This window comes from Cololabis saira, chromosome 24, assembly GCF_033807715.1.
Source record: "Cololabis saira isolate AMF1-May2022 chromosome 24, fColSai1.1, whole genome shotgun sequence".
Lineage (NCBI taxonomy): Eukaryota > Metazoa > Chordata > Actinopteri > Beloniformes > Belonidae > Cololabis > Cololabis saira.
This window is the reverse complement of record NC_084610.1, coordinates 10,687,526-10,749,008: the sequence shown is the minus strand read 5'-3', so window position 1 is coordinate 10,749,008 and position 61,483 is coordinate 10,687,526. Positions and strand designations below refer to the sequence as shown.

Here is a 61,483-nt window from a genome sequence, read left to right as displayed (position 1 = left end):
CGGTATCAGAGGGGTGGCACATCAATGGGTCTCAAGCTACTTGGAGAATAGAAAGCAGTATGTGCAGATAAATAATGTCAAATCTGAATCACAATTTATTAAGTGTGGCGTACCTCAGGGGTCGGTTCTTGGGCCAAAACTGTTTATTTTGTATATTAATGATTTTGTTTATGTTTCCAAACTGCTCAAATGTATTTTGTTTGCAGACGACACTACTTTATGTTATTCTGGGGAAGATTTAACATATGTGTTGAATGTGGTTAAAAAGGAATTAAAAAAAATAAAAACATGGTTTGAGGTAAATAAATTATCAGTGAATCTTGAAAAAACAAACTTCATGATATTTAGTAACAGAAAAAGAGAAACAGACACTTCAATTAATATTGATGGTATTGAAATTAATGGAGTAAGAGAAACCAAGTTTTTGGGTGTCATGCTGGATGAGAATTTGAATTGGAAATCACATATACATTATACAAAGATAAAAATATCAAAAACAATTGCTCTGTTACACAAAGTTAAGGATTTATTGGACAACAAAGCATTGTACATTTTATATAACACTCTGATTGTTCCATATCTGACCTACTGTGTTGAAGTTTGGGGAAATGCCTGTAAAACATATATTCAATCAATTTTCATTCTGCAAAAAAGAGCCATAAGGATAATTAGTAGAAAACGATATAGAGATCCAACAAATCCATTATTCCTTCAGTTAAATTTGTTGAAATTTCATGAACTAGTAGACCATAGTATTCTGCAAATTATGTTTAAAGCTCATAAAAAAACTTTACCAATCAACATTCAGAAAAGATTTGAAAAAAGAAAAAGCAAGTATAACTTAAAAGGAACAGAGATTTTTATAAAACCAAGATGCAGGACTAAATTGATGGAACGTTGTGTTTCTGTGAAAGGAATCAGTTTATGGAACAATCTGAACAAAGAAAACAAAGAATCCAAATCAAACATTACATTTAAAAGATCAATTAAAACCTGTATGTTAAGGAAATATAACGAAAAATGTTGAGTTTGATTGACATACCCGTAGGCGGTGGTAATTTTATTTAATGTTATTTTAATTTTATTTTAGTTGTTTTTATTCACTTAGTTTTTTGTTTTTTTAATTATTATTAAATTATGTTATTTGTGAAAGGGGCAGATCAGATAAGATTCTTCTTCTTTCTGCTCCCTTTTCATTCATAAGTTAGGAACATTTGTATTTGTGTTTGTATTGAATTGTTTTGTTTTTTGAATGAAAATAAAGAATAAATGAATGAATGAAATGAATGTAACTCGGTTGTAGAGAGAGCGTTGGTAATCTCACAGGCAGTTTATCAATATCATAATCACCTTGAGGTGAAGGGTTTTAAATGACTTTTGTTTACTCAAATTAGTTAGCTATTTAACTTTGAACATATTATTCATGGTTTCAAAACTTAGTATATCCAGACCTCCATTACTTCTTGTATTAAATAAATGAATATTTTTTTAAGTAATGCCATTTGTTCCTCTAAATGAAATAGAATTAATTTTTTCCATTTTTTTGTATATAACAGTAGGCATGGCCAGTTATTAAGAGCACACAGACAGTTTGTGTTATCCCTTCAGCTTTAGAAAGTAAAGCTAACATTCAATGATAGATCTCTCAACAACCGCATAGATTATTGTCTTCAGAAACCTATAAGTGACGTCACGGATAGTCGGTCCAGTCATTTTTACTGTCATTGAGTCACTTTCAAAATAAATCAGCTTTTACTGTATTCTTAGGGAGTGAATATTCTTTCCCTTATTATTCTTTGTCAAATTTTAATATTTTATCAGTATTTTTCTATTTTTCTCATTAAATTTTTTTTTTTAATCACGAGGTGTCCTCATACGAAAGTGAAAAGTTAATGTACAACGTTTTGGGATTTACGGGTTATAGATTTCATTTATTTTGAAAATCGAGCATTTAAACAGGGAGCACTAACTTCCTGTCGGAGTCGGGGTTGTATCCGAATGTGATTGGCTGAGATTAGCCGCGCAGGCTCATGGGAAAGCGCGATGTTCAAATCCATTTCCGGTTTAATTTTTTTGTTTTTGTTATTACTTTATTTTTTTCCCCAGATATGGAGCGACCTCAGTCCAGGTACAGTACCACCCTTTTTATCGTCGTGTTTTATACGATCTTTTAGATACTATGTTTGCTTTAAAAAAATTATAAACAGGCTTTCTTATCACGGTTTATGTAGCTGATCTGCTCCGTTTACGTCTCCGAAAAGTCTCTTCTGTTAGTTTAATGTTTCTTTGCTTTTCATCTGATAGTCTTTTATACCCGTGTCACTACAGACGTTTCTGAAGTGGTTTATCCCCACCTCTCAATTAGGCTACTCTCGTATAACCCAGTGTAACAGTATAATAAGTAAAATGTTGGTTTTTGTCGTCTTCTCACAATGTCACAACAGCATTAGGTTGTATATGTAATGAAATCAGTGCAGACAAATAATACAAAAACAAAGAACATACCTTTTTTTAGTTGTGTTATCTGGATCTTTATAGCAGAAATTGTTGATTTCTATTGATGCCTCTTGTTTTTGCACTATCCCCTTTGCTGCTGTAAACTGCAAATTTCCCCTCTGTGGGACTATTAAAGGGTTATCTTATCTTATCTTATCTTATCTTATCTCTTACCTTAATTTAAATTGCCAATATTATGCTGACAAGTGAGGCAATGGCATAAACTATATACCTCGTTTCTGAGAGATGGACTTCGTCATCTCTGAATTTATATTGGAACAAATCAACACACTTTCAGTGTAAAAACACATAAGAGAAGCGAGAATCTTATTTTGAATTAAATAAAAGCAGAGGCAAAAATGTAAACTCCTGTCATCACCAGTGCAGCTAGATGAATGTCTAATCCTGTCAGAGAATTGTGAATTATATAAATGTCGTGTCTTCCTGCATCCATAGAGAGGTAACAAGGAACATATCTCACTTTTTGTATCTGATTTTTCAGTTTGTTGAGGACTCCTCTCACCAGTGTTGTGGCTCAGAAGAGGAGTAAAGGCAGGAGCTTCCGGCAGTCGTATCGTAGCTGCTTAGGTGCTGCTTCCAGGCTCGGCCTGACACCAGGGTTGACGGCACGGAGGTTCAACACCAGCAGGAAAGCCACAAAGTCGCAGGATATCGCTGTAAGTTTGTTTTTTTGCTACCCTTGTTAATAATACACGATTACGCTCTTTTGCAAGAGCCCTGCTTACATTTTCTCTGCTTCTTTCCAAACCGAAGGAGAAGGTGAACCCGGAGCAGCTGTCCCTGCTGGTGAGAACGGAGTGGAGTCTGTCGTATGTCACTCCTCTGTACCAGTTCAGACACACGCAGCTGAAGAGCTACGGCCGGCAGCTCTCGGCGTTTATTGCTGCGGAGGAACAGCAAGGTTTGGCATTGGAGGTGGGAGGGCAGCAGAACGGCCTCAGAATCTCCTTCTCTGTGGTGCAGGGAATGGCAGTGTCAGACGATGACCCTGAGACTGTCCTCATTCAGGTATGAGTCTCTCTTTCCCTTGTTGCTAAAATTAAGCATGGAGTTGGTGTTCATTCTATGTGAGACTGAATTTCACTCTTTTTTTTTTTTTTCTCACCAAAGATCCACTCAAAGCCGTTGAATGCAAGGCCGGATGAGCCTCAGAGATGCATTTGGAGCGGTTGGCTGACTTGCATCAACGGCAACTCCGAATACCTGCGCTCACTTCCTAAAGATTTCACCTGCCTCCCACTTTTTGGCTGCAAAGGGGCTGAAAATCTCTCCTCCTTGGTCAAATCTTGGTTCCAGAAGACCTTTGACTGCTGCTTCGGACCTCTGGAAATCAACCACACCAGTCTGCAGTGGCTTGTGGCGCTATGGACAAACTGCCACTCAGAATCCAACATCAGGCAACTGAAAATGCTTTGGACTCTTCAGGCTGCGCCGCCGCTCCAGATAACCTACACGGTGAACCCCCAGGATGCGTGGGAGCTGTGGAGCAGCGTGAGGAAGGCTTCAGAGGAGGAGAGTGATGGGGCCGGGGAGGCGGGCTGTATCGACATCGAGGAGGTCACGAGGTTCATGCAGGGGCTGAAGAGCCACTTTTACAGACACTTCCGGCTGGACCTGTCGGCAGCGAACCTGAGCTACGTCTCCACAGCGCTGGGATCAGCCAAGTTCAGCGGCAGGATCAAGGTGGATGACTGTTGTCATGGTTTTGGGCTTTATGCAATGCAGCTGGAACTCTGTGATACTGATAACTTCTTTTTTTTTTTTTTTCTTTCAGATCTCCAGCAGCAGATATGTAATCACCACTCTGACACTGCTGACAGAATGTGCTCTGCTAAAGATGCCCATCTGAGGATGACAGTATTTAAACTTTTCAACAGCAAAAACATTGACATTCATCATATTTGTTTTAATTTTTTTTTGTACATTTTTTTTAACAAAATCAAATATTGCAACAGTTCTGATCTGTCATTTGCCATTTCAAACTCCAGACATCACTATATATGTATGTGTGTATATGTAAGTAGTCCATTTGTTTGTAATAAACAGTTGTAAATAAAAGTAAAACATAAAGCAGACTGTTTGAACAGTTGAAGGATTAATCTAAACATTTCTAATCTTTTCACTAAGATATCTTCAAGCTCCAGTTCTGTCATGAATATGAATTTCAGAGTCCTGGCTTTAATTTGAGCTTTAGTTTTTGGTATAAACAGACTATACAGATGTACTAAAGGGTCTCCGAGCTGCCAGGGCATCTTAATATTATCATTATTGTTATTAGACAGTATTTGAGAGGAAATTAAATTATCCTTTTTCATTTACTACATCGGAATGATTAAGTGCTTCACTGTGAGGCAACTAAATGACGTGTCTGGTACGTGTTGTCTGGGTTGTGATGCGAAATTTGAGTTTTTTTTTTTTTTTTTTTTAATAAATCTAGATTTTTCTTAGTTTTTGTCTTTTTTAAATTTGCACAGTTATGTCACTTTTTTTAATCACAATTTTTGAAGTTTATAAAAATCACAAGTTTTTTTTTTTTTTTCAAAACACAATTTCTGACTTTTCTCCTTGAGTTAGAATTTCTGAGTTTGTCTTTTGCCAGATTGAATATTTAAAGTATTTTGTGTTTAAGTTTTTGCAAAATGATAATGTCACACTCACAGTTAAAAGTCATAATTTCGGATTTCTTTTATTTCCAATGTTTTTTTCTTCCTTTGCAGGTTTTTGAGTCTTAACTTGAAATCATAAAATCATAAAAACAGAACCTCACATAGGTCCCCAATGATTATATGATATAGAGGAAATTAAGAATTTGAAATTTGACCGTTGACTCAAACTGTTTAGTGGATACTAATGTTTTCATGGTTTATTTCTTCATAACTTGTTTAGCTAAATTTAAAGTGTGGATTCTGCATTTTGAACCTGCTCTGCTTCACATTTGGTTCAGAAGTATTTTTGTAACGTTTTCATGAGTTTTTACTTTTTAACACTTCCACCCATGAATGCTTGAACATTGAGGTAATAAACCTGAACGTTGTGCTCCAGTTCTGTTGTTGTGGGGTATAAAAGCAGATTTATGAAATATTCTGACGTTGTCCCTTAGCTGGATGTGCAAAAGAGCTCTTAATGCGAGTGAAATAGGAATCTTCAAGCAGGAGAAACAAAAATATGAGCAGCTGAGGACAAGTTTAACCCCTGGACGCCTGATGTATGAAATACACAGAAAATGTAATTTTATAGACTCAGTATTTATTATATATTGAAATTAAAAACCCCATCTAATGGTCTTTAACAGTTTCCTAAATATTTTTTTTATAAATCTAGGAATAATTTAGGTAATTAAAAAAAAAAAAAGTGTTTTTGTAAAACTAATAACCCCACCCCAAACAAAACAGCTTTTTAAAACTTTAATCTCACTTAAAACAAATTCAGGCAATTTTATTCAAGAAATGACCAAACAAATACATACCAGCTTATCAAAATAAAGTTAAATAGAAACAATAATAAAAAACACCAAAGATACAACAAACTCTTCAATAAATTAAAGAAAATAAATCTAATCTGAAACAGATCAGTATATTGCACTAACAGAAAAAGGCAAAAACAGAAAAGTAAGTAACTTTATATCTAAAGTATTGATGCACAACTCGGCTGAACTCATTATTCCTGCATGGACACGACGACGAAAACGAGGATGTACGAGTCAATCGCTGCTCCGTTATGCCCTTTAACCGCTGGACTTGAGTCTCTTGGTCGTAAACGGGGTTCAGCAGATGGTCTTCCCGTCATTAAAGAGCAGTGGAGTTTAATTTAACACCGTCAAATCTATAAAGCAGCAGTTGATCACGGACCTGACAACAACCTAAACAAATATTGTATATACGTTGGTGGTCCTGCTCTGAGCAACATGTAAACCTGGCGAGGTTCACAGCTACATAAAAAGTCATTCAACGCATAAGTCTAGGTGTTGGTAACAGCTTCCCACCCATATTGTTTCTATATTTATATATGTACTCTTGTATATTTACAGCTCTGAAAAGAGGTTGGCTTTACATGTACAACGATGCAAATGCTGACTTGCTTCCAAATCAACAGGAATCTGTGTTTGTTTACGGCCTCAGTCTGGAAAAGAAAAGAGATCCACACAGTCCCGCAAGGACGCGTTCCTCCACTGAATCAAGAAACACTTCCAAATGTGTACGCCATCCCACCCAAACGTGGAACAAGAATGGATTAAAACTGGGAGGTAAACGGTTAATACCACAACAGGTCATGCTTAAATGTTCTGAGGAGTGCACACCCCCACCCCACCACTCTCACTTAATTCAGTGATTAATAAGTAGAAATAAAGGGCGATGACGTAAACAGGAAGCAAAGTGACTGATGTAGTGATGAAGTTCACAGTAAGTGGAGACGTGTGCAGCAGCTTTAAGAGGCCAATCCAAGAAAGAAGCCGCCGACAAATCCGCTGGACAGGATGATGTTCCTCTTTATAAAATCTGTGGCCTGAAAAGGAGATGAGAGAAATTTAACTTTTCTACAGCAGAAAAGAAATTGCAAAGATTTGACCTTTTTTGAAAAAGTTGCAACTTTATAGGTTGTAGTACCCCCAACATTACACTAGAGGGCACTGTTGGGTTGGGGATTTAGAAATACCCCCCTTCGCTACAAATACATGCATTTACTTCTCATATAAATGCAAAGCAGTAAAGATGGGTGTGGAACTTGCAATTTAAGAAGAAGTGAATTAAATTTAGCAAGATTGCATTAGAAACATGCAAAAGCAGGAAAGAAAGAGAGCAAGCTTTGTTACATATACCTTTACCTCCTCAATGAACGTGTTTATTTCAGGCGCAGCTTTGTTTGCTTTCTTCTTGAGATGCTTCTTGGCCTTGTTCACATCCTTCTCCACTTTCTTCCAGTCCACCTGCACGTAGCCACTGTGGTTGGCCATCTGTGGGACAAGGAGCTCTCAGGGTTGGTTCTGCATTCTTTATTTGGATTTTTACCACCCTTTTATTGACAATATTTGTGCGGAAATTCCCTCCGACATTAAATATGATGGTGGAATTATGGTTTTACAGGATTAATAACCCTTCAGTACCACTCGACACCGTTTATGGTGCAGATCAAAGTCTTCTGGTTTATAATAATCCCTAGTAATACACGCTGTGACTTAATAAAACTGGATTTCTTGAGATTCATTTAAGGAAAATTGTTTTGCTGACAGGTTTATAGAGTTCATATTTCATTCTATAAAGCTTGACAATTACAGGAGACTGAAAGAACAAGGCATGTTTACAAACTGCACATCAACCAGTCATCAAGCGCCGTCTGTGTGTTGAATCGTGCCATACTTGTAGAATAAAACTAAGAATGGTTTAAAGAGACATAATAATACACTGAAAGGACTGCAATGCCCCATCCAGATGGTTCGTAAGCGTCCAACGCCAGCTCTCGCACAATGCTCGCCTTTCTGCCGCGGAGAGGCGACCAGATGAGCCGCATGCTGTGCAGCTGGCATCTTCACTTCTCAATGACGTTCGTGAAAGCTAAATCTTACAAAGAATGCTTTAACTGTTTGCTCAAGGCTTCAAAACGGGGTGTTTATGTGGTCCTACCTGTAGAAGAAGGAATCCTCCACCAACAGCGGTCGCTGCTATTTTCCCAACTCTCTGAAAGACATAGCCGGCACACCTGGAGATGTTGAGAGAGAGCATGAATCGTTTCCTTTAAAGCAAAAACTGATATATTTACTTTGCGTTATGTATAGGTTGTGCATTAACTGCACCAGGTTAAAGTCTCAGCAGACAGGGTTGGGGAGTTATTTGTATGAAAATGGCATTAAAATGATGGCACTGCTACAGTTATTTGGACAAAATATAATTAAATATCTGCTACTCATCGGAATGCATGAGTAATAAAAGAAAAAAGTGTTGCATCTTTTTAGTTTTTTGGCTTAAAAAAAAAAAGCTGAGGTATTGGATTCTTCATTCATTCAGCAGCTTTGCATCTCTGTTGACATATTTCCAGACCACACAGACGGGCAAAGTGACAGATTGGACTGTAATACCATCAACGCACAAGCTGGGAGACTTCTTTTTACCACAAATGCTCGTCTTCATTTGTTAAGCTGTTGCTATGGGCAACAAATAATCTAAAAATGATCTATCTAAACTACACAACGAGAATAATAATCCCTCATAAGGAAACTTATCAGGTAAAAAGTCATTTCACGAGTCAAAAACTCTAATATTACGCCGCCTTGTGATTTTGTTTGTGGCAGCCTCAGTGTGAAAATTTGCCAACAATTTGCAGGGTGCTAGGCCAAATCATAGCAGAAGAGTCTTTCTAAAAAAATTTTGTATAAAAAGATTTAAAAACATTGATTTATTTGGTATTTATTTTAATTTTCCTCAGTATAAAGACACAGCTCTTAGTTCCCAGCGGCAGAAAGTCATTTCACGAGTCAAAAACTAATATTACGCCGTCTTGTGATTTTGTTTGTGGCAGCCTCAGTGTGAAAATTTGCCAACAATTTGCAGGTTACTAGGCCAAATCATAGCAGAAGAGTCTTTCCTATTTTTTTGTATAAAAAGATTTAAAAACATTGATTTATTTGGTATTTATTTTAATTTTCCTTAGTATAAAGACACAGCTCTTAGTTCCCAGCGGCAGTGAATGCAGCATGAGTTCCCTGAAACCAGACAGAGGAGCCATGTCTGGTTTCAGCGCTGGAAATTAAATATTTTTTTATATATAATAAATATTAAAAAAGCTGTCTTGCTAAAACCTCTCCTCCCCATCGCTGTGGGCTGACCCTGTGTGTCCAGAGAGCAGATCTCACCAGCCCGTCACCCCTCCCATCATCAGCTGAGTCGCCACTGAGTATTTCTCAGCGATCGGGCCGGAGTTGCTGCCAAACACCCGGCTCCACCACTGATGCCTCCGGGCGTACTCCGTCAGGTCCACCACCTCATACACCTCATCCTCGCTCTCAGGCTCGTCTTGACCTGCTGACAACGACAGGAAAACACACGTATATCAAAACAATAGAAACGGTATCGACACATTTCAAGCGTCAAATGGCTCCCAGTCCAATATCGGGCACACTCGACTTCCCTTTATACCGTCTCAAAAGCACATTACACAAAACCAACATCCTGAATCATTACTATTATTTTTTGGGGGGGCATTTTAAATATGAAAAGTAGTCACGGCAGTATCCCTAAAAACAAAACCATTGATAACCTTCTCTCTGGTCCGCCGTCGCCATTTTGGAGAGAGCAGTTATGTCATCATGTTGACAATAGCAGGCCACGCCCACTTGATGATGCCGTGCCACGTAAGTTAAAATGCTCTCATCTCACTTGATCATTTTAACTTATTTCGACGCTTAAACGCAACTTTTATACGTATTTTTGTAAAATGGTGTATATGTGAGCCAAAAATTGAAATTTAAAAGACTGGGGCAAAAAATAAAAATAGAATATGTGAAAGGTTTGCTGTGGATGATGCATTGCAGTCAGCAAGAGAGACAACTGACACTCAAGAGACAGAATATTGCACATCAGTGTTCACAGATATGTCACATGTAGAAAGTAGGACATTATAATGGGCATTAAAGTTTGTTTTTTCAAACAAGGAGAAGGTATTATAGCGTTATAGCGGTCGAAACTAGGTTTATGGATAGTCGTGGTTTAGAAAAAGAGTGGTTTGCAGAGAGAATATGAATATTTTAGATATATGCCGCGTTCCATTTGTCCTCGGAAGTGGGGATCTCCCAGTTCCCAGTTGTATTTTCCAACTGGAACGCCCCACGAAGTGGGATTTCCCACTGGGAAAGTGGGAGAGTCTTCACCACCCCCGAGTTCACATTCCAAGATGGCTGCCCCGGTTGTAAACAGTAGAAGAGAGCTCTGTAAAAATTCGTAGCACTTCATTCTAGTTTTGGTCACACTAAATCAGTCGTATACAAGTATTGTTCGGCATATATATGCTGCTATAGTGTATTTACATTTTTCATGTGGTATATGCGAACTACAAACTCGTTTACCTACTTTGTAACTGGAACGCTGATAACTCGGCTGTGACGTCATTCCCAGTTCCGAGTTCCCACTTCCGAGGTAAATGGAACGCAGCAAAAGCAGGGAAGTCATATGGGGGGAACGGAGCGCTCCTATTGGCTGGAGGGGAGAAAGAGGGCGGGGCCAGAGCGGCGCGTGGGTTCGCTTGGGTTTCACAATTATAACAACTTTATCTTCGCAGGCGAAACGCATTTTATTGTCAAATACCCCCCATTCTGTGCGCCATAGACGACAGTTTTTTTTGCATTCAAAAAACAGCTACGTCGTATTACTTTGCTATGAAAAATGTGACGTTAGAGCAGCTACCCGGAGAGCGCTTCAGTCCCCCCCGACAGGATTTACTACATCGCATCGCATCTGATTATCCTGGGGAAAAGTTTCCGATCATTGTGTTTCCGCCAGTTTCCCCCCTTTGATTCGGCGGAGCAGAGCAGTCGGTGCCGGTGTCGCGCCGGTGTTTCCCATGCAGTCGTGCGGCGTGTCCGTCGCCGCCGCCGCCGCCTGCGCCGCCGCCCGGAGCCTCGGCGCGGCTCCCAGCGATGAGGAAAAGAAGATGGCGGCGGGAAAAGCGAGCGAACCAGAGGAGGACTTCCCGACCCTGACAGCCCAGGAGAGGGACACTTTAACCGGGATCGACAGGTCGGGACCGCTCCCTCCGTGCACGCACATAACCCCCCTGGTTTGAATGGTTGTTTTTGTGTCCCCTGCATGCGGAACCCCCCCAGAACCAGCACTGATCCGCCTGTGTTGTCTCCTTCTTGCAGCTCACTGTTTGGATTTCAGACGCTCCGTGAAGATGGCGCCAGAACGAAGGCCCTGCTGGTGAAGGTAGTTAATCCCAGTTGGATTGTGTTTGTGCAAACCCACCCCGGAGACACACTTTCCAGTTTAAGGGGAATGTGGGGCTCCAATGCTGCAGAACCGGGCCCGGCCGAGCTGAGCCGTGTGTGCTGCAATAACACCCTTATAACCAGGGCTTTCCCGTGCTTTACACCTTCACCTCTGCAGGGGGGAGTTTTTCCCCCGTGTTATGCTTTGATTGCACTGCCAGAACCCCGAGCAGGGTCTTTTTGAGCTTTATGAGACGGGGGTCTGCAGGGTGCAGCTCCGCCGCTCCGGCCAGGTTAAAGCGTGATTTATGGTCCCGCGTTACCCCAACGCAGAGCCTACGGCGTAAGGTACGCGGCGACGCACACCGTACGCAGACCCATAATTCAGGCTTAACTAGTCCCCCTGTTCAGATACTCCGCTCTAACCTTCCCCACCTCCTCAAGGCGGGGTGGCTGGGGCTTTACATTGATAAATGTAACACACCTAAGCAGGATTGGGGGTGTAATCCCCCGCAGGTCCGTGGGAACCAGCTGACAAACGTTACCAGTAATGGCTGGCTGCCTGTCCAAGATGGCGCGGCGGAGTGACACCGAGCTGTTTGTCAGTTTTGATGGTTTTACGTTACTATGGTTAACTCGTCTGCTGCACTAGTGTGCTCGGGGGGTTTCCCTCCCCGGGCTCGGGGCGAGGTGAACATATATCCCTGATGGTGACCTGTGTGTGGTCGGGGTCCTTTGTTTATAGTCTCGGGTTTAATGTGTTAAGACGGCCACGGGCACCTGGGTGCACAAAAGGGAAGGTGCTTCTCTGAGATTGTGTTTATAACACACTCATGTTGGATTTGAGGTGGGGATATGGTTGTGGGGGGGCTTGGTGAGTCGCTAGGTGGTGCGGGACACCTACTAGGAAGTGTAACTACCATTAACGGCGCAGAAGGCACCGCCGTGTGCCGTACCAGGTCGCCTAATCTCGCGAGACTAGGAACCAGGACTATGGGAACAAGCCCAAAACAAACGAACTGGCTCTTTTGAGAAGCCCACAGCAGGCAGAACACAGTACAAACACTACTGGTCAAAATTTACTCCGTTACAAGTAAAAGTAGCTCAGTCAAAATATTACTCGAGTAAGAGTAGAAAAGTACTTGCTTTTAAAGGTACTTAAGTATCCAAAAGTAAATGCTTTTAAATTTACTTTAAGCAAAAGTAAGAGTAAGAGTACATTTCTTATTTTCCACATCAGTAAATTACTATATTTTTTCTAAATTTTTATTTAATCTGCTCTCCCATCTCTGTTATATGTGTTCCATATTTTATATTAGTTTTTGATATTATTAATGTCACAAAACCTGCAGCACACGTTTGTCTCATTCAATCTCACCTCAGAGTACTAGACCCCAGTACTTGAGTAAGAGTACAAATACTACTGGTCAAAATTTACTCCGTTACAAGTAAAAGTAGCTCAGTCAAAATATTACTCGAGTAAGAGTAGAAAAGTACTTGCTTTTAAAGGTACTTAAGTATCCAAAAGTAAATGTTTTTAAATTTACTTTAAGTAAAAGTAAGAGTACATTTCTTATTTTCCACGTCAGTAAATTACTATATTTTTTCTAAATTAATTTAAGGATCTTTTAACTCTTGTTTCTGAGAATTCGATGTTGAGTTGTTGAAAGCAGAGAGGTAGTTCTGCTTCGGCAGACACAATAAACATTTGAAAATAAATGTCTGTGGTTTGTCTGTGCCCTCGTTTTTTACTCAGTCGAACTCAAACATTGAGTTAAGATACGGCCAAGGATTTTGTGAAAGTCCCTGCTCCGAGTCCGGCTCATTATCAGACTCAGACGACTCAGCGGACTGTCTTTCTTCTCCTGACGCAGGCGTAGCCATTGTTGCGGCTCTGTCTTGACAAACGCAGGCTACTTTGGCGGTATCGTTTTGAGGAGGCTTGACATATTTCCGCTTTACGTACATCCCAGTGGAGAGCGTGCACTGTGATAGGTCTCCTCCTTTGACAAAAACAGCTTGTGTCCAATAGTATTTTAGGGAAGAAGAAAAAAGAGCAGACCTGAAAGTAACGAGTACTTTTCAGCCTTCCTAGAAATTTACTCGAGTAAAATTAAAAATATTTGTCTTGGAAATGTATTCAAGTAAGAGTAATACGTACCAAAGAAATCTAATACTCAAGTAAAGTACAAATCCTCTGGATATGTACTTAAGTACAGGACTCAAGTAAATTTACTCCGTTACTGTCCACCACTGCACCTCACCCAGTCCCACTCTCATCTGAACCTAATCTAATACAGACTATTGTTTAAGTCCTGCTATAAAGTTTAATTTCACCAGGGTTGTAAAGTTCAGGCACATTTAGGGAGCTGTTGATTCAGCTGCGTGTTCATTTCATTTCAGGGGACTGTTGTATTAGACCACATTAATGTTCTTTGAGACTATGTCTCAAACTGTAACACATTCGGTGTAATTTAATGCGTTTTTCATTTTATTACAGATGTAGCCATCTGTTCAGCACAGAAGGACACTTAAGCAAGTTGCATGCAACACACTGACTAGTTAATAATTTTGGAGCCAGAAAAATATACTTAGACTTTGGCTATTTTATTGAACAAGACATCTGCTAATTTTGAGCATAATCTGGTTATTTAATCTGCTCTCCCATCTCTGTTATATGTGTTCCATATTTTATTTTAGTTTTTGATATTATTAATGTCACAAAACCTGTAGCACATGTTTGTCTCATTCACTCTAACCTCGGAGTCACAAGGGCGCAAATGGAGATGAAGCCTTAAGTGCAGTTTTTGGCTTTTAACAAGGACACTAAATCAGTAAATCAGTTTGAACACTCATGTTCGATATAAGCGTTATTTCTTTCTTTTCTAAATCAGTGGACTTTATTATATTACATTTAAAACACTCAACAATGTCTCGATCTCCAATATTACATGAAAAAAACATGCTCTGCTCCTCCTTTGTTTTTTTTAAGGCCACAAAAGATGAAGCTGAGTGAGTTTTTTGGAGCGATGCTCAGATCTGTGCATGGATGACCTTCCGGTTTAGATGCTGATCTTTCCTAGCTTTTCAGATATTGGTGCAGTGTGACTGGCCTGTATTGAACATTGAATTTCGTTATCAGTGCAATTAAAATGTGCACAAGACGTAAGGTTACATAGATAAACTGACAGAAATTCTAGTCATGTTTTAACTTAACTTTTTGTTAATGCTGCGGAGAATGCGTGCATTTTAGATGTTAAACAAGATAAAAGAAATGCGATAGATGAGCCTTCAAACTGATTTTTGGCTTCATTAAATTCTTCTGTAACGACATTGCATTTATCACATGTCAGGCCATAATAGTTCTCTTGTGCTCCCACCTGAGAACGACAATAAAACGGCAAATGAACCATTATGTGGCCTCACAAGCCATTAGCTTCAATGAAAATCTGTTAGTTGAGTTAGTAGAGGTTCATTTAAAACATTTATGTCACATAAACTCCTTTTGCCACATTATTTACTTTAACTGTCGACTGCTTTGATGGATTTTATTACTTTCTTCCATCTTACAGCCTATTAGTTTGCCATAACATTTGTCTGGAACTTTGCAGTGGTCATGTCTTCACACTGTTGCTCCATCTACTTTGCAGATAAGAGTGGATTCAACGTTACTGACAGAACTAGGTCACTATAACACCACCAGTGACCTGGCGACAGTGACATAAATGGGGAATAACTAACACAAGAGAAGCTTTCGAGTTAGTGGTCCTCGTGTTTTTAGTTCCTACGTCTGACAGTATTTACATTGGTGATTATTTTGGCAATTTATTTTGGTTTGAGTCTAATTTAATCTCCTTGATGGGGTGTTTTCTTGAGTTGACATGTTTGTTTGTTTGTGTTCTCCCACGTTTAACACTTGGTTTTGTCCTGGGAACGCTGGAAGACCTAAATGCTAGATATTTTAATTGTTCATTCTTTTCATTCAATTTTGAGCTCAGGAAGTAGCTAGAACAGGTTATAGTTTATACATTTGATGGTTGATTAATGAATAGAGGAAAGATAAAGTTTGGTTGTGCATTTGTAGGTTGAACCTAAAAATATCGGTGTAGTCCATGCACGTGGACCACGCTACATGAGTAGCATGAAACATGAGCAATACTGTATTACATTACAGTCGTCTACATCATTTCTGCTGATCAATATTTGAGTGTGTGTATAACCAAGTAAATCTATTTTTGGCCCGTCCAGTTAAGGAGATACTTGTGTGTGACAAGTAAAGCGAGACATTGTTGTGCTGCTAGCGAGAGTATTTATCTTATCAGTTAAAGTCAGATTGAAAACAAAGTGTGGCTAAGGCTGGAGTTGAATGGTTTAGTTGAAATTACAACATAGTACAGGATCTTGCATGCATTATTTATAAAGAACTGCAACTTATATATTAGGCTTAGTGTTAATTCCAAAGATACAAAATTCTACAATTAATTTAGTAAATAAAACATTGTAATTTTACGCGTGTGTTGATCAGAATTTGCCATTTGTTTCAAATGAAAACCACCTTGTTTTGGTCGACTCAGTCTGATTGTTTTGCGCCACACCGGAGTGAGATGATTTTGTTCTTGACATCCCCAAAATTATGTCAAATTAGAGTTTGTTTTAAGTAGACTAAAGCCTGTAAATGACCTGATAGATCAGACTCGCATCTAGAAGGATGCAGGGTGTGAAAAGGATCCATAGGGCTGCTGATCCGAGGGGCGGCAACAACAGCCCCTCATTAAACTGTCTCTGCACGCTGTTGGTTAGCGCTCCGATCAATCAGAGCCGCGTCGATGAGGCAGTGAGTTGTGTGCAAGAGTTTGATGGAGCGAGAGAGATGGCAGTTTGATAAAAATGTCATCCAGGGATTGTTGCTGTTTTTGCAAGAGGGATTTGAGAATAACTGGTGTGCTCAGACACTCGACCGATATCTTTCACATCAGGGGCCATTTGTAACACAGCTGGCTAACCGTACACAGATATACATAATCATCTTTAGATTACTTCTTTAAAAAAAAACAGCCGTTAATTCACAGATGCATTTAAACTGTTTACATCCAGCCACTCTCTCTGCAAGAATAGACTGATTTGATTGGCTCCCTCTAACCTTGGGGCATATTTAATGAGCTCTGGTGGATGGTAGCTCGTGTTCCTGCAAAGCAAGTTTAAAGTTATATAGTTGTTATATATTTCTAGAGCACCTGTAAATATGAAGGACAAATCCTGTCCACAATCTTGCCAACTGAGTAGCCGATCACCATATTTTATTTATTTTTTAACCTTGTCTGCACACATATTAATGATTGATAGTGATACCATGCCGGTAAAAACCTAAGGCATATATATGTGCATTAATACTATATTTAATATATATACGCATACATACGCATACACATACATATATATACACACATACAAACCCAGTAAGTTATTTTTTTCCGATCACCATATTTTTGGCAATGTCAGACATTTCAACTGTTTATTTCTTCTAGCTTTGAAAATCCTGTACTTTCATAGTTCGAATATTTTTTTCTGTAAAATATTGCCTCAGGGAGACTAATCAAATAAAAGCTCTGCATTTTCTGAGCTCTTGCATGATTGAAATGATTGAAATTTAATTGTTTCAGTTAAAGCATGTTTCTTTTACTTGAAGAATTTCTCAAGTAAAAATAGAGCAATTTGGACTTTTAGAAATGTGCTGATCTGCTTTTCTGGATGCTGTTCATTATCTGAATCTGATGCCTCCTGGAAACCGCTACAGATTTTGAAATTAGAAAGGGTTTGTTGTTATTCTTAAACAGAGTATTTGCATTTGAAGTGTAAAAAAATGTTAAACAAAATAGACATCTAAGACGTCAAATGGATGTAAAACAACAATACTTCACCTGAACAGGATAAATTAAATGGTTATCAGCAGTAAAAACGTAAAGGTTTAATTTATTTATTTATTTTTATTTTGTCTTTCTTTCATTTAATTCGGTTTGGTCTGATATCTGCATATACCATGATTTTTAATATTGGATCAGATTGGTCCCATCTTTATTTTTGCATTTAAAAAAATTATAATTTTTTTAAAATTTTTATAAATCAGCAATTAAGTTGTCCGACTGTTAGTTTTAACTCAATATCAGACATTGCATTATTCAGCTAAGACACTTTTCTTTACCACGTCCTACACTTGTCTGGTGTCACTCAGCCTGATATTGTCAAATGATCAGATTAACTTCTGATTTTACCAGAGCGTTGTATCTAAATTCATGCAAATGTCATCAAAACAACTGCCTCCGTTAAGAAAGAGACACTCTTTTAGGTTTCAACATTGATTAACAAACATTTATACGTGGCATTTTCAACCTTGAGAGTGTGTTTATAATCAGTACACACCACTCAAAGCCCCGATTTTGTTGCCGTTGTTTTGTTTCTTATGATGATGGAAATGTTTCATATCCAACTGTAACAGGAATTTAAAATAGGATGTGGAATATGCTGCACACGGTGCTGGGTTTAGGGCGTAGTGCAGGAGACGAGGGTGCACTTCCACAAATCTTGCACATGTGGGGAGGCTCTTGTCAGGTGACTGAAAGGTTTTCTAAGAAGAAGTTTTGGAGGCACGCTGTATGTACAGAGGTAGAGAAAATTATCTGCATCAAAGTAGTAGTTTGGTTCCATGATATCCTCAAATGAAGCTGCAGCTGCATGTGGACATAGTCTAAGTGCAGGGGTGGCATGCGTGTCCTTGTGCTGCACTTCACTCGCCACAGGTCTGATTGTGTTGCTGTGCAGCACACGGGTATGAATGGGGTCCATAGTGCTGTAGCACCCACCGTGTCCTGTCTGGAAGTCCATGCAGACGTAGGATGGACGTCTAATGTGCGCTAAGTTCAATGATATCGCATGGCTTCACTAGCATCCATGATGCATCTTTCCTGCATAAATCTATGTTGTAAGTGGCAGTACATACCCACAAAAGGAATACTATTTATCCATTTAAATGTCTTGGTTCGGTTGACTATGATATAAAATAGTTAGGGAATGCTATCTATTTCTTTATAAACCTGGAAGAACGTTCTCTGTTTCTCTGGTCCTCTGATTGGCAGAATAAGTTGACTGAAGGAAAATTAATGTTTTTGCAAGTTGATATGAGTTTCCTTCATCACAAGTCCATGTACTATGTTGTCTCTCATGACCTGATGTTAAACAGAAAAAACCAGAACAGTGTGAAGTAGAGGTGAATCTGTCTCGTCTCTGAGCGTCCTCCATATGGATGGACGATGCTGTCAGATCTTTTTTTCTTGTTCAGTCACGCGTGGATTTTTCTTCCTTGCTTCTTCCACTGTTTCTTTCTTGAACCTCCTCTTTGAGCTAATAGCCACCATTGGCCGTTTTTGTTGTGGCATAAAAATGCGTGCAGGCATTAACTAAACCATAGTGGGATTGCGCTGTTTACAGTTATCACTAGACAACTGGTGACAGAAGTCCAAATTTCCTCTCTGTGGCTTTTACTGATAGAACACAAGAGATGGCAAGAAGAAGCTGGTGCTTCCAAAAATGAATCAAATATTACTTAAAGTTAAACTGATATTTTAACATGAAAATACTCCTTATTGTTGCTTTAGTTGTTTAGGTGGGTCATTGGGTCGGAGTCTTAGCTCCTTGAGGGAAAGAGGTGCGAACCAGCTGAGAACCGGTTTGCTTTTCCATAGCTTGGGTGCTAAGGGCAGCCACGTCATTACTAGGGATGTTAATAATTAATCGATTTTCGATTAATTGCCGTTATGAAATTACCCGATTAAAATTAACGAGTACAATTAATCTATTTATTTATTTATTTTTTATTTTTTTTTTCGTTTAATTTCACCAGCTGGTATTACGCCCGGACCACATTTAATGCGACACAACGCGCTACGCCGCGCACATAAAGTTAAGAAAGAGACGGCGGATATGTTTGGTTTTAGTAATATCATGCTCAGGCAATGAGTCTGCAATGGCCCAGACGGGAGACACATGTAGCTCTGTGCTTAACTTTTATTTTTAATCCACTCTATATTCTTCTGGTTGTTCTCCGATATTTTCCCCTAAAGCCTGAATTATGGTTCCGCCTTAAATCGACGCAGAGCCGCCGCCGTAGCCTACGGCGTAGGCTCTGCGTTGATGTAACGCGGAACCATAAATCAGCCTTCACCCGGTACATACATAGGTTTCTCTAAACATCTGTCCCCGCTACAGTTTTAACTAAAAGAAAATGTGCTCCAATACAGCAGGTCTCATCATTTTATTTTGAACACTGCCAAAACTCTAACTTAAAACGTAACTAGAACTTAGAATTTGCTTGACACAAATGACACTATTATGGCTGCTGCTACTACTAATAGCCTTGAAGTGCACTTTATATTATATTCCTTGTGGTACAAAAATGTCTTTGTTACTTTTGTTTCAAATAAATATTTGATTAAGGAATACATTAAAATGTCCTTTGTATTTTATATAAGCAAAAAAAATTATGTTTGTATCTCAGATGGGGGAAAAACGCCGCTTATCAACTAATCAATGATCGATCGATAAGGTTATCAACTATCAATTAATGAAATAATCGATAATTGGCATCCCTAGTCATTACGTCGCTGCAAACATCAGTTACGTCGCTGCATTTCCATTGGTGCGAAAATTGAAGCAACAACAACGTATCTGCTCTAATACGGACTTGATCCGCTTAAGTTTACACATTTAACACTTTAATACATTTACGTTTACATTTTCTTTAAAACCCGCCTACCAAGGGTGCAAAGTTTCCATATCTAAACAGTGACTGGCAACAGGTACCCCAACCAAACAGCACTTGAAAGAAAAACAACAAAAAAAACACTTCACATGAATCATGCTAGAAACAAACAAACCAAAACAGCATGGTAGACAGATTAAAACTTACTTGCTTCTCTGCTCCCCTTTCCTCCCTGCTCAAGCTGACCTGCTCTCCAAGTGAATGTGGCCATCACAGGTGTGTGGCAATTAGCATTTATAAACTCCAGGGTATGTGGTGAACCCAGGAACATGCATGATGTATACCAAACCGGCTCAGCTGGCCACTAACATGGATCATATCTCTAAAAGACAGGTTGTCTCCTCCTCAGACCACTGCTGCTTTGCTGCATCCATATTCATTCGTCGCTTATTTGAAAATGTCACCGTCTCGCAGTCTTGCTTTTGCCATTGGTCTTAACAACTCTGCCCCCTCCGCTTACATAGCGGTTCTTTCCTCCATCCCAACAAAGAGTTGGTGCTACCTTGGAACCAAACTCAGCACTGGCCCAGAACCAGCCCTGGGACCGCTTTGGTGGAAAAGGGCTATGAGCAGTACTCGAGTTGTAAAATGAAATCAGGGGGGATGGTGGATTTTATCATATGGGGACAGATAATTTGTGCTGATTACAAATAATATAATATATTACAAATAATAGCACTGACCAAAACACCTGCAGAAATACTGCAGGAATGACATAGCAGCAGTTAAATGCAGCCTTCTGTAAGCTTTAAATATCCACTGGGCTTACATCAAATACATCAAAACACAACAATAAAAAACAGTTTTCTGAACTTATCAATATGACTCTGTCCTTTTACAGGATAAGTAAAATGGATCACTGCAAAAACTCAAAATCTTAACAAGAATATTTGTCCTATTTCTAGTTAAAATGTCTCAATTTAGTAAAAAAATCTCATTACACTTAAAACAAGAATCATCACTGGAAAAAACAACAATTTTCACCTTTTTCAAGTAGATTTTCACTTAAAATAAGTAGAAAAATCTGCCAGTGGAACAAGATTTTTTTGCTTGTAATAAGATAAATCTTGAAAATGTACTTGAAACAGGTGAAAATTTTTCTGGCGTTATTTTTCCGGTGATGACTCAAAATGTTGAAATAGCAGTAAAACCACATTCATTGATGAAATGACATAAGGGATGGAAAGGGGGGATGGCAGTTTTACTGGGGGGATGATTTTGACCGTATTTATTTCAGGGGGGGATGCCACCTCCCTCATCCCCCCTCAACTCCAGTACTGGGTATGAGTGCGTTTACATGAACTCAATAACCCTTTTAAAACCCGAATATTGGCAATAACCCGAATTTGCACGGCCATGTAAACACCAATAAACCCTTTTGAATAGTCCGAATTTGCTCATATTCGGGTTTTTAAAAACCCAAATATGACCCCTGGGTTACTCCTTATAAAACCTGAATATTGGGTCATGTAAACGCCAAACGGAATATCCCCATCAAACGGAACATGAATTTGTTTTCTGCGCATGCTCTGTTCACAAGGAATCTTGGTCTATTGAGTCCAGGACGTTCTTCTAAACACGGCGAAACGCAAGAACACGCCACACTTTTGGAGTGAGGAGGAGACTAATCACTTCATAAATGTAATGAAGGATATGAACATTTTGGCATTTGTAGACGGTAGAAAGTACCGGGATAGCGAGATTTACAAGAAGGTGAGCGAAAAGTTGCGCGAAGCAGCATTTGTTTTGAATTTGGATACAGGAAAAGGAAGCGGAAATGACGCTAATTGCGTCATGACGTTCTCCGCGCGTCGCTGGTTTGATGGAGATATCCCGAATGATTAATTACCATGTAAACGGAATATTCCCAATGTTTCAGTAACCGGAATATTAGCAATAACCCAAATTTTGACTGCATGTAAACGTAGTCAGTATCCCAACAAATTGGAATCATAAATCTGCCATCCTCATACCAGAAGAGTGTGACCCATAGTGACTGCTTTGAATGAGCGAAGTGGATGTGACAGATGTACGGGAGACCAGCTGAGGAGTTCACAACAGAAGCGTACTACACAGATCTAGAATGCCAGTGAGAAGGATTAAATACTATTTCATAGTACTTTTAAATGAGCCATCCTGTCATCACTCAGCTTGAAGCGTGCCACAAACCTGACATGCCGTATTGTTTAACTGAAATATTTGCTGCAGGTGGTGTCCATGGATGTTGTAGTCGGTTATTTGCAGAAAGGGGGAAAAGAAATAGTCTGTATACTTAAATTGAAATTCAGACATCCACATTAGGGCTGGGGATCGATTCAAATATCAAGAATCGATTCGATTCCTATTCTTAAGATTCAGAATCAATTATCCCGATTCGATCCGATATTGATTTGGGTTACTGTTAATAAAACTGTTTTTTCAGCTGTTGCATGAATTATATGACTGTCTAGTTATGCAACATATTAATACTAGTATTATATTGAGATTCAACAGCAAGTATTGGCAGCTAATGATGCTGTAAGGACCAATCAGCTCCCAGAATGCTGATAGAACTGCTTTCAGAAACATCATGTGGGGCAGAATTACCAAACAGATCCAGGGAGGAAACAGAGGATGAAAGAAATCGCTTTTATTTTTTCCACATTTATGAGAATTTGGTTTTTAACATTTATGCAAATGTAACCCCAAGACAGTATATAAAGCAAAGAAATATAGACAATGTATGCAATTATAACTGAAAACTTTAATGTTTTCATACCCAAAATATTCCTTTTTTGGGCATAAACAAAAAATACCAAAAGTTGTAATGTAATGATCAAAAAAAATTGTTTTTTTTTTTAAATCGATCTTTAGACATATGAATCGATTTTTAGGAATTCATATGAGAATCGATTTAAAATCGGAGAATCGATTTTTTTCAACACAGGCCTAATCCACATAATGGTTCACAATAAGTATCTGGGTCCACATCTAGTCATGATAACCTTTAACTGACAAGGTAAATATGGTTTATGCTTCTCTGTTGAGTCAGTGGTGTATGTCCGTTGTAGCAGTGAACCTTGTGTAGTCGCCCCAGCTGCATCCTGATGACCCCCCAGGAACTACGCGTTGGGTTGAACAAATGTGTTTAATCCACTTGGTAGCAATAGATTGTCTCATTATTACGGAAAAAAAATCCTGCTTCTCGTCATTTATCAGCTCCAGAAAAGAGCCCACACTACTACATCGCCTTCGGTGGTGTAATTACAGATTGACACAAATACCAGACGAGCATAAACGCCAACTTGCTACATAGAACCTCATACCTCAGAGCGTGGGAATGCTGTAGTAATGTTACAATATCTACCAAAGGGGAAGCCTCTGGAGATGCCAGTTTAGCAATATACGACCAGCACTTGTACAGTTTGAACCAGTGAACTTAAGTTCCCCTTAAAGATCGATTATAAGCACTGTAAATCATTACCGCTTGAATAACGGCCTTAATTGTTAGTGTGTCACTGTTGACACTGTTGTTCACTTCCCCACTTTGTGAATACAGCATTTATTCTTCTTGACCAATGTCGGCTTGCAGGGGAAGCAACAACACCACGTCCCATCTGCTGCCATAGCAACAGGAGATACATCGTCTACAACTTTAGTTATCCTCATGTGCACCTTGTTGTTTTTGTATCTACAAAACAGCCGAGGTATCAGTGACAGGCTAGTGTGTAACGTCTCTGTCGGTTGCACATATTACATGTGGGGTAAACGTAAGGAGACGAGTGGGGGGAGTGTGCTGCTCGTATGTGACGGGAATAACCAAACACACGCTGTTCAGGAGGGAGCTGCAGCCCTGGACATCCAGTCACTGACGCCGGAGCTTTTAGCTTCATATCAATTGAATGGGTCTGTGTTACTGAGGGATGCTGGAGCAGCTGTGGGGATCCGTAGACTTGGACAGTAGGTGCCAGGTCTGTTACCCAGGATGGAAGTCGGACCGTCCTGCACTGTTTCTTAGGGTGGCTGAAGATGATATATGATATCACTGTAAAAGCAAGAGTTTCCTGCATCTTAGTGCTACATTTATGTGATTGAATGGGAGAACTAGGGCTGTTCGATTAATCGATTTTAAATTATAATCGCGATTATGTAATTAGAACGATGTTAAAACGTGAAAATCGTAAAATCGATTTTTCACTTTTTTTTTTTTTTTTTTTTTTTTTTTTTTTTTAAACCTTGTCTGCACACATTTGATTGATACCATATTAATGATTGATGGAAATACCTCTTGATACCTGCGACAAGTGCCCCATGGGAGAGGCTCTTTAGTGTAGGAGGGGGCGTTGGAACATGCCACCGGGTAGACCGGCTCGTGTTCCTTGATTTTTTTTTTTTTTTTCAGAGATAAAACTTTATATTTTATTATATTTTTTAAAACTTTTTTTCAACTTATTTTACAGAGTTTTGCACTTTATTCATTCCTTTTTGGTTTAATAAGAGCAAAGTTTGCACTTAAAGTCCAATGGGGCAAATGTTCAATAAAAAAACAGCATATTTGAAATAATTTCTTTGCCTTTTGTCAATTCACAAAATAATTGTAATCGTAATCGAAAATCGGATTTTGAGAGAAAAAAATCAAGATTTTATTTTTGGGCAAAATCGAACAGCCCTAGGGAGAACCCTGAAATTCAAACCCTGCTTGGCCTGATGTCTATCTACTGTCAGGATTCTGAGTTGCCTCGGCCAGAATTTGGGAGGTAACATCAAACATGCTGTGACTTCCAAAGGTTTTTATCTAAGGCTCTCTATTTTTTTTTCTTTTTTGCTTTCTCTCCTTCCCCTCTGGCGCTGTGTCAGTGTCTCTGACACACACGCGAAGAGAGTTGAACGCATGTTTGTGTTTTTGTGTTCCCCGCAGGCTGTTCGCTGCTATGATTCGCTCATCCTTAAGGCAGAGGGCAAAGTGGAGCCTGAATTATTCTGCCAGCTCGGCCACTTCAACCTCCTCTTGGAAGATTATCCAAAAGGTGAGTCACTCCCTCGTTTTAGAGAAGCCTGCTCTTTAAAGTAATTAGTTTAACAAACATTTGAGGAGGCAAACTTAGTTCAAGTAAAATCCATCAACTTTGAGCTATGAGTAAGGCTCTTCTCTTTTATTTATTTATTTTTTACATTTTCAGCCTCTAAAGCATTTAATTGTATGAAAAGTACTGAACAAATGAACAAAGATTCCTTTTTAATTGCAGCATTATCAGCATACCAGAGGTACTACAGTTTACAGTCAGACTACTGGAAGGTGAGACGCTCATGCCTGCACGCTTGCTCTTGCATTGAACTAGGGATAGTGACTTCACTTTTTTTTCTTCTTTCTCATTTGCAAACATAGTCACACACCTTTCATTCCCACGTACACATGCGCATCGACAGGAAGCATGTATGGTCTCATTTTGGCTAGATGTCAGCCTAAGATGTGGTTTCAGGTTTCATATTAGACTCATTGTAACACTTTTCTTCTGATGATGAAGCTTTGTGGTGAGACAGGATGCTAATCCTGCGGTTAATATGTTTTTGTTTTTTTTAATGTAATTGCTGAGTGTCAAACATGCAGCAGGTGTAGAAATGTACTTTCTTAGATATCTTTTTCTTCTTTTTTAAACCACGTCTTAAGACATTTTTGAAACTGACTGATTTCCTTGTTTGAACTGCAGCTAATCGTCATTTATCAGCATTGGAGTATTTTGATTTTCTACATATATATACATGTATATAAATAATGCACACCTCTGTTTCATCCAGAATGCTGCCTTTCTGTACGGCCTCGGAATGGTCTACTTCCACTATAATGCCTTTCAGTGGTGAGTGCTCACTTCTTTCTGTTTCATTTGCATCAGTGCAAGACGTCCTCATGCTCAGATGAAGTTGAAACACTCTTCAGCTTCAGCATCAGTGTTTTCATACACATCCCAGAAATGTCTCATTAAAAAATAAACAGAAACATACTCCAGTGGAAACTATCTTTATCATAAGTTTGTCATTTGAGAGCGAAGCATCCCAGATATGGTCAGTGCCGGTAAGGTATTATCCGTTGAATGCACGTCGTATCGTTTCAGTGTATCTGAGGACGGTTGTGAGTCAGACAAAACTGAGCTACTGCCATCATGCTGTCACTTGTTTAAAATGTAACTTTGTTTGCAATCCCACTATGGTTTAGTTAACGCCCGCACGCATTTCCAACAGTTTTCTTCTTAGACTGTCGCCTCGTATCCCTCTATCTAGTAAATACTGAAATCACCTCTGAATCATGTTTTGTTGTTCAACCTCTGCAGAGTGAAACAAATTCCTATTACATCATATTGTCCATGCTGGAAGCAGTTGCTAGGCAACGAGTTAAAGATTACACAGCAGATCTCAAAATATAAAGACATGCTTATTAAACATTAGTTCATTCACAGTCAGATTCTTGTCTTGCAGCCACACAATGTGCGAGTGTTTTAGCTTGTTCACGGAGGCATAAAGCTGCAAGCGCAAGACTGAATTACGCTTCTGCTTACGTTTGTGGTTAGGGATGGATACAGAGGGCCGTTCATTTGTTTGCTTTTATTGGTAGTTTTTGCTGTTTTTACGGTGTTTTAACTGAAAGGTTGCTTTATTTTTATGGCGCCCGTGTGATTGGCTGATTTCTGGCACACGGCTGGATCTTGTATTTATATTGGTGTTAGCAGTCAGTTACAGATAAGACGTACCTACACGAAACACAATTTCAATCCCAAGCAGCTCAGTGAACACATCGTAGAAAGATGAAAGTGCAGCATGTCACAGACAACCAGAACTAGCGACCAGCTACTACATCCTACAGATATTAGCTCAGGTTAAAGCAAATATGCACAGATTATGAAGGTCTAAGGATGTCTTCTAAGACATAAACTCACTGAGCTCACTGTTGAACAACACTGAGCTGCTGGGTAATTCAGTCTTACCAGTTTTGTGTTCTCAGAGCCAAACTACCAAGACCTATCTTGAGCAAACCTTTAACCTCTTTTTTTCGTTCTGATTGAATATTTCCTGAAGTGATTTGGCGAACAGCCCGTCGATTCCATCGGCGGGGAAGATTAAGTCTCTAAATCTGTCCAAGCGTTCCTGAGATATGGCCTTGGAAATTTAGGAGGAGGGATAATTCTACAGTGAAGTTCTCCTCTGCTGCTTCCATAGAAATTCCCAAACCAAAAAAAAAAACAGTTCTGACTGGATTGCAAAAAAAAAACTAATCAACAAATTTGAATTTCTTTAAGTGGCAAAAACAGCAGTTCTCCACAATAGTTCCATATGCAGAAATGTTCTAATAATGTTCTAATATGTAAAGCGTATTCTCTATTTGCTGCAGCTCCGTAGAAGTCTGAAATCCAGCCTTCAGAATTTCAAAGTTTAAGATGTTTTAAATACCATTATGATTTAAAATGGGCTGCATTATGAATTCTACATTTGGATTTAAAAAAAATAATTTGTGAATGAATGAGAAAAGCGATAAAAATGTCTTCAATTCTGGTCACTGTGGCTGGAAATTTGTATTTCTTTTTAAAAAAATCTGCAAAAAAATATGCAACCTTTTAAATTCCCACCTCCCTGCTACCGTTCTTATTGTCCTTGGTAAACAAAGCTGGCCTCAGCTAACACCAGATCGAGCCGAACCCCATCAGGACACCTCCTGGGTTACAGTCGAAGGAACATCTTTAGTATTCAGGCCCAGATCTCCCAGACGCTGCGTGACTGGAATGACTCCCTGTTTTCTGACCAACAGGATGTTCTGCAGCTCAGATTCTGTTTGCATGCGAGGTTCAGTTGGTCCCCCCTCCCCGTCTCTCTTCCATAACCTCTGCTTTGCCCTTTTCTGTCCCCGGTCACGCCAATGACCTCGCAGGGCAATCAAAGCATTCCAGGAGGTGCTGTACATCGACCCGGGCTTCTCCCGGGCCAAGGAGATCCACCTACGCCTGGGTCTCATGTTCAAAGTCAACACAGACTACGAGTCAAGCCTAAAGGTACGTCCAGGCCGGAACGCTGTCCAACGCTCACAATGACAACTTTTTGTGTTTTTTTTTGTTTGTCTTGAAGTAGGGCTGTTCGATTAATCGATTTTAAATCGTAATCGCGATTATGTAATTAGAACGATGTTAAAATGTGAAAATCGTAAAATCGATTTTTCAAATTTTTTTTTTTTTTTTTTTTTTTTTTTTTACCTTGTCTGCACACATATTAATGATTGATACCATATTAATGATTGATGGAAATACCTCTCAATACCTGCGACAAGTGCCCCATCGGAGAGGCTCTTTAGTGTAGGAGGGGGCGTTGTAACATGCCACCGGGCATCCCTCAAGCCAGATGCGGTAGACCGGCTCGTGTTCCTTGCAAAAAACTTGCAAATGTAATGACTGACATTACACACCTCTACCTCCTTCATGGGTTGCATTATTATTTAGCATGCAAAGACCCAGTTTAGTTTAATTAGAAAATGTCTTGTTTTATTTAATTGGAGATCTAACTTACTGTATGTTTGCAAGTGCTGATTTGCTGATTTTTTTTTTTTTCCAGAGATAAAACTTTATATTTTATTATATTTTTTAAAACTTTTTTTCAACTTATTTTACAGAGTTTTGCACTTTATTCATTCATTTTTGGTTTAATAAGAGCAAAGTTTGCACTTAAAGCCCAATGGGGCAAATGTTCAATAAAAAAACAGCATATTTGAAATCATTTCTTTGCCTTTTGTCAATTCACAAAGTAATCGTAATCGAAAATCGGATTTTGAGAGAAAAAAATCGAGATTTTATTTTTGGGCAAAATCGAACAGCCCTATCTTGAAGCTTTTTTTTTTCTTCCTTTTTCTAATTTATTTCTATCTTTGTGCGCTGACAGCATTTTCAGCTGGCTTTGATTGACTCCAACCCCTGCACTTTGTCCAAAGCTGAAAGTAAGTATCCTCCTTATTACTTCTTATAGTGTTGACGGCAATTAGGAATATTATTAATCCATCCATTATTCTTTATTCCGCCTTTTCAATAATCGCAGCATCAAACATCTTAGTTGGTTGACAGTCTTCTGTACACAGCTCTCTGCTTTGGTGAAGTCTGAGAGTAGCATCACTTAAAATGCTGCTGTCATCTCATCTCTCCCGCCTCAGTACCTGTTACCTTGGCGACGGCAATATCCATTTTTTTTTGCGCCGCTTCTCTATCGCCGTGTTTGCCTTTTTTGCTTCACTGTAACACCCCTCGTTCCCGCTCTCACTCACTCACACACACACACAGGCGTGCATATCAAGGGCAGCCCCCATCTTGCACCCTCCTCTCCTCCCCCCCCCCCCTTTCTCTCTACTTTCCCCTCCTCTCCCTCCCTCACTCTCTCTCTCCATCTGCTGAGAGTCACTCAGGCAGCTTAGATCAGACACTGCAGCGCTCCAGACAAAGGAAGGTGCCGCCAGGAGCACGGTTACCTATCTGCTCCGTTGCACCTCGTGCAGACAGGCCGCCGCGGGTTTCTGACAACTATCTGTCGGCCGAGCTGTTTCCACTTTCCAAAGACTTGACGGCAGTGAAGAGGACTTACTCCACTATAGGCGGGGAAACCTTTTCTAATCTGCTCAATAACCTCTAATTAACCCATTTGCTCTTCTGTTCCTCCACAGTTCAATTCCACATTGCTCATTTGTATGAGATTCAGGTAAGTGATCCTTTTTAGCCTTTTTTTTTTTTTTTCTAAACTTGTGACATTTACTCACTTCCAAAGATACAAGAAAAGACTTGTTTTCCTCCTTTTTTGTCCTGCATGTTAATTGAATCACTAAGGAAAAGCTCCCAACGGTGGGGATAGTGGAGTTTTAGTATTTTGGACGAGCTAGTGAACTGAGGAGGGATCCGGGTCCCCGAGTGGGTGGCGTGAGGGAGGGGATGTGAGATCAGGCGATCCGGCAGGGGTTGCCACGGAAACAGGGAAGTCTGTCTCCCCCTCTTTTGTATGCCGGTGGTCTCCCTCTCTTTATGTGGGTTTCAGCGGAGAGGTACAGTAGCTGTCGTCAGCTCGGGGAGCAGCAGCGCTTCATGACTAATGTGCTTTTATCCTGCTGTGTCTAAACGGCGCTGCAGTGCAACTCCCAGGCAGATCTTCACACGCACAAGTGCGACTAAATGCTAGAGACCATCCCTGATTTGATTCTGCACTCGGGAGAGATGAAAAGATGGCGCGATCAGACAGACTTTTTTTAGATGAAATGTGAGATTTATAAGTTGTCCTGCATTACGTTCTCCTCCCCTCCTCCCTCCCGTCTCCAGAAGAGATACCGGGCTTCCAAGGAGGCGTACGAGAGCCTGCTGCAGACGGAGGATCTCCCTGCACAGGTGAAGGCCGCTACCCTGCAGCAGCTTGGTAAGATTTAACCCCCTTTTCCATTCGCTTTCGGAAAACTTTCTTTTCTTGAAGAATTCCCTCTTCAAAAAGAAAACAACTGATGAAACTGACCTGTCCCAGGCTGGATGCATCACACAGTGGAACAGCTCGGGGACAGAGCCAGCAGGGACAGCTATGCCATCCAGTGTCTGCAGAAATCTCTGGAAGCTGACCCCAACTCTGGACAGTCCTGGTACTTCCTTGGCAGGTATGTGGCACACGCTGGATGCTCATCTAACAAACACTTTCACTATTTCTCTTTTGATATCGTTCATGCTTCTGAAAGATACTTAAATACATACTTGACTCAAGATAGATCTATTTTTAGACACAATTCTCTCTCTCTGTAGGTGGACGCCTTGCAATACTTGCCTTTTTTTGTCATTTTAATGTTTTCCTTGTCTGCTGCAGGTGCTACTCAAGTATTGGGAAGGTCCAGGATGCCTTTATCTCTTATCGGCAATCCATAGACAAATCAGAGGCCAGTGCGGATACTTGGTGCTCAATAGGGTAAATGTCCATTCTTGTTTCCTGTCATCTTCCTTTTTTACGATTCATGGATTCTAATCAGCTTTTAGGGTGTTTTTTGCTCCCGTCTCACTTATGTAGGTTCTGTTTTTCTGCTATTTTAACTTATTGATCTCTATGGAAACTGGATGATGATAACTAGAAGTACAGAGATAAGCAGAAATGTCTTATGCAACATGGTTCTATTTATCCTCGTTGGGGGGCAACCGAACCAAACGTGACTGTTGTGTTTCTTTTGATGCTTTCCTCTCCTTCTTTTCCCAACATTTCATGTCGTTTCTTCTGCCCCCACTCAGGGTGTTGTACCAGCAGCAGAACCAGCCCATGGATGCTCTGCAGGCCTACATCTGCGCCGTGCAGCTGGACCACAGCCACGCCGCCGCCTGGATGGACCTCGGCACGCTGTACGAGTCCTGCAACCAGCCGCACGACGCCATCAAGTGCTACATCAACGCCACCCGCAGCAAAGGCTGCACCAACACCGCCGCGCTAACCCACCGCATCAAATGTCTCCAGGTGGGTGGGAAGAGGGAATTTAAGGCATACTCGTGCCACGTGGACGGGTACAACTTCAGCTGCATGAAACACGATACAGGAGTTCAAATTTAACTGAAAAATTGTAAACGGATCGAGTCATATTCGGCCACTTTGTCTGATGACACAGACGAACCTCGATCACATCAGGGAATCTCAGATTAAACCTGGCTGGCTGTTTGTTTGCGCTACTCCTGGGTTGGCTTGCTCGTGGCGGATTGGTGCGTCTCATGTGAGCAGACATCACTGCGATGGGAGCTGCAGAATGCTGGCGAAGACACTGCATGCTACTGACCAATAACTGATGTAGTGTAACAGTGCTATAACTTTTAACCAGAATCAGCGCAGGCTGGTGATCAGCTCCCTCAGCTTTAGCAGCTCCCTCCCCTTTCTTCACCCTCCTAAACCTAAATCTATCTGCCTTGTTCACAGGAAGGAAAGCTCAGGGTTTGTTTCCTGTAGATTTATTAGCTCGTCTGCTCTTTTTTAAAAATTTAACATCCCTGTAATCATACAATAACTAACCCGTATATTATTCCTCAGGGATGCGATTAGATTAATCCAACACCATTATTTTTCTTTTGTACTTCAGAATTCTTCAGAAGAGAAACTGAACGGGTCTCTAAAAACCAAGCCTTTTATTATATACCATGTTTCCTCAAATCTAAGCAGTTGTTCAGTTAAAGGGCCGGTGATAGAATCGGCCTCGATCCAAGAGTCAGTCACCTGACCCTTCCCTAATTTGAATAATACTATGCATTAATTCTGCAAAAATATTTATCATGAGTACACATCTGTCAAATATCCAATCTCAAGCTTTCTTCAGCATAGTACAGTCCTTAAAAAGTCTTACATTCCATTTAAAAATAAGGCCTTTAAATGTCTTAATTTGTCTTAAATCTCAATCCAAGGGTCTTAATTTTAGAGGGAATCTATCCAGTCACCATTAAAAAGTTTATTTCATCATTTTGAGGAGAATCTCCTGCGGAGGTTTTAAATATATGTTGCCAGGTTGGCCAAGTTTCAGCCATATTGGGCTGAAAAATATATATTTGGGCTGCTTTTCCTGGTTTTTACTATTTCATATTTTTACTTTTACTATTTCATATTTAATATTTATTAACAAAAAAGCTGCTTTTCTGGCCGAGAAAAGTAGAAACGTACACAATAGACTCTCTTTTATTTGCTTTAATCTACTCAATTTAATTGTAGTCTTTGTTTGGAGTCTGAACTTTTTGGGGCTTCATTTGCTAATTACTTGAAATTGATTCTGCATTTAATAATTGACAGTTTTAACATGGAGAGTATGATTTGGGTTAGTTTTTCATCATTTCAGCTGGTTTTACATCACGTTTGGGCTGGAACCTGTCAGATCTGGCAACCTCAACCTCAGCGCTGGATGTTTTTTTAGTGGCTTGTCTTTTTGGTCTTAAATTTAGTTTGAAAATGGTATTAAAAGTCTCAAATTGACCTTGGTCAAACCTGTAGACACCTGTAGTAGTGAAAATGATGTGGATGCTTATTTGAATATGGAGCAGGGAGGTCGAACCCGATCATTCAAAACACATTCTAATGCAAAAGTCTCCAGAGACGTCACCTCACAGACTCCCAGCTCACTTTTCTCCTGGTGCTTCCTTATCGTACCATTTTTGTTGATTATGTTCCAACTTTTCTAAAAAAAAAACACACTGTTGCCTAGAAGCTTGAGGAAATATGGTATATGGGAAGGGGACGGGGCAAACATCTCTGATGCAATTTCCTGAAGTCAACGTTAGATATTTCCCACCAGGCCTCTGCAGATATTGAACCCGGGGCTCTAACAGTCCCCGTGTCCCATGCATTAATCTGTCCATCTATATTTTGTCCAGGCAATGCCATTTTCTTTCACATGTGCATGAAGGAATGTCACACTTCCACCGGTTATGTTAGCATAATTTCATTGCATTAAGACAAGTTTCAGACGCTTGTTTTAATGGATTTGTGACTGTTTGGGATTCCCGTTGCTAAATGTCATTCAAGTACCTCTTCGTGTGCTTGAGCCACGTTTTTAGCTTTACGAGCCAGAGTAGCCAGAGTTTGCAAAACACTCAGTTTCCAACTTGGCTTCACCTGTGATAACCTCTTACCTATATTTACCATTGCTGATCATTTCCTTGTTTTTTGAGGTCATCTTTTTTTATTTATTTATTTTGAAACAGCCTTGTCTTTTCTTTTTTAAATTTCTTTTTTATTTTATTTTATTTTTTTCACGTCGTTTTCCATTCCCCTAGGCTCAGTTGAGTAACCCCCAGCTCAGTAGCCTTCAGGGTAAAACTAAAATGCTCCCTCTTATTGAGGAGGCATGGAGTCTACCAATCCCAGCTGAGCTAACCTCCAGGCAGGGAGGCCTGAGCAGTGCACCACAGCAGGTGAGAGACCAGATAGAGCAACTTACACCTCCCTTCCCTCCCTTCTTCCACCCCCTCCATCTTGAGTGCAGACACGCACTCTTAACACACAGACACACCCTGCAGATACCTCTTAAGTGGGTAACACTTGAGCTCAACTCCATCTTCCTCATTGTTTTCTGATTTATATGAATGCGAAAGTCTTAAAACAGCTTTAAATAAATACGAAATATCCCAAATTAGCATTTTTCTCACTATATGGATTGGCTGCAGGGCAGGATGAGGAAGGTTCCAGCCAAGTGTTACCCAATCCTGCACTCCCCCCCCTTTTTTCTTTCACCGTAGCCACCTGGCTTCACCCATCACGCTCAGTTCAGACTTAATAAAAAAATTCAATTTCTCCTTATTCTAACACTGTTTAAATCAAATGTGTTGAAGATCAGTAAGGTGGCAAACTTGTTGCTGCCGGTTACTCTTCACGTGCTTTTGTTTAGTCTGGCAGAGGTTGCACTCAAAAGTCAAGTGGCTGTCTGTAACTCGCAGCCACTGACGTGTTTCCGGCCTTTTCCGTCCTCTGGCGTGATTGGTGATGCCGTGCCGTATAGAGAGCTTTCTCACTCCGTCCGCTCGTCCATCCTCCTCCCCCTTCTGTAGGTGACCGTAGAAGCCCCCCGAGACGCTCACAAATCCCACCTAGTGTTTCACTGCCACTTCATCCAGTCATGCCCATCACACGGTAGATGCCAGTAGCTCTTGTTTGTGCGTGATCATTGTTGGAATCGACCTGCAGCACTGGAAGACGTCAAATTAAGACTGTTTTGGAGTTTTAAAATGTTTTTCTAGACGGGTCAGATGTGGCGTTAACCTCATGCATGTTGCACTTCTGCTGGCCCATTTTGTTTTTCTCCTTTTTTTTTTCTTTCTTTTAGTTAAACTTCTATAAATGGTGCTTTATTTTCCACCCTACTTATTTTGAAGGTGGCTAGAAGTAAAAAAAAGACAAAAAGAACGTGGGGTTCTGTTAGCGGTCACGCCCGGCTCATGCGGAGACTCGCCGTACTCCTCTCGGGGAGTAACGTGCGAGACACACGGCCTCAGCAGCTTCCGCCTCGCGGCACCCGATAGCGCAGCAGCGACGGCAGTGACTTTTGCAGCGCTGCAGGGGTGGAAAGAAGCCGGAATGACTTTTCTCCAGGAGAAAGGCCCCCGGGGCGCTGCTGTTTTTTTTTCTGTGATGTGAAGCCTTGTTTTGCTCTGAGTGTTCTTCCAGCTAAAACACAAACTCACAGCATTGCTTTCCTTTTTCTTCCCTCTTCCTTTTTCTCTGCTCCCTACTCCATCTCTGTTGCCTCTCCCACTTGTTGCCTCTAATTTTTTTTTTTTTACCTTTTCTCTTTCATCTTCTTTCTCTTCTTGCTCTATGCCAACTGCTTTTTTTTTATTTATTTAAATTGCTTCGTATGTCTCTTTGCACACCTATCCTTTTGTCTCCTTGCATTCATTGTGTGCCTCCCTTTTGCTTGCACCTTTTTCCATTTCCTGCCCCGCAGGCTTGTAAGCCCAATCACAGTGCGGAGGGCGGGGTCTTGGGTCAGTCTCTGCCCCCTCACGTGGGCGCGCTGGCTCAAGCCGAGGACCAGTCCTGTCCAGCCAAGAGGAGGAGAGCGTCCAGTCCCGGCAAGGTAAACATAACCCCCCCCCAACCCCTCTTGTGTTGACCAATCCACCTCATCGTATACATGTTGTCATAACCCACGTCGTCCTGCAGAGTGATTCCTGGACCAGTAATCCTGCACAGCAGCCTGCACCCAACTGGCACCTCTCCCCACAGAAATTACAGGTAGGTCATGTTTTTCTTTCCCGTAAAAATCCGCCACATATGCCACCCGATAGCGAGTCCCGTGAGGTTTCCAATCTTATTGTGCCTCTTCAGGTGCTGGAACAGCTGCGGAGTAATCGGGCCAACCTTAAACCCCCTCAGCTTCAGATGTTGGAGCAACTGGAGGCTCAGCTCGCCACGATGCAGCAGGTACTAATCTGTGGAAGATGCACGCTGAATCACTGCGGGCTGCAGAAGAATCCATCAGCAGCACCACGAATACTGTTTTATTCATGGCTTGAGACTAATGGTTGCCAGGGGCAACCAACCTATACCATTGGACACTGGTTTCTGATCTGTCACATTAAAATGAATACAGTAATCCCTCGTTGTTTGCGGGGGTTACGTTGCAAAAAGAACCCGTGATAGGTGAAATCTGTGAAGTAGTTTATTTTTTTTACATTTATTGTACAAGGCTTCTGTAGGGCTGTGTGATTAATCGATTTTAAATCTAAATCGGATTTATTAATCAAAATCGATGTTAAAAAAGGAAAATCGGAAAACCGATTTTCCTTTTTTGCAGCTGGCTGCATTACAGACAGAGCTCGTCTAGTCATCTTTGTTTGGTCAAGAAAATGGTAAATGTTGTCACTTTACTAAACTCAAGGAGGATTTACAGTATCTTTCAATTGCACTTCATTCCCAATAGGGAAATTTGTTTGCTATTTTTCTTTAAAAATAAAGATAAAATATTTTAAACAATTTATTCCATTGTCTTTTGTAGTTTTACCAAAAAAATCGAAATCGAAAATCGGGTTTTCAGAGAAAAAAAATCGGGATTTTATTTTTGGCCAAAATCGCCCAGCCCTAGGCTTCTGTCTTCTGACTGCCGCTGCATCCTGACTTTACTCCACTCTGTAGCGTCTTTTTCTTCTAAAGGTGTGTTTTTTTTCAAGAGAAGAACATAGTTACGTGTCGTTGTTGCTCTTTTTTTCTTCTGGGCAAAAAGATTCTTATAAACCGACATGCCACCATCGATTCTATTTGAGAACTGTAGCGGGGAGACTGTTTAGCCAATCAGAATGCAGAACACGATGCACAATGCAAATCTGTGAAGCAGCGAGACGTGAAAGGTGAACCGCGTTATAGCGAGGGATTACTGTATTTGGATTTTGTCTCTAATGCTTTACTTCTAGTTTCTTTTCCTCCCCATTTCAAGTAAGTGTTTGTATTGAGAAGTGAAATGCATCAGTTGTTTGCTGACTTTATATAGTTGAGATGCTTGAGTCAGCTTGAAAACTGTTTACAAGTGTGCAGGAGGAATGCCTCGCATGTGGAGGTTCTGTGAACGAGGCATGCTGGGTAGTTAACGGCTTAAAGGAAGGGGTTAAAATAAAGTCCCAAATCCAGGGTACACAGTGCATGATTTGCAATCCCGGAGTTTTATTTAGAGATGACTTTCATAGCGTGCTTTGGCATGTGTGAGCGTTAAACCGTCGTATTATGAGCCAAACTGTAAGTTAATCTGAATGTCAACATGGATGGCTGTAAGAATCTGCATGAAAGGACCAAACTGTTTTTTTTAATTCTCTTCCAGATGAGACAGAACCCCTCAGGAGGTCAGGTGCGCCCCTCTCTCCCCAACGGCCCCGCCACCAACTCCCTCCCCTCCCCCAACCCCAGCCTCCACCCCACGCGGCCCCAGCCGGGACCCCACCGGCCGCTCTGCCCCCCCCAGCCGCTGGCCAACGGGCCGCTGGGCTCGGGGGCACACGGACACTCAGACTCTGTGGGTGACCATAGTAACAGTGGTAGTAATAATCAGCCCGGGCCCCCGGCCACGGGACCCAACGGAGACGTGCCTTACCCGCCCGCTGCCGGCAGCAGCAACGCAGCACCGCTACCTCACACCTGCACAAGCACGCTAACACAGGACGCCACGCCGCGCCAGGCCCTGCACCTAAACTCCTCTCAGGTAACGTTACACACACCTGCACGGATCGCTCCATCAAAGTCCACCTGTATGTTCTGTTTAGGGCTGCAACTAACCATTATTTTAATAATCGATTAATCTGTCCATTATTTTTTCAATTAATCGATGAATTGGATTTAAAAAAAAAAAAAGCATTGGATTCCAACCATTTATTCGAAAACAGAACTGACAGTGCCAATTCACAGTGCAGATAATCTTCAGAAAGTTCACAAACAGGTTGCTCCTTGAACATCCCTGAGCTTTTAAAGTATTGATTAAAAAAAACAAACTAAATGGACTAACACAGAAAACATACACATGTATGCTTTACATCTGCCAAATATATAAAAATAAAGTGCACAAAAGAGGTATACTTTGTTTAAAAGGGACCTGAGCTGTCAGAACAATAAATAGATTATAAAAAATAAAGAAAAATACAAATCAGAAACAGGATTTGTTTGAACATTACAATTTGTTCTCTCACTGCCTTCACTCAAAAAACTAAGGATCTTACCAAGAAATATTCTTATTTCTAACCTAAAAATGCCATTACACCTGAAAACACACATCACTTAAAACACGTGTTTCAATTGAACTTTCATTTGTGTCAAGAAAATTTTAAGTTCTAGTTAAGTTTTAAGTTAAAGTCTTTATAAGATTTTGAGTTTTGGCAGTGATCAAAATAAAATTATGAGACCTGCTGTATTGGAGCACATTTTCTTTTAGTTAAAACTGTAGCGGGAACAGATGTTTAGAGGAACCTATGTATGTACCAGGTTACAGGGGGAACATATTGGAGAACGGTCCACAAGAATATAGCGTGGATTAAAAATAAAAGTTAAGCACTGAGCTACACGTGTCTCCCGTCTGCCTGAGCATGGCATGTTACAAAAACCTTCTTCTTTTACGTGCGCGGCGTCAGCGCGCTGTGCCGCATTAAATGTAGTCCGGGCGAAATACCTGTTTTTGAGCTGGCAAAGCACAAGCTCCTCTACTTTCGCTCCGCGCTCAACTCAACTTCAGCTCCGAGACTTAGTGAGTGACGTAATAATCGCGCGACACAACGAATCAATAATGGAATTCGTTGCCAACGCTTTTAATAATCGATTTTTATGGATTTTATCGATTCGTTGTTGCAGCCCTAGTTCTGTTTCTGCACTAACACGCTTGTTTCCCCCCCAGGGGCTTCAGAAGGGGTGTGTTCAACATGCGACCGGCTCAAACAGTGAGGGGACCCCCTCTCATCCCCAGATCCCCAACTCCAACCCCCCTGTTCCCCCCAGCAATCAGGTTGGACATTCCAGTAATGCCCCTTCGCCGCGGCAACCGCCTCACAACCACCTCCCCTCCCCTCCCTCCGTCCCCCACTCCTCTACCTCAGGTGGTGCCGCTACCAAAGATGACAACACCGCAGCCACTCTCGCCCCGGCCGCCCTCGGAAACGGGGGCTCGGAGGGCCGAACGCCGCTGCCGCCGCCCCCCGCCGATGGCAAAGCGGCGCCGGCGGACGGCGTAGCCAATCACGTACACGCGGACGGCGACAAGGCGGCGGAAGGCGGCGAGAAGCCGAGCCTTAGCGCAGACAATCCCAGGCTATCCGCCCTGCTGGCGGGGGGGAAGGCCCCCGACGGGGGGGAGGGGCCGTCGGAGGGGGCGGCGCCCGCCGCCTCGGCGGCGCCGGACTCTCAAAGGAAAGTCAACAACATCCACCCGGCCGTCCTGCCCTCCACCCCCCACGCACAAGGCAGCTCGGCTGCCTCCTCGCCCATCTCCGCCATATCCACCGCCACGCCCTCGCCCAAGTCCTCGGAGCACACCCAGACGGGCGGCCACAGCCCCAGCGCGTCCGCCGCGCCCACGCTCAACGGCAACGGCAAGGGGGGCATCTCGGAGGACTCCCAAAGCCCCCTGAAGGCCGAGCCGCCCGCCGTCAGCTGCCCCAAGGCCACGCCGCCGCACGGCCACGGCTCCTCCTCCTCGTCGTCCTCGTCCTCGTCCATATCCATCTACCCCAGCTCCACAGACGTGCTGAAGGCCTGCAGGTCAGACCGGAACCCCTTCACATCACACACTCTCACGTTTGATATGATATGAATGATGTACTGGCTGTTGTTGAACACACTACCAGCCCTCTCGTCCCCTCCTCGCTGTCAGAGCGCATCAGTCGGGCTGAGGGTTTTGTTTTGATCATGTCTCCTCCCAGTGGAATTACAGCGCAAGTACAAGACGGCCAGCTCTGTTATGTAACCGTCAGCCCCACTCAAGGCTACCGGCCATCCCTGTTGCCATGCAGATGTCCTTTCGTTTTAACTGCACATTTGGACTTTTTTCCTTTTTAATTACATCTGGTTGATTAAGTTGCACGTTTGTGATGATAAAGTTGGTCGTCTTCAGTAAAAGAATCAGTGATGAAGCAGAGGCCTGGCTGATTAATAAACAATTGAGCCTTTGTCAAGCCCCGCCCCCGTTGCCAGGTCGGACAAAACATCAACATCGTCATCTTTCCCGTCCACTCCCATTGTAAAAACGGGGTTTTACATAACTTAATTTCTAATTATTAGACATAAGAAAATAAACAGTTAACTAGATCTATATAAAAAGAACACTTCAGGTACCATGTAGTTAGTGCTGGGCGGTATGACCGAAAATTTATATCACGGTATTTTTCAAAATTATATCGGCTTCACAGTATATCACGGTATTTTTTTTTTTCATGCACAACTGGGTGTTAACCACATTTTCTAATGATTTGGAAAGGAATTACTGCAGTAAATTGGCTTAGAATGGCTTATTTTACTGTCATGAGGAGGAAATATTGTAGAAAAACATTAATGTCCACACTAGTATAAATACAGGTTTGCATGGCCTCACAAAATGATGCCGTTTACAATGAGGTGGCGGCACTTATGATTCTAATGAAGTGAGAGAATCAGTCAGACAACACTTAAAGACTTTAACTGTTGTCTGACTTGACTTTTCTGCCGCACTTCTAGTGTTACCTGTAGACGTGGTGGACGCAGATCTCAGCTTCACGTATTCTTGATATTCTATCACATGTTTGCGGCTGAGGTGGTGGAGCAAGTTGCTAGTGTTGCCTCCCGCGGCTACAACTTTAGCTTTACAACACTTGCAGATGATTGTTGTTTGTTGGACGTCGTCTTTTTTAAAGCCAAAGAATTTCCACTCAGCCGACACAGCTCCTCTTTTCGGAACAAGTTCCCCCGTGTCATGTTCTGGAACAGTTTTTCATTTATTTTGCCAATTTTTTCACCATTGCATAAATCAAATAAATTTGATTTAGGCATGCTTTTCAAAGAAAAAGATCTTTTACAAAATTACAAGGTAGAAAATATTTATTGGACATAGAAAACTGAAAAAACTGAAGTAAAATTCTTATGTGGTTACTTTTTGTTTGGCCAATGATTTATGTTTGTGGTGCGCAACCGGTACGGGAGCGGCCAGTCTATTTCCTTATATTACAACGCCGTTATTAATTGTTCGTTTTTTTTCCCACTTATTCCACCGAACACCGAAAGTTTTTTGCCATTTTCGGCCAAACAATTTCGGTTACCGAACAATCGGTGCATCACTACTGCTAAACTCTCACCCTCACAAACAGTGTCCAGCGGTGCGGCGTTCCCAACGTTGTGTACGCTATTGTACATACTCACCGGTATTACGGTATATGAAAAATTCATATCATAAGAAAAATAAACACCGGTATTCGGTATGAACCGGTATACCGCCCAGCACTACATGTAGTGAGGTTTTTGGCAAAACAAGGTATTTTTGCGGCTGTATATATATATATATATATATATATATATATATATATATATATATATGTGTGTGTGTGTGCATATATGTGTATATTTTGTGTAGTGAGTTTAATAAACAAGATGTTTTGATGAGTTTAGCTGATAGAACGGTGGAAGGGTTGAACTGCTGGCCGTCCACATAGCTTTATCCTAAACGAGTGAGACGGCTGTTTTATCCAACCGGATATTCTGACCCGGATGTAGCAGCAGAGAATAATTTTTCTGATGTCAGTCAGGGACAAATCAGAAGGCTCACAAAGGGTCAATTCAGAGTAATCAACCACTGTGCAATAATAATAACCACAATCATATGCTGTAACAATGCACCTTTCAATAACCATGTTTACCTCATACTGCTGCACCTTTCACTTTTTTTAATTGTATATATGTTAATAAGAGCCACATTTGTTTATTTACTGTTTGCTACTATTTAAATCTGGGTTCAGTGAGCGAAGTGAGTCAAATTCCCCGTCTGGCAAGTTCATACTTGGCCAATAAAACTGATTTCTGATTCTGAATTGGTGTTTCCGTGCAGAAACCTGGGGAAGAACGGGCTTTCAAACAGCAGCATCCTCCTCGATAAGTGCCCCCCGCCCCGGCTGCCGCCCCCGCCCTCACCAGCCCTGCCCAAAGAGAAGCTCAACCCTCCCACGCCCAGCATCTACGTGAGTACCGGCACCAATACCTCACAATATCAGTCACGCTTTGGTCCGGGGGTCTTCAACCGTTCATGCTCTCGCCCCAAACCAGCTGGAGAACAAGAGAGATGCCTTCTTCCCCCCACTGCACCAGTTCTGCACAAACCCCTCCAACCCCGTCACGGTCATCAGAGGCCTGGCCGGAGCTCTCAAACTGGGTAAGAGCCTCGTCCACGTCACAGTTCCCCGCGTCACGCCCATGGCAGGCATTAGGGCTAGGGATCGATTCAAATGTCAAGATTCGATTTCGATTCTTAAGATTCAGAATCGATTATCAAGATTTGATTCGATTCGATTCCGATATTGATTTGGGTTAGTGTTATTAAAACTGTTTTTTCAGCTGTTGCATGAATTATATGACTGTAGTTATGCAAAATATTACTACTAGTATTATATTGAGATTAAACAGCAAGTATTGGCAGCTAATGATGCTGTAAGGACCAATCAGCTCCCAGAATGCTGATAGAACTGCTTTCAGAAACATCGTGGGTCAGAATTACCAAACAGATCCAGGGAGGAAACAGAGACGGATGAAATCGGTTTTATTTTTTCCCACATTCCGTTTTTATTTGTTCCATTTTCGGTCTATTTTGGTTTTTAATTTTTGAGCATTTGGTTTTTAGCATTTTTTGCAAATGTAACCCCAAGACAGTATAATTTATGCAATTATAACCTAACACTTTAATGTTTTCATACCTTTAAACATACTGTATTTAAAGGCAAAAACATGGCACCAGTTATTCTCGTGTCCAACAAAACATTCCTTTTTTGGGGATAAACAAAAAAATAACCAAAAGTTGTAATGTAATGATGAAAAAAAAAATACATAAATAAATAAAAGATTTAAAAAAAAAAAAAACCCAAAAAAAAATCAATAAAAAAAAATCGATCTTTAGGAATTAATATGAGAATCGATTTAGAATTAGGAAATCGATTGTTTTCAACACAGGCCTAATCAGCATGCTTCTGTTCCTCTGCAGATCTGGGCCTGTTCTCCACGAAGACTCTGGTGGAAGCCAACCCGGAGCACCTGGTGGAGGTCTGGACGCAGCTCTCGCAGCCCGCCGACGAGAACTGGGACCCGAGCGGCACCAAGAAAATGTGGCGCTGCGAAAGCGCCCGCTCTCACACCACCATCGCCAAATACGCCCAGTACCAGGCCACTTCCTTCCAGGAGTCCCTGAGGGTACGATTATAACGTCTTTCATCTGGAGCAGGGGGGTCAAACTCGTTTTGCTTTGGCGGGCCAGATTTGACCAATTTCTTTCTCTCGGGCCGCACGCTCAAAATAATAATAATAATAATAATATTTTTTTTCTAACTCTTTTTTTTTTTTTTTTTTTACTATTGTTATCTAATCCAATATTAGTTTAGTTAATTTTAAAGCAAATATGCACTTTGTTTACACTCTAATTATGTAAAATATATTTCTTCAGTATCTTTTCTTGAAATTTCTCGGTTTTTTTTCAAATTATGTAAGACACTTTTAATATCATTTTACAAAGATAAACGGAAACAAGTATGTTTTTTTTATATTTCGCTTTTTTATAGGAAATTTAATTAAAAGCAAAATCTTTCTTATTACATCCGAGAGAGTTTCTTTGTGATTTAGAGATTTTTCCAGTACAATTAAGTGTATTTATTTTAAAAAATTGGCGCGGATAATTACGCCAGTGTGCCGAAAAAGTCAGCACTTCTTTTAACTGTTTTACTTTATCACTATCCTCGTATTCAAAACTGAAATTCTCCGAATAAATATCTTCTATCATCTTTTTTAGCAGTGATATTTTTCCTGCGAAAATATATAATAGTAGTCAGTTAATAAAAATAAACGACCGTCTACAAAGAAATAAAATCGGGAAATGCATTCTAGAAAACTAAAAAAATGTCAAACTGCTCTATTTGTGGAATAACGATGGATTTGTAGAAGAAATATATTATCGGATATGCTGCAATTCATGGCAATCATTTATGCCTTCCTTTTTAGTAAATTAACATTTAGTTTTTTTGCGTTGGAAACTTCTCGCGGGCCGCATGAAAATCTCTCGGGCCGCACATTTGACACCCCTGATCTGGAGGTTATGCACAAGGGGAATGCTGGCTTAACGCTCTTCTCTTAATGGTCTGTTTCCAGGAGGAGAACGAGAAGAAGGCCCTAAAGGAGCCTTCGGACTCGGAGCCGACGTCAGCAGAGAGGTGCTTGAGAAAAACAGCCCCGTTTCTGCCATTAACGGCTAATTGGGACTAAGTAATCAAGATTAATCAAATGTTGTTTGTCTGCTTCTTAAGTGCTGCACGGAAAAGACGGGGACCCTTGAAACACATCAAGTTTGGAACGAACATCGACGTCTCGGATGAAAGGAAGTGAGTGTGGATCTCGACTTGCTGTCTCCAGTCTTTTATGGGTTTTTGTTTAAAAACTCGTGCAGGCGTCTCACAGCTAGAAGGTCCTGGGTTCAATTCTCGCCCTGGGTGGGGTTGGCCAAAGGGCCTTTCTGTGTGGGGTTTGCATGTTCCTCTCCCTCACAAAAACATGCAGCAGTCCTGGGCTATACACAGGCTGGAATAACGTGATCCTTCCACGCTCTACGTCCGGCCGGAGAAGCCGGGGTTGGTAGAGGGAGCAATGCCCGGGACTGACTTACGGTGCTTTTCCACTAGTACCTACTCAGCCCGACTCGACTCAACTTGGCCTGGTTCCTTTTCCATTACAATTCAGCTAGTGATGCACCGATTGTTCGGTAACCGAAATTGTTCGGCCGAAAATGGCAAAAAAACACTTTCGGTGTTCGGTGGAATAAGTGGGAAAAAAACCGAACAATTAATAACGGCGTTCTAAAATAAGGAAATAGACCGGCCGCTCCGTCCCGTAACGTTGCGCACTACATAAATCGTTGGCCAAACAAAAACTAACCCCATAAGAATTTTACCTAACATTCACCAGGAGGTGGAACCAAAACAACATAATGCTGGGAAATTAAAAAACGTTCAGTTTTTTATGTTCAATGTATATTTTCTACCTTGTAATTTTGTAAAAGATTTTTTTCTTTTAAAAGCATGCCTAAATCAAATTTATTTGATTTATGCAATGGTGAAAAAATTGGCAAAATAAATGAAAAACTGCTGAAGAACCATGTTCGGTATTGTTCGGTATTTGGCCAAGTGTTTATTATTTTCGGTTTCGGCCACAAATTTTCATTTCGGTGCATCACTAAATTCAGCACCTGAAGCAGAAGTAGGCGGGTTGGAGCAAAGCTGCTGTGACGTACTCGATTGTGCAACACAAGCGAAGAAGTAAGACGCCAAAGACGAAGAACATGGATGAGTATCTCCTGCTTGCTCGGTGGCTTGTATTCAATATAAAATTAAAACAACTGAGGGAGAGAAGTGTTCAAGCGGCGAGGCGAAATACCATTGAGAAGCACAGGAGAGTAATTGAAGTTTGGAACAAAGTCCTACCAGGCTGACGGGCCAACCCCCCGACCAATCGGTGGCCTGTAGTGTGATGATGTCAGATACAGCCGACTCAGCCGCTTAGAACCTCGGCAGAATAGTTACAGAAAAGTATCTACTCGGCGCGTTAGACCCCTAGTGGGAAAGAACCAAACTGAGGCGAGTCGAGTCGAGCTGAGTAGGTACTAGTGGAAAAGCGCCATTAGGAAGGAGCACTGGGTGATAAAATAGGAAAAAAAATATATAAACATAAAAACTCTCCGGTGCGGTTCCCTCCAGGTGGAAACAGCAGCTGCAGGAGCTCAGCAAGCTTCCGGCCTTCGCCCGCGTCGTCTCCGCCGGCAACCTGCTGAGCCACGTGGGCCACACCATCCTGGGCATGAACACGGTGCAGCTGTACATGAAGGTGCCGGGCAGCAGGATACCGGGCCACCAGGAACACAACAACTTCTGCGCCGTCAACATCAACATCGGCCCCGGGGACTGCGAGTGGTTCGCCGTGCCGGAGCCGTACTGGGGCGTGATGAGCAACTTCTGCGAAAAGTAAGATGGGATCGACTCAATTCCTGCCTTTTTTTTTCATTTATTAGTTTGTTTTGTGAACCGGTTGTTTACTTCCCGTCTGGCAGGAACAACATTAACTTCCTGATGGGCTCGTGGTGGCCCAACCTGGAGGACCTGTATGAGGCCGACGTGCCGGTCTACCGGTTCATCCAGCGACCGGGAGACCTGGTGTGGCTCAACACGGGAACCATCCACTGGGTGCAGGCCATCGGCTGGTGCAACAACATCGCCTGGAACGTGGGACCGCTCACCGGTACGTAAAGCTGCTTTCAGCAACGAAAATTATGACTAAAGAGCGTCGTCAACGAACCTTTATCACCTGAGGAAAATGTGAGGAGACGCGATGAAAATGCTGGGCATGTGACGATAAGGATAAATAAATATATAATCGTAGAGGAATAAAAACGAGACTAAAATGTAGATTACAAAATAAAAACTCTGCTAAAATGTGTCTTCATTTTCGTTGACCAAAACGAGACGAAATGTTCTACCAAAGATCCTTAATGTCCATGTTTTCAGTAGTTTCCTCTGGTTTAGTTCTGCTGCTGGGTGACGTTAGTCCTCAATCCCAGTCCACAAAATCACAAATAAATATGTTGTAAACTCAAATTAGAGTCTTCTGTATCTGGGATGAATGTATTGTTAAGTCTATAAGGTAACAATAATATAATAATAAGATAACCTCGATTGTATTTATAATAAGACTGCAGCTGCACACTATTCCTTTATACTATATTAGTATAACAGACATTTACTATGTTTATAGTACATTTATTCAGTTTACAGTACAGTTGTTCAGTTTCTTTTTTACTGTATTTCTGTATTTTTTATTTTTTTTATATTATATATAAAAAAAAAAAAATATATATATATATATATATATATATATATATATATATATATATATATATATATATTTTTTATTTTCATCTTTATCGTTTATTTAGTCTGAGTTCATGTTGTCCGACTTTGAGCTGCTGTAGCACCCGAATTCCCCCTCTGGGGATCAATAAAGGACTATCTTATCTTATCTTGTTTGAATTGTAAAATGGGTTTGGCTAAATACAATCTGTCAACTTGACACGACTAAAAGGAGAATGAACGTGACTAAAACTACTAAAAGCTAAAATGATAGCTTGACCCAAAGACTAGACTGAAACTTAACTTGAAACAGGCTGACAGAAACATCACCACCGCTCACGCCGCTGCGTTTCTCCACCTGCTTTTTTCAGCCCACCAGTACAAGCTGGCCGTGGAGCGCTACGAGTGGAACAAGCTCCAGAGCGTCAAGTCCATGGTTCCCATGGTGCACCTCTCCTGGAACATGGCACGCAACATTAAAGTGTCCGACCACAAGCTGTTTGAGATGATCAAGTGAGTCGCACGATCGTTTCCCCTTTTTGAATATTCCAGCGGATTGTTCAATCCGGGGCGCTGACGTGGGGGGGTTTGCATCGCAGGTACTGCCTGCTGCGGACGCTGAAACAGTGCCAGTGGGTGAAGGAGGCCTTGGCGTCCGCCGGCAAGGAGACGGTCCTGAGGCCGAGGACCAGGGACGAGCCGGCCCACTACTGCAGCATCTGTGAGGTCAGTCAGTCGCTCAGCTCAGGGAACATTTCCCCACCAGGGCTGTGCAGGACGACTGCATGTTCCAGTTTAGTGGCACTTTTCCACTAGCACCTACTCGGCTCTACTCATCTCAACTCGGCCTGGTTTCTTTTCCATAACAATTCAGCACCTGGAGCAGAAGTAGGAGGTTGGAGTGAAGTTGCTGTGACGTATTTGATTGTGTGACACAAACGAAGAAGACAACAACACTAAAGATGTAGAACCTGGAGGAGATGATAGATGTGCTGCTGGGTCTGTGGTTTGTGTTCGATATCAAGTTAAAAATGAGAGAGAGAGAAGCTTCAAGTAGAGGCGCTTTTTAATATTTTTTTTTTTGTCTCGGCGCTGCTGAAAAGTGCATTGGGAGCCACGAGCAGCTCTGAAGTGACAGAGCTCCTGGTAGATTTGGTCGTTCCTTATCGCCCGTCTACATCCCTCTTTAATTCTCTCCTCAGCCACCAAGTTTATGAACATCTGCACCTCAGAGTTGGACCAGAACAGACTTTTTCTGCCGTTGCTGGTCGAATAAAATGAAGAAGCCGAGAGTCGCTCTTTCGCTGATGTCACATCCTGACTCAGACGTCTGACTCTAGTTACAGAAAAAGTATCTACTTGGCACATTAGACCCCTAGTGGAAAATAACCAAACTGAGTGGAGTTGAGACGAGCCGGGCTGAGTAGGTGCTAGTGGAAAAGCGCCATACGATTCATATATTTGAGCACATTCACATTTTATTATGAAGTAAACCTCATCATATATGACACGCAGACTCGGGTTTGATCTGAGCTTTTTAAAGAGGCCACTAATGGCTTTTTATTTGAATGCAGAGCTTTCATCTGGGTTTTTGCATAGAAGTGTCCCATTAAACCACCCTGTCAGCTATTGTTGACCGTGCAGCAGCTCCAGGAAGTGTCTGTTAACGGTCTCGGCTTCCATCCGTCCGCAGGTGGAAGTCTTCAACCTACTGTTTGTGCGCCGCGAGCTCCTGTCCAAGAAGCAGCACGTGGTCCACTGCCAGGACTGCGCCAGGAAAGGCAGCGCCACGCTGGACGACTTCGTGGTGCTGGAGCAGTACAGGATGGAGGACCTGATGCAGGTCTATGACCAGTTCACATTAGTAAGTCATCGCTGAGGAGAGAGGGGACTCAGAGCACTAAACCCCACAGCATGAGCTGTTCCTGCTGTTCTGAAGCTGCCTTTATCCAAAACCAGGAGGTTTATATTCTTCAAATGTCTTCAAGATGCCATTAAAATTTTTACTATCCAGTCTAATGATAGATATTTATTATTCATACTCGTGGTTTTTTACATCAAATCTTTGACATTTCGTATCATTCCATCGAGGTTCAGCTCTCAGGTTTTACATATCAAGACCACCATGATCTAAAACCAGATGTGTCCCAGGACTCAGTTCGTTGAACCTTTAGCAGCAATAACAGGGAGGCCGTGGGTCCTTAAAAAGTCTTACATTCCATTTTTGCTAAAATAAGGCCTCTAAATGTCTTATTTTGTCGTAAATCTCAATCGGAGGTCTTAATTTTAGAGGGAATGATTCGAGTCATCATTAAAAAGTTTATTTCATCGTTTTAAGGATAATCTCCTGTAGAGGTTCTAAATCTGTGTTGCCAGGTTGGACAAGTTTCAGCCCAATTGGGCTGAAAAATATATATTTGGGCTGCTTTTCCTGGTTTTTACTAAATATTTAAGAGAAATTATTCACAAAAAAGTTTCCATTATGGCAGAGAAAAGTAGAAACGTACACAATAAATTCTGATATTTTATTTGCTTTAATCTACTCAATTTAATTGTAGTTTTGTAAGAGAATGTATGATTTTGGTGGGTTATACATTGCGTCTGGGCTGGAACCTGTCAGCCAGATCTGGCAACCTCGACCTCAGCGCTGGATTTCTTAGTAACTTGTCTTTTTGGTCTTCATTTTTTTTGAAAATGGTGTTAAAAAGTCTTACATTTACCTCAGTCAAACCTGTAGACATCCTGATGAAGTCATATTTTCGTGGCGCACGTCCTTGTGGAGGAATTTTTACCATTTTTGTTTCTAACATCATTCATTCGTTTATGCAATTCAATTCAATTTTATTTATATAGCGTCTAATACAACAAAAGTTGTCTCTAGGCGAATTCCAGAGACCCAGAACAAGCTATTCATGGATGCATACGTCTCTTACGGTTGTGCCACATCGTTTCAGTCAGGACGTCTGAACCTTTAGGCATAGCAAGACCTTGTCTTGCCTTTTTCAGCCCCACTCTTGTAAATTCACTGCTGTAATTTGAGTTTATCGTCTACTGTATGACACTTTTGGCTAAACGTCACTTGTCCATAAGTTCGTGGTAGACCCGGGGACCCAAGCTGAGCTAATCCCCGCATGTAAACGTTTGATAGGACTACAATCGGCCTACACATTCAATGTATGGAGAAGAAAATAAAAACTAAAGTATACACTTTGTGCAGTCTGTTTAAAGTCTAATTCACCGCTCACTGTTTTCCCAATTTATTACCAGGGAAACCAAAGATGAACTAAGTAAGTTGGTTCCCTTCGCATGTATGGATATGTGGATGAAAAAAAGCAGTCCTAATCGAGTTTTAGCCGTAGATAAGATCCACTAAACATAATATGTTTGTATAATATGTGTTTGGTGGTGTGACTTATGGCCAAATGTCTTCAGTTTGGTTTCTTCTCTTCAGAGGACAGACTGAGGCGATAAAGTCCGAGGTGTAGCTCAGCCGGGAAGTGCACTGTCACTAATGGTTTTTAGTTTTGAATAATCTTCCTCGCTGTACAAATGTTTTGTTAATGGCAACGGTTGCTTCTCTAAGATCATCGCTGATGTCTTGTCTCTTTGACATTGTGTTAAGACACCTGAGCGCTTCAGACCAGCTTCTAGCTTTTGTGGGGTTGATCAAACCTGATGATCAGTTAATGAAGTATATGTATATTTATATACAGGACTGTCTCAGAAAATTAGAATATTGTGATAAAGTTCTTTATTTTCTTCAATGCAATTTAAAAAAAAAAAAAAAAAAAAAAAAGTCATACATTCTGGATTCATTACAAATCAACTGAAATATTGCAAGCCTTTTATTATTTTAATATTGCTGATTATGGCTTAGATAATAAATTAATAAAAATAATAATAGGCTTGCAATATTTCATTTGATTTGTAATTAATCCAGAATGTATGACATTTTTGCATTACAGAAAATAAAGGACTTTATCTCAATATTCTAATTTTCTGAGACAGTCCTGTATTTACTATAGTGTGTATACAGGAGCTGACATGGAACAGGTGATGGTTTGAAACCGCTTCCTCATACACCTGCAGTGTATTTGCAGAGGCTTTAAGGTGATGAATCCAGCTCCCTCCTGATTCTCTCCCTCTCTTCTCTCCGCAGGCCCCTCCTCTTCACTCATCTTCATCTTGACATTAGGCGACTCTTCTCTTCTTCTGCTCTGGAGCCATGAAGCCCATTTTACACAGACTTGTATTAAGATTTTAAATAAAAGAACAACTCAACATCTACATATACGGACCATTTCTGATATTCAGGAAAGCCAAGGCCGTCTCCCCCTACCCCTCACCACCGCCCCTCCCTTATGGGTGGTCTCCATAGCGACGGCCGGAGGCTGAGGCGGCCGAGTGTGTCTGTCTATGCAACCTGTTTGAAGCGCTGGGGCCTTCCATAAGGGGGCACCACCTGGCTCAAAAACGGGACTTGTTTTTTTTCTCTTCTCTTTTTTTCGTTTTCTCCCCCCCTCGTCCCCCTCCCAGCCCCCCCCGCCCTTCTAAAGACAATGGTTCAGCCCACTTTTTAATGGAGGACTTAATCAAATGAGGTCGGGAACAGGGGGGGACGAGGGGGTGGGAGTGGGATTTTTAAAGCGTGGTAAAAAATGTTTTGTAGATACTTGTTCACTGTCACAACTGGCAACACCACCCGTAAAAGACTACTGACTTGACAACCCCTCTCTCCCTCTGTCTCTCCCTGTTTTTCTATTCTGGTAACAGGATGAAACGTTGGCTTTGATTTATGGAACTCCCCCAGATTTTCTTCTGTTTTTTCCTTCTAAGGAGCACTAGCCTAACTGGTCTTTTTCTATGGTAGTTAGTAATTTTAAGACTCTTTGGACAGCAAAATCTCCCTAGAAAAGAAAAAAAAAAGAAAAAAAAAATTGTAATGTGAAGAGTTTTAGGTGAGTTTCTTTTTTTCAGTTCTTTTTTTTTTTTCTTTTAATTTTTTTTACAGCTTTTTTCTGTTTTATCTTCGTCTCCTTCTTTTCAAATCTGACATTTTCTGTTTTTCTTAGGTATAAAAAACAAAAAAACAACAAAAAGACAAAAACAAGAAGAAAAAAAAACAAAAAAAACTTACTAGCCAAGTCACAAAGAAAATGGGTTGCACATAGACTTATGGAATTAAGTTTGATTTGTGATTTTTGTTTTGTTTCTAATCTTGATGTAAATTTACACTATTTATAAATGCATATTTATTGCTTGAAAATATTTGTTGATGGAATGCTGTTATTTTTTTCCAGAGTACCTGCCATTAAATTTGAAGGAGTTTTGTCATTTTAACACGACTCCTCTTACATTTTCTATATATAAATAAAATTGCTTAGCAAGCATTGTACAGAAACGGACATTTAAAATTGTTTTATTGTTTGAAGAATGTTTTATGAGTCAATAAACACAAAAGTTGTCAAATTATTTCTTGCTATTCGCTTCTTTAATGTTTCATCGTGGATTTTTCTGGAATACAAGTGAAAGTAAAACTGATTTAAACAAAAAATAAAGAAGAAATTAGCAGCACCATGCAGATAATCGAGTACAGGCCTGAAACCCAGCAGACAATGTAGCTGTAGACTGACACACAGAATCCTACACTGTATGCCAGGTCCAGAACTTATCCACCTTCTCCGAATGACATTGTATAATTTAAACACAAGAAACACATTCCTGCTCCACCGCAATTTCGGATTAACCTCATTGGAGGCTTTTCTTAGTGGGTGGGCCTTTTTTTTTTTTGTTTAATGTTTCCTAGAAATGCAAAAGCTCCGTAGCAGAAATGATCACAAGAAAAAGATTTGAAATACACAGTAAATTGCAAATAAAACATCAGACACAATCATGCACGCATGCGATTATTGCACTGTGGGTACTGGGGATCGTGTGGCTGTCAGCGGAGACCCAGTAGCCAGATGTAGCTGCTGCCAGCCCAACAGGATCTACACTGACTACTGAGCAACCGCCGGGCGCCCAGAGTCTCCGCCGCTCTCGCTGGAGCCAAAATTGGAGGCCGTCTGCCACAATCAAAGCAAGACGGGAAATAATGAGGAGGAAAACGACTTCATGCTGTGTCCTCTACTGACATCATATAGGTGAGGATGTGGATACAGTTGGTAATGATTAAAAAGAAGAGGAAAAAAATAAACTTCTGGTGTATATGTTTTGTTTTCCTTTTTTAAAACTGAAAATTATGAACCTTTTTCATATATAAATAGCAAGAGGGAAAATAAAGCAACCTTTCCCATTTTCAGCTCCACCAACACACACCCAGCCAATTTCCTTTGTCGGAAACTATGTGTGAAAAAGTTGTCTGCTGGAGTCAATTCTCCCTGGAAGAGTCTCACGGCTCCGCAGGACTTATTAAAACCATTTCCCCTCACCTCCCAGGTGAGGATACGGTTATTGGTGCTCAGCAGAACGCGCCACTGTCTGGGATGAAGTTGTGCAGAAATACATATTAGACTTGTCACATGGGGAAAGCTGAATATTCCTCCGAGCACCATTATATCCATTATTAGAAAAATGAAAGCATATGGCACAAGACAAGGATGGAGAGACCATCCATGAGGAGGTAAAAAAAAAGGAGAAGAGGCCAAATGTTGACCCGAACAAGCTGAGACGGTTCATACAGAAGTGATTGGAGTGTCAATCATTCAAAAAAAAGCTGTATTTTACAAGGAGGAAAAAATTAAGTGAGCATGTTTGGTACAATATGTTTGTTACTGGCAGGGAAGATGATTTTTTTTTTTATGTATACATTTTTAGTTTTTCAAAAATTGATGGAAAGTGCTAAACGGAATTGAGTTTAGTGCGGAGCTTTACCTCCCAGCACGATGATGATCACCATGGCAACAGACAAGCCTCACGTGACTTCAAACTTCAAAAGAGTTGAGTACTTATCCGCTGTATCTCTTCTTTGGCTTACATTTTTTATCTTATTGAGCTGGGATTTGTTTACTTCCATGTTATTATTAATACTTTTTCACAAATGTCATTAAAATAATCACTGGTCTGATGTTAACATTTAGCTTTACAAACAGCCTCGCCTTTGAATACTAAAGAAAGGAGACATTTGAGCTCATGTGGGCTATTTGATACGGAAAACAACTTAAATTCCCATTTCCATCCTCTTCTTTGGCGTTAAGCCCCTAAAAAAGTCCTCATGGTCCAGAGAGAGCTGAGGGAGCCGGTTCCGACGCTGGTCCCCGTGGGTCTGGACTTCTCTGCAAAGCCATACAACCGTCCTGTAAAAGAAAAGGCAAGAGATTAATTTTATTTTTTTACATGCTGTCCACTAGTGGTGGGGAAAGAAATCGATATTGCAATATATTGTTGCGCTCTCTGTCGCAATAAATAATCAATAAACTGACGGCAAATATCAATATTTTATTACAACACACATAATGGATTTACGCGATTATTGTTCATGCACTTCAATTTGTCCAGCTGTACAGTGTTTACATTTACAAGACTAGGAGGAAGTGAGGCACTATACAAATGCACTTTCTTTGTACATTGTAGGAAGTTTTGGCATTGAATAAATGCATAACTACAGACATTTTCCTTTTTTTTTTTTTAACATGTTTCTTTATCGGGTAATCCATGTAAATTAGATTACACAATAAACATTTCTTTTAAAGGGTTCGACAGAATACCCCGTTTTATATTTTACCATACACACTCAAAAAAAATAAATAAATAAATAAAATAACTAAATAAAATAAAAAAAAAAAATAAATAAAATAAATAAGGACACAAAACTTAACATAACAAACACCCCAAAACACACACACTGCAAAATACGTAATTATAAACAGGTCCCAAAGTAAGTACCGATTACCAATCAAACTCTGACTGAAGACAATAATAATAGGAAAAATAAAGTAATAAACTAAAATACAGGACACGCAAAACAGCAGCAACAAAAAAAGTTAAAAAATAGAAATAAACTTTAAAAAAAAAACAAAATAAATAAAAATTAAAATAAACTGACATAAGAGGAACCCTAAAAAAAATGAGACATGGTTAGCAATATCATACTTCTCTGTAATTAAGTTAAATCAGATTAAATTAATCTTCCAAGGATGCCAAAGAATTAACAAAAGACATTTTCCTTTTTATGGGTATTTTTTCTTTTTCAGTCCCATATATCGTTGGATGAAATTTTTTACAATATATCGAATATCGTAGATATCGTGTATCGTGATATTATCATTATCGTGGGCCACATATCGCCACAGTATTGAATCGTGAGTTACCCGTATCGTCCCACCCCTACTGTCCACAAACACTTTCACTGCGAGCAGCAGAGAGACAGAAAACCCACGTGTGTGAAACATGGTGCTTCTAGGAAGAGCAGATGGCGCTTCAGCACGCGCCGCTTCCTGTCGGTTGGATGTTCACAACAAAGACAGGAAACCGACTTCAGCTTGGTGACAGTATGTCACATGGAGGGAAGAGGAGCCTCAAAGTGGCAGAGTGGTGTGCAGTCAGTTAGAGAGAGTTAGTTTCCCACCCTGCACACTTTACCTGCAGCTGTAAGCTTTTACTTTTTCATGCTTTTCAGTACCAAACTGAACGTGAGAGGTGTTTTTACCCCTCAATGCGGGAGTAGTTAACTTCCCTCCTCATAATTGCACCTCTGAAGTCTGGCAGAGCTCCAGAGGAGTGGTATGTGAACTCGGCTTGGCCTGGACCACAAACCAACCCCCCGCCTAACAATGTCTCTCTGTGTCGCAGTAGGAAATAAAAACGAGGACTTAAAACTATCAGGGTGATCAATGCCTTTCCTCCCTGCATCCCTCCATCCCTCCTTCCCTCCGCGGATGTTTCCGTCTTCGTGGGGAGCAGACAGGTGGCCCTGACTGCTAATTTTAACCGGGCTGATTGTCTGCCTGAGTTTCCCACAGCTATGTATAGCCGCCTGCGACACACCAACTAGGTCAGTGTGCGAGGCTCGTGCACGCACGCACACCGGGGCCTGACCTCGAAAAATTGTCTGACTCCTTCATTCATTCACTCATTCATTCACCTCCGCTGCCAAAGATGCTCCCCTCCGATTGGCTGTGCCCCGTCAGCCAATGGCGGAGCTCCGTGCGGCCCATTCATAAAAGCCAGGGTCATTGACGGTAATGTGGTATTAAGGCATGTGCAGGGAGGAGGGGGAAACCCACTTTTCAGTTTGTACGGTGCACTTTAACCACACTCTGATACATAATCAGTGCTGCTTTTATAGAAAACATCTGGAAAAGCAATGGATTTGCAGCTGATTTGTTTTTCCCTTCTCATGGTATGAAATCATTTCTACTGCATCAATGTCATCCAGGGAGTTTTGTCACCGTGAACAGAACTTGTTTAGACTTTTTTGTCGTCAGTCATGAATCTGTGGATCCAGTCGTCCTGCGATGGTTTCCTCAGCTTCCTTGTTTATCTCAGCCCATCACTCTCGGCCCCTTCCTTCGCCTCTCAGGTTCTACTCAAAGACCCTCCATTGTTGTTTCTTCCCCTGTAATCACCACCCGTTTCAACGTTTCCCCCATTTCCAAGGTTTATATATAGAGAAACAACTCATGTGCAGCCTAATGCGTAACATTCACAAGCACTGGAGCTGCTTTCCAGTGATGTGTTAATCAATTATGGGACTTGAATCAGATTCCTGAGGGTTAGGAAGACAAATAAATCAGTGATTAGTTTGTAATGTTAAATATTTGGGAGGTTAATACTGAAAAAGGAAAAACTTGTAGCAGTAAGAGTTCAGAGCTATAAAAATGCAATAAACCTGCTTTAATTGGGACTACAGTATGCAGCTGTGGCTGGGCCAGATGTTGCCAAAACCTCACTTTATTAACTGCTGCATGCTCTGTTTATGCCACATCCAGGTGATGAAAGGTATCCTGGGAAATTTGACAAACGTTAAAGGGGACATATTTTGAAAAAAATACATAAAAAAGAAGATTTGGGCATTTGAAGTGAATATCGACTCAAAAACCTTGAAATGAACCAAACTTTTCACTTTGCCAACATTTAAAAAGGTGTTATTTCGTGAGCGGTTCACTTCAGAGGTAAAAGAGTATAATTATCCTGATTTTTAGCTCCAAACAACCTCTCATCTTCTGCATTTGCTGCATCTCTAAAGCAGCTTTTATAAAAGGGGCAAAACTCGTAAATTAGCTGTTACATACAAATCTTAAAAGTCCAGGTTAAAAAGGAAAGTTCAGCGCTTTGAGAAGTGTAAACTGTTGCCTCCATCCAGTAATGATATCCGAGGCATGGTTCGCTACGGGCTAAACAAGATTTTAAAGAAAGCAACAAAAAAAAAAGGTGCTGCCTATCGCCATGGAAACGGTGAGAAATTAGCAGAGGGAAGAGGACAGAGAGGAAGAGATGGAGCACAGTTTAACACGAGTGGGATGTTGGCCTGTTTTCAAAAGATGAGCAACCAGGAGGAGAGTGAGGTGTGGATGATTTAACAACCCGGGTTTCAAGTGTCGCCACTAACCGGCGACTCCGTCCGACTCCGTCCGACTCCATCCGACTCCATCCATCGCCACCGACTTTAATTAAGAAATGAACACTTTCTTTCGCAGGAGGAAAGGCAGATCTTGCTCTGTGTCGGTCTCTTCACACCCCCTCCTCCGACTCCCCCAAAAGCCTCGCCGCATGTTTACACAGAGATGTGAGGGGAAAGCTGGGTTCAGCTGTTGATCTGGATCACGCTGCTACAGTCCCCCATGTATGACGGATGTGTCTGTCCATCTGTTGGTCATGTGATGCCGCTTTCACTCGTGATTTTTTTTTTTTTTTTTGGACACACAAGCTGCACGCAGAACACATTTCAACAGACCCTGACTTAAATTTCAGTTTTTAATGTTACTTCTAACAAAAAAATATTGACTCTTGAAGATAAATGATCTTTTAAAAGGATGATTTGAACCCAAATGCAGTGTTTAAAGTGTCTTGATTTGACCCCTCAGAGTGAACTTTGCACCAGGAGTCACCCAAGCCGCTGTCACTCAAACACTTTCATCCAAAGAAAAACTTGTCTTTCACTGTATAAGACAATGCTCTTCAAGCATCTCCACCCACTCCACACTCCCACACACTTGGAACACAATCTACCTCCATTCTTCAAGCATCAATCCTGCTCCTCAATCACCCGCTTCCCCGCAACATCTAATAGCAGCCAGGAGCCCACGGACGCTTATATGCTAAGAACAATTATGCAGATGTGTGCTAAAACCACTTTGGTGCTATAATCCAACAATCAGTCCATTATAGTAATTGTCGCCAGTGAGTGGGCGATTATGGCTCCGACGGAGATGCTGAAAAAAACGGGCAGAGCTCCGTTGGTTTTATGCAAATCTGGCAAGCCCCATTTAATACGTCGCATGTAGTCGCTGCGATCCTGAGGTTCTGGGGCCACAGCGTGCGTGTGAGTGGGGGCGAGACCACCTGATGGTTTGCAGGCAGATGTTCAAGAAGGGATTTTTTTTTTAGAAATAATGAACTGCATCTTCCTTTCGAGCTGATTTTAGATATTGAAGATCTGCGTTCCCACACACAGGTGACAGCAGTTGGGTCTCTGGTCTGGACAGGATTTTGTTTGAAAAGCAGCTAATATGGATCTTTAAAACGCGAGGATGGATCACAATCTTTTCATCTTTGCCAGAACAGTTAACGGTGAAGATTAAAATGAGATCTTTAAGGGGAGTCCAGACCAGATCAATAAAAGCACGGGCCGGTTACTTGCATAGTGGCTTTAAACCGGCTCCATGTCTGCTGGATGTTGGGGTCATCTGACCACTCCGTCCGGTTAGAACGTATCAGCTGGGACCTTTGAGGAGTCATGTGAGGAGGCGAAATGTCAGCAGCTCCCATAATGTGGTTACCTTAAAGAGGGAGGCAAAGAATGCATCCTAAATTCAACCTCCTCCTCTTCCTCCTCCTCCTCCCCTTCAGTCATGGGTTCTCCGCTGGGTAATCACATACCAAAAAACACAAGAATTTCCCCCTCTCTCCTCTCCAGACGGGTGCTAACCCCCTCTCTCCCAGACTCCGTGTTGTCAAGCCAACTGGAAGCAACCAGCCTTTTTGCGTTCAGAATAAAAGCATCCAGATTTTTTTTCCCCTTCTGACGTTACGAACTAATGAGAAAGAGCAGCGCAAGGACAAAGAAAGGGGTAAAAAAGACGTGTTTGGTGGCTTGAAATAAAATATCCAAAATTATGAATTTGTCTTTAATGCTGGATAACATGTAAGATAAGGGGGGGTGTCGGTGCATTTCCATCACCCTTATAATTGTACACATATATATTACAGATAACGTTTTAATGGTAGTTTTTCTGGTGATTCAAACATGATATATTACAAAACTGCACCTTTTTTGCATCTGCAAGTCACATGATGCACCAAAAACAGTCCTATCCGGGTTTTTTATTCTAGGAACTAGCATGATGTAGCAGGTGCAACATGATGGAATTATTGCTTCACATAACTCGTCAAAAGTTGCACCAGTCATCCCAAAGTTTTGAAACCACTGCTCCTCCATGAAGCCGTGAACTATGACCTCCTAGGAACCAATCAAACCTGGCCAGTGATGTATGAGGGGCTTTGTTGTTGCAGACCTCCACGTCTTTTTTCTGGGGTGCCTTCGTTACACCTTTAAGAATGAATGTGATTGGCTGATGCTTGCAGAGAAACGTAAAAAAAAACTGGAAATCAAGCGCCAACCATCTAACTTCCGGGTTGAGGCTCATGCGCTACTGAGATTGGCTGCAGTTCCTCGACTGACCGATAGAGGCCGGATGCAACGGTGAGTTTATATCCATTCACCTCCGTGTTAAAACTTTCAAGCAGAAATAAATATATTCACCTGGTTCAAAAAAGCGTTTAGGTCTGAGTCGTTTGATTTCACACCCATGACAACTCTAAGGCCTGGAAAATATATAAAGCAATACATTTATATCTAAGATCACTGATTGACAGTCGGCTCAGCCAATGACTTCATAACTTTTGATTTCACCATCGAGTCAACATGTTTAACGGTATATTCTACTGTAGATGTCTGCTGGCAGTCCCGGAGAGATTGGCTGAACGAGCTGGTAGCCAAGACTAACTTTGATTGATATGCGGTGGGCGTGTTCCTGTCAGCTTCCTGAGCAGCATCACTGCGCCCCGTACCAAGAAAACGGCTTTTCAGAAACCAATGGGTCACATGACTTAATGCTTCGTCCATTGTTTTTTGTCTATACTTTCCCCCCGCGCTGCATGGCGCCACCCTGTGGACGGGCCAAAGGACCAGGACCGGGGGGGCTTTTATAGCTGAAGACCCTTGCGTTTAGCTGACCCCAGGTCAGCACGGGCTCCTGAATGCTTACGTTTGGTTCTTAGCATGATGACAACTGATGAAGGTGTTAGTAGCTATGCCATTGGCTAAGCCAGCTGCCAATCAAAGGTCTGTGCCTTTAATTACACTTACAGATAGGGTTGCCAGCCGTCCCTTGAAAAACGGAATCGTCCCATGTTTATAAACTATAACTATAGTACGTAAGTTATTTTTTTCTGTTTTGCCACAACTGCAGCCTACAGTCATGGCCTTTGAGGCACAAATACGTTTACAAGTTTTCTACAGACTTTCTGTTTGCACTTTTGTTATTGCACTAAAAATGACATTCTTATTTTATTCAGTTCATTTTGTATTAAAGTGAATTGCTGGATAATAATTTGTTTTCCATGTGTTCATGGCATTCAAAAATATGCATCTAATTCAATTCAGGTTCGAGTCAAATGGTTAAAAAATCATTTCACTCACAACAAAAGGGGCTAAAAAAAATTCACCATGCCAGGAAGGGTGAAGGCAATCGGGTTGCCCTGCCGATGAAGTGTTCCTTATTTATTTCACAGGGAGTTGGCAATCCTACTTACAGACAAAACTTCATGTGAACTTGTACGTTGACATTTTTACTGTATGGCTAAAAAAAATGAGCTTCCTTTGTTTATCAGCTCGGCTTTTATTGTGCAAGCGCCACCGGAAGTCCCGGCCTCACTTTGCGGCCGCTTGACGGTTCTGAGCGGCGAACTGCTCTTAATGTGAAAAATACAGAGAAGACGCCGGGCGCATTCCTCCGGAACACACAC

The 61,483-nt window shown here is 41.2% G+C and overlaps 3 protein-coding genes across 11 annotated transcripts; 2 read left to right on the top strand and 1 right to left on the bottom strand.

The window, feature by feature from the left end:
* Nucleotides 1-2,043: 2,043 nt before the first annotated feature.
* cenpl (centromere protein L) lies at nucleotides 2,044-5,012 on the top strand. The gene is made up of 5 exons (XM_061716085.1): nucleotides 2,044-2,128; nucleotides 2,999-3,173; nucleotides 3,271-3,525; nucleotides 3,628-4,200; nucleotides 4,292-5,012. Exons 1-5 carry the CDS (start codon nucleotides 2,109-2,111, stop codon nucleotides 4,364-4,366), a joined length of 1,098 nt encoding a protein of 365 aa, XP_061572069.1. The 5' UTR covers nucleotides 2,044-2,108; the 3' UTR covers nucleotides 4,367-5,012.
* Nucleotides 5,013-5,900: 888 nt separating this feature from the next.
* Nucleotides 5,901-11,217, bottom strand: LOC133424933 (FUN14 domain-containing protein 1). Of its 7 annotated transcripts, none has more exons than XM_061715520.1 (5): nucleotides 10,571-11,217; nucleotides 9,362-9,530; nucleotides 8,136-8,211; nucleotides 7,334-7,468; nucleotides 5,901-7,020 (listed from the first exon to the last, which is right to left on the bottom strand). In XM_061715520.1, the coding sequence occupies exons 1-5, from the start codon at nucleotides 10,791-10,793 to the stop codon at nucleotides 6,943-6,945; spliced, it is 681 nt and encodes a 226-aa protein (XP_061571504.1). In that variant the 5' UTR covers nucleotides 10,794-11,217; the 3' UTR covers nucleotides 5,901-6,942. The 7 variants fall into 7 exon arrangements, with proteins under 7 accessions (XP_061571504.1, XP_061571508.1, XP_061571505.1 ...); XM_061715524.1 differs by having other exon boundaries at nucleotides 10,908-11,217; XM_061715521.1 differs by having other exon boundaries at nucleotides 9,362-9,527; nucleotides 10,571-10,628.
* Nucleotides 10,718-52,768, top strand: LOC133424931 (lysine-specific demethylase 6A-like). 3 transcript variants are annotated; one of them, XM_061715517.1, is made up of 29 exons: nucleotides 10,718-11,240; nucleotides 11,366-11,429; nucleotides 25,141-25,249; nucleotides 25,469-25,518; nucleotides 26,019-26,077; nucleotides 28,138-28,258; nucleotides 29,136-29,190; nucleotides 29,905-29,939; nucleotides 30,548-30,641; nucleotides 30,744-30,870; nucleotides 31,074-31,172; nucleotides 31,487-31,706; nucleotides 33,995-34,132; nucleotides 35,662-35,793; nucleotides 35,880-35,951; nucleotides 36,045-36,140; nucleotides 37,528-37,905; nucleotides 39,085-39,944; nucleotides 42,256-42,385; nucleotides 42,471-42,576; nucleotides 43,399-43,604; nucleotides 44,553-44,614; nucleotides 44,708-44,782; nucleotides 46,151-46,414; nucleotides 46,501-46,688; nucleotides 47,668-47,809; nucleotides 47,896-48,022; nucleotides 48,990-49,160; nucleotides 51,456-52,768. In XM_061715517.1, exons 1-29 carry the CDS (start codon nucleotides 11,065-11,067, stop codon nucleotides 51,483-51,485), a joined length of 4,386 nt encoding a protein of 1,461 aa, XP_061571501.1. In that variant the 5' UTR covers nucleotides 10,718-11,064; the 3' UTR covers nucleotides 51,486-52,768. The 3 variants fall into 3 exon arrangements, with proteins under 3 accessions (XP_061571501.1, XP_061571502.1, XP_061571503.1); XM_061715518.1 differs by lacking the exon at nucleotides 33,995-34,132; XM_061715519.1 differs by lacking the exons at nucleotides 10,718-11,240; nucleotides 11,366-11,429; nucleotides 25,141-25,249; ... (3 more) ...; nucleotides 29,136-29,190; nucleotides 29,905-29,939 and having other exon boundaries at nucleotides 30,565-30,641; nucleotides 30,714-30,870.
* The last annotated feature ends 8,715 nt before the right edge of the window (nucleotides 52,769-61,483 follow it).

Excerpts from the sequence above, each read along its gene's own strand:
- cenpl (XM_061716085.1), top strand. The coding sequence starts at position 2,109 with ATGGAGCGACCTCAGTCCAG. Across the intron at positions 3,526-3,627 it reads CTGAGACTGTCCTCATTCAG|ATCCACTCAAAGCCGTTGAA; the intron begins GTATGAGTCTCT and ends TTCTCACCAAAG. Across the intron at positions 4,201-4,291 it reads AGTTCAGCGGCAGGATCAAG|ATCTCCAGCAGCAGATATGT; the intron begins GTGGATGACTGT and ends TTTTTCTTTCAG.
- LOC133424933 (XM_061715520.1), bottom strand. The coding sequence starts at position 10,793 with ATGCGTTTCGCCTGCGAAGATAAAGTTGTTATAATTGTGAAACCCAAG. Across the intron at positions 7,469-8,135 it reads GAGGATTCCTTCTTCTACAG|ATGGCCAACCACAGTGGCTA; the intron begins GTAGGACCACAT and ends CTTGTCCCACAG. Across the intron at positions 7,021-7,333 it reads CGTTCATTGAGGAGGTAAAG|GCCACAGATTTTATAAAGAG; the intron begins GTATATGTAACA and ends TCTCCTTTTCAG.
- LOC133424931 (XM_061715517.1), top strand. The coding sequence starts at position 11,065 with ATGCAGTCGTGCGGCGTGTCCGTCGCCGCCGCCGCCGCCTGCGCCGCC. Across the intron at positions 30,871-31,073 it reads TCCTGGTACTTCCTTGGCAG|GTGCTACTCAAGTATTGGGA; the intron begins GTATGTGGCACA and ends TGTCTGCTGCAG. Across the intron at positions 47,810-47,895 it reads AAGCTGTTTGAGATGATCAA|GTACTGCCTGCTGCGGACGC; the intron begins GTGAGTCGCACG and ends TTTGCATCGCAG.